The sequence below is a fragment of the Akebia trifoliata genome, chromosome 12 (assembly GCF_017979445.1).
Source record: "Akebia trifoliata isolate Shusen 1 chromosome 12, ASM1797944v1, whole genome shotgun sequence".
Classification (NCBI taxonomy): domain Eukaryota; kingdom Viridiplantae; phylum Streptophyta; class Magnoliopsida; order Ranunculales; family Lardizabalaceae; genus Akebia; species Akebia trifoliata.
In genome coordinates, this window is record NC_141386.1 from 23,790,082 (window position 1) to 23,851,029 (window position 60,948).

Consider the following 60,948-nt stretch of genomic DNA (forward strand, 5'->3'; position numbering starts at 1 on the left):
CACCTTTTTTTTATTTCACGGTCTCACGACTGAACCTAATCACCCACGAATCGTTGCAACTCTCTTTATTTCTCTCTCTACAACTCTCTTTCGAACTCTCCTTCTCTTTATCGAGTGAGTTAAAGGAAATTTATACCCCTATTTCACTCTCTATTTGTTAAGGTTTTGCATCTTAATCAAACAAACTACTGAGATGATTAGAGAATGTTTATTAAGGTTAGAAAAATTTATCAATATCTATGGAATAAATTTTCCTCCTACCATAGTCTCAATTTGTTAGGGTTTTTTATGGCTACAGATACTTTATATATTTCTAATTTTTAGGATTTTTTTTCTTAGGGAGTTTTTGATTTTTTATTTTTAGGGTTTAATACAAATGGTTATTTGGGATATACAAGTTTCTAATTTGAGAGCTTAATTAAGGATAAATCAAATAGTATCTTACATTAGTTCTACAAATAAAATAGAGAAAAAAAAAAAAAAAAAAACATGATCCAACTTTGATTACTCTCTCTCTCCTTTAAGCATAAAAAATACATTCCCAACTTTCTTTCTTTTTTATTTATTTTCACTTACAAAAAGAAACAATTTCACCCTTTAAAATACACTCTCTTCTTCTTGACTTGAAACTTACAACTTGAAGAGTTGCTCCATTGTTCATGTTTGGGTCTTTATGGATCCATTTGTTTGATGAAGATAAAAAAAAATCTATAATTATTTATGGAGGATGAATAGTTTTTGAAATATGCATTCTCATTTGACTAGTTAGTTCTATTCATATTATCTGGTGAGTTCTACATATATTGTCTATACATATAGAAATAGAAGTATTTTCTGTTTGTAATTTTTAAAATTCTGAAGTATGTTTTGGTTGTGCTTATTAACAATTGTGTTTTGCTATTTTTATATGAAAGCATGTCATGTATTTGTATATATTTTAGTGAATGTTTGGCTTACCCTTTTGGGGGGGGGCTAAACATTGAAGAGATCAATGCGATTGTTGATTTATAAGTCATTGTTTTCAAGCATTTTTCATGGTCGACTTTGAGAATAGCCATCTAAATTGTCATTTTGTTTGTTTTTATTGGTCAATAATATATTTAATAGTAATTAAATTGGATAGATACATTTTTAAAATCATGTTTTTATTCCATCTAATTATCATATTTTATATCCTTGAAAGTACTTGTAAGTTACAATGAGTGTTTTATCAAGAATTTTCATGTTCTATAATATTTGTAAAGTTTGAATTGGTTGAGGAATTTGGTAGCTTGCAGAGGGAAGACGATTGATAAATTTGGTGGGTATTGAACATAACAAGAATTTCATTATTGTTCAAAAACTCTTCATCCTCCATAGGGGAGTTTGGAATCATTTCTTAATCTAACTAACCCATAATACAAAAAAACCAGAATCAAGTAGCCTTACTTTAATATACTAAACAATTTACCCAATACAACAAAAAAAACGTAAAAGATAAAGGTTTATGCTATGTACCCTTCTTAATCTTCTTCTATACCACTCGCTTAGTGGTATTTAATTCTCCAAGTTTTCTCTTGTTATGCTCAATATTCTCATATCTAGCCTTAATTCATAAGTAATATACCTACCCACCTATATGAGCAACTAAATTAGAAAAGCAACCATTAAGGATTATATATGTTAAAATTGAGGAATGAAACTTTGATTGGTGAGAATATTAAAATTATAATGAGACTAAATTCCCATACAAGAAGAATAAAATCTCTAACATTGGGAATTTCGTATCAATATTATTAACATGTGCTTCTCCATTGTTCATGTGTTCATGAGTAATATTATTAAAGAAAAAAGGACAAATAGATTTAATAATTGTATGATGTCAATGTAGGAAGATCCGTTTACACATTCAAAGAAGTTTAGTTGATTTGTCTGTCGTCTTTTCTTTTGTATTTTCAGGAACCTTGAGAATTATAGTAAACTAAGAGACATTTATCGAATATTGTCAACGATTGCCTGAAGAAAACCAAGTGATGGAGGGACCACTTCAACAATTGCCCGAAAAAATGCAAGTGAACTCGCACATGCAACCAAACACTAGAATTTTAGTACACGCGCATGTAGTATAATTTTCAGTTTTGTTCTCCTATGGGTTGTTAATGTTTATATGCAAACAAGTTTATGATTGATTTAATTGGAAACATAGTAGTAAATTACCCATAAATGATTCACCTTTCCAATGAGTGAAATCTAAAATGCCAGATTTCTATAGGCAAATATTGTTAGGGTGAGAATAAAAACGGATAGATAAAATAATTGTATGAGCATGTTGATGAAACAGTTGTCTTTAGAGGTGCCATGTAATTTATCCACTAATAATGAGTTATTTTAGTCTTATTAATGTAACTTATTTCATTAGTTATTTATTTGACATATTTTATTTTTACAAGTATTTGTATACTTTTTACACGTATTTAGGATGACAAAGTTTTATGTCGTTTTTATTGGGAGTAGACCTAGGATTTACACAAAGTGGGAAGAATGTCATAAGTATACAAATGGATACAAGGATAGTTGTTTTAAAGCGTTTTGCATATTTGAAGAAACTGAGAGGTATCTATTGATTTACAATCAACTTCACTATGGAAACTCAAAACAATTCCTTGAAGAAAGGTAAGGACAAGGGAAGAAGTCACAAATCCTTGAAGAAAGTCAAGAGCCTACAAAGAGATCGCATAACTGCGAATGTCCATTGTTTTACATAATTTTTCTTTTTGTTATGTTTATATTTGTGTTAATGATGTATAAATTTATCCAATAAAAGTTTGTCTGTTGGTAGTGTTATTTAAAAAATTAAGTGTGGTTACTCTTTTGTCATCCTGAATACTCTATTAATGGTTCAAAGAATGGTGAGTCTTTTTCTAGGACAGTTAAAAACAAGCAAATAACAGGAAATTCTGATACAAATTGGATTATGGTTAGAATATGATTTGATTTTTTCCTACCCAAAATGGTTGGAAATTCTGATACACCTATTCTTAACAATGAACCCCTATTTTAAGGTCAAAGATGGAAGGAATCATTGTTTTCTTCTACAAGGTGGCCTATAATCTATTCTAACAAAAGTAGGTCTTCAAATTTGTTGGATTTCGCTTTGTTTCATAGTATTTCTCTTCGTTCCATTTGTTTACAAACCCGACATTGTTTATATTTTTTTTCCATTTGTTAAGTTATTGTTAAATATTATTATACTTTCTTAATCTTAATTTGTTGTCAGGGATAATTCGGAAATGATAATGATAATGACGATGATGATACTTTCTTGATCTAATACTGTAAGATTATGTGGAGGATGGTGACACTAATACATAGCTTTTTTCTATTGAAAATTTCTAAGTATCCCAAATTTGTTAATAATCTTATTCTTGCATTGATTAGTGAAAATTAAGTGGTAGAATGGAGAAATTCATGAACATTCGAATAAGCAAATCCATGAAGATAGTTCATCTTGAATATGTTATATGACCCTCAAATATGATATTTGATATAATGAAGTGAAAAGAGATAGGTTGATATTTTTTTTTTTTGTTAGGCAAGCGAGATTAAAGGTCAATAATTAGTAGGTGAAGGTAGGTTTGAACCTAGGTCGTGATATCAACACTCACATACTTTAACCAGCTTAACAAAATTGGCATCTTCATATGTTGGTAGTGTTGTTCAAGAGAAAATTGGATTAGATTAAAAAGAATCGACAACGACCTTCATGAGTTCCCCCTTTTCTAATGTGAACAAATAAAATAAAAATCAAGGGAGAAACTAGGGATAGTGGTAGCCTAGTTTCTCCTTTCAAAGTAGTATGTAGTGCACTGTCATTGGGATCTCTACTTTTTTTTTAAGGGTCCTTTCATTTTATCATTTCTATACTTGGAATACTCACATTAAAAGAAACATCTTCCTACTATCAAATGCCATAATTACTTTTGCAATGTGGCTCACTATGTAATTTATGCAAGTATATCTTCAATTTTAGGTTGGAATTTGTTGGATGTTAGTTGTCTATATTGATAGTAGTTTTGAGGAAAAATGAACAAAGAACAAAACTAGAATGTACTTGGCACATATATCATCAGCAAATGAGAGACCATCTGACTGTCCCAACCCGTAACAAAACCCAACAAGCTTCCCTTACCTATAACACTCGACTTTATTTTTTGAAAACCCACTTAAAAGCTTTAGTTAATTTGTGAAAGTTGAAGTTGATGGAACGTTTAGTGATAACCCACCTTAGAAATAATCACTAGTTAAATGGTCTGGATCCATGGCATAGACACTCAGATAATACTCAAGTTATTGTTGGATGGGCTTTTAATGATATTAAACATGGTTCAATAACCAATCCATACATACATTATTACATTTAAATAAAATTTAATAAATTTTTTATTTTTACAAATGATTTAATTGGGTTGCAAACGGATCGGATTTTGTGAAATGATCCAATCTATAGACAAGCCTATTATAAAAACCTGTAATAAAAATTTCAATCAAAACAGATTTCTATCTCAAATCTAGCAAAAGAAATATATGTAAAATAATAATAATAATAATAATAATAATAATAAAAGAAACAGAAAATGTTATTTTACAATATAAACTCACAAAAGTTACAAAGAAGTATGTTGAGTATATAAATAAATTACAAACCTTGTTGAAGATGAATAAATCATATATCATTACAATTATTATTTTAAGAATCAAATACGAATCAAATTTTCTACAAACTAAATGAAACCTAGAAAAATTTGAAACAGATGCGGGGCACACGTAGCTTCTTCACGTCGATGTAAGAAGTGATTCTCGTCCCCAACTAAAGAATAACCAATATAACTGGTTACTTGGTTTCAAAATAGATGAAATTCATTCTGAGCCACAAATAGTAGTCACAACTGACCAAAGAAAGTAAATCCCAAAAAATTTCTTCCATAGCACTTTCAGTCATAGCTGATGTAATTGAGACTCGTGACTTTTTGCATGCTAAAATAAATTCATAAAATCAAGAACACAAAATTAAGTGTATTTTCTATTGTAGTAGCTACTGAACATAAGAAACTTAATACATGACAACATCATGGCTTCCGCATCCAGTGATGACCTTGAGAAATTGAACAGCTACATGGGGGGAAAAAAGAACTTAGCCTAACACAGACAATATATTAACTTTTTAATGCAAATGAATTAAATGAGATGGTATGGGATCATGTTAGAAACTTATAAGGTATGTACGTTGTAAATAGGAGAAAGTGAACTTTTAAAAGCCCCATCGTTTGTTTTACATGTTGCCTCAAATCATATTCAAATCATATTCAAACCATATTCAACCATATTTTGATTTCAATCAAGAGAAAAAAAGTGTGAGATATCTAGAGAAAAAACCCAAGTTTTCCTAATAACAAGGCATCCCCAGTTTCAACAAGTCATTTCATGGATCTTAATAAGTTCAGGCTCATGTTAGGGCAGGGTAGTAATTAACATTAGAATTATTAGCATAAAACAAATAAACTTTCAATGTAATATGTGATTGGGAGAAATTGTCATTAACAAAGATATCTACTTCTGATGATTGGAAATCTAATTTGAAATATAAAGTCCATTAAACAATGAGCACAAAATCCTCAAATCTACAAAAAGGGTTCAAATTCTTCATACATGTATTCTAAATACTAAAGTAACTAAGACTATGTACAATATAAATACTACTCCAAGTGTTATGGAGATGTCTCATGATAACTTTCCATGTCCTGACCTAATTCTTGAATATCATTATTATATGTTAAAAAGAAAAAAATGAGAAATAAAATTATGTACAATATAAATGTTTTAAAGTAACATTTTTTTCTTACAAAGATAATTTCAATTACCTTGGGTTGTACAACATGTCCGTTTTTTATATGGATTTATAGGACATATCTGTTTGTTATGTCCGAATGCTTTATATGATGCACACTTTCGTTTCTTCTTCTATTGGTTAACTCGATACTACTTTTTAATCTACCTGTATATTCAATATTTCCTTTTTCCTTATCATTTTTTTACCATTTGTTAGCGAGATATTCGACTCCAAAAGTAACAACTATGATAGGTTATTATTGTATTTTATGTCTAAAGCTGGGATGCATCAACTATAAGTTCATATTCTAACATTTCATCGCGTCGAACTTCGAAAATTTGTTTGGATAGTTCATTTAAGGTATTCATGAAGATTTTTATGCATTCATTGAAGATAATGCAAAATTAGCCAATGTACTAGCTTGTTGACACATATTGTCAAATCTTAATGCAATTGACGGTTCTTTCCCATCGATTATTACTTGTGAATTTATCACCCTAAATTTGTCTGCCCCTTTCTTCTATCTTCTAAAAATGATGTGTTACAGTATACTATTAATGTCAAGATGGAAAAACACCTTTAGAAAAATCGACATATTATTCCAACAAATTCAAATTTCTTACATTCACATGCACCCTCGTAAATATCCAAATTTAACTTTTACACAAACTTCTCAGACTTACCAAACTTAGTTGTCACCCGTTACGTATGAAATCTATCATCGATTCTCATTTCTTCAACTTTAAATCGATTCACTTGGAGTCATTCTTCCATGAGTTTCTCAAACATACTTTTAGTATACACTATTGCAGCATGCTTGAGAGGTAACTCGTCATTCTTGACACATAAACTTTTGTTCTGATTTAAAATCTTCATCGGTCTCATTTGTAACAAGTTTTTTCAATGCTTCCTCATACTTGACTACAAATTTTCTTAGATTATTTTTCTATGTAACGAATCCATCAAAGAATGCATTAATAATTTCACTACGGTCAGTAATATTCATGCCAACGAAAAAAAGTTCTGATTATAAAGAGACACCCAAGACTCCCGTAAATGAAATAATTATTCGAACCATTCATTTCATTTCAATTTATGCTCTATAATAAAACTCTTCCAATTATTTTCAAACTTTTATCTCGTGTATGTCGACCAAATACACCTATCTAATTTATTTTTAAAATCACAAGTTTCAAAGTATTTATGAGCCAACTTCTCAGGAAACTTCTTCATAATGTGTAAAATGCAAAAACGGTGATGTGTGTTAGGAAAAACATTGACAATCACATTCCTCATTAGCAAATCCTGGTTGGTGATCATCCATATTGGATAACGTCCTCCCATGGCCTTGAGTCAAGTCTCAAATAATCATAAAAAGATCGTCTCTATGTCATCTTATTGAAGAACGTACCCAAATTGTATAGATTGAAAGTGGTGGTTTACTCTAGTAAATAGAGCGAATTGCATTTCATATTTATTTATCCGATAAGTCGTGTCGAATGTCACCAATTCATTAAAATATTCATACGACAATCTTGACCATGCATCAACCCAAAAAGAAATTTGTTGCCCTCATTTCATCATCGTATTGTATTGTATAAAAGAATTATAGATTTTTAGAATGGTTTGTTATGAAATAATTCAATACTAATTGTGCATCCCCTATCTCCAATTCTCTATGCATAACATTCATCAAGTGATTGTAACAATTCCTATCATTAAAGTCAATTACATCTCTACTAAAATGATTGGTACTTTAGTGATTTGAATATTTTCTCTTTTGAATGTTTCCACTAGATCCTTAGCAATTCTAGGCATACAACGGTTTGATCTCATCTTCATTAACTTCGATGGTGTGACTACCTTGTGATTAGGACCATAGTAAAAAATTGATACTTTTCATTTCACGGTCCATTTGTAATCATTTATAATATGCATCATAGCCTTATCCACATTTAACAATTGAAAAACTTCTTCTAATAATTATCTTATTCTTGTTTTTATTCACAATTGTTGCTTTAACATCTTTTTCTTCCAACTTATATTTGTCTTGATGTGTGCAAACATATGTCATTCGAGTTATCTCATTTGAACATCGTCGAAACCTAGAAGTTGTTTGAATACGAATGAAAAATCCTTCTTGACGTATGTAATCTTCATAATACTTCTTGACTTCTTCAATTGAATCGAATATCATCCTCACATACGGTACATTTAACTTTTCAACATTTTTTATAAGACTCTCGCAATCAACACGTTCCTCACTATCTACTTGGATTCTCATGAAGATCCCATAATTTCACTAATAGTCGCTTCCCCACATTTGTCAATGTCAATCGTATCTATTGTAATAATTTAATCTTTTCTATTAATAGCCAAATGTTAAGTTCCCTAAGGTATAATTCAAGTTTAATAGAATATGTTTGTTTCTAGTTTTTATCATTTCCTATTCATTGCCAAACATACAAATCCAAAGAACATCTAGTGGTATTTAAAATCACAAAAGAATGGCTTTGACTAATATGGGAGGCATAGTAAAAAATTTCAGATTTGCAAATTATTTAGTGGGATTCAAATTTGCCTGATTCGTACAAATTTGGGAAAGTTTGGTAAAAATTTCATAATTATATAAATTTTCATTTTGGGTTTTTAAGTAAAACCCATCATCTTCAACCTCTCTAGAAATCTTATCTTTATCTTGATGTTTGAATGTAAAAAAGAAAAGACAAAAAATTGAAGGTAGAAGGTAAAAAATGTTATCCTCTTCCATTATTAATCAAGGAATCATTGATTAATTCGTTGATTCACAAATTTAATTCACCAACCCCTAATTCAAATAATTTTACAAATTTTGAGACTATGGTGGGAGGAAAATTTCTCCCATAGATATTGATAAATTTGTTTAACCCTAAGAAACATTTTCTAATCATCTTAGCAGTTTGTTTAATTAAGATACAAAACCCTAACAAATAGAGAGTGAAATATGGGCATAAATTACCTTTAACTCACTCGATAAAAGAAGAAGAATTTGAAAGAGAGTTGCAGAGAGAGAGAGAGAGAGAGAGTTGCAGTGATTCGTAGGTGATTAGGTTTAGTTGTGATGCCGTGAAAAAGAAAAGGGGTGATCGGAGTTCAATTGTGAGAGAGGGAGAAAGAGAGAGTTGTAATCAGATTCGACATAGAGAGAGTTGTAGAGAGAGAAGGATAGAAGAAGAAGTTTGAGAAAAAAACTCTCTTGGATTTTTGTCAAAACGCACACAGGGAGGTCGAGTTTATTGTTGATAAACTTGTAAGGAGGTCGCGATAATTTTTTAAATGTAAGTAAATACGTTTTTTTTTTTTTTTTAAATCATCTCATTCGTTGGATTACGCTCGATCGGATGGTTGTCTTTTGTAGGGTGAAATGTCTGATAAACAGACTGATGCCGAGCGGCTCCCTATAAATATAAATATGCATATATTTATTTAACGAATAAAATAAAATACAACAAAAAAGAGCTCTCACTATTTGCTTTTTGTATTCTAACAAATTTTGTCACCAATTTGAGTAGTCCAAATGACATGGCCCTAACCATCTAATGAGTTCAATTTTGAAAAAATTACTTGTGTTATTAAGTAGATAATTGAGATTATAGAAATATTAATATTATATTGCAATGGCATTCTCTTTGTTGCTTCTTTTGAGTGAAATCATTGATGGTTGTGGGTTTTTAAGCCGTAAGATTTGATAATTGATGTCTTGATATCTATGTTTAGGAGACCCGAAAACCAAACTAAACTAAGGTTGGTTTGGGTTGATTCGGTTCTAAGGTGTAGTCGGTTTGGTTCGAGATTTGTAGAACCGATTAAGTTCGATTCGATTCCAATTTTACCCCCAATCCGAACCAAACTAAAATGTGTGCACCCCTACTTTGTGGTGGTAAGGGAAAAACACTAGCCTCAACCATGTTTTAAGTTCTCCATCAAATAGATGGGTGTGATATTAGGGATTTTCAAGAAAAATGCATTCCTAAAAAACTATATACTAATCCCTCAAAAGCTTGTATTGATCTCTAGGAAATCTTGATTTTTTTTCCAAAATTAGTCGTCTCGTGGAGATGTTGATAATGGTAACGATGGCAAAACACTAGCCTCAACCCATGGTTTAGGTCTTCATCAAACAAACGGTTGAGATATTAGAGATTTTCAATAAAAATGTATACTTAATAACCTATACTAATTCCTAGAAAGTGCATACTGATCTCTAGGAATTTTATATCTTTCCTCTTATTCCAACCGTCTGTTTGATGGAGGAGTCTCAACCCAAGGTTGAGGATAGAGGAATCCATAAGAGAATACCAAGATCAAGGATGGCCTGCAATAAATTTGGTAATCGAAGGAGGTTGTCTCAAATAAATTTAAAAATATAATGTTTGATAGGCTTATCATTAATTCCAAAAAGTTAAGGGGCTTCTCTCTTGTTATAGAAAATTATGGAATTTTGTGAAGAATGCTCCTATTTTTATATTTCTATAGTCAATGATAAAATACTCCAAAGTACTTGAAAAATCTAAGCCACCCAACAATTTGGAATTTGTATTCATCTGTGAGTCAAAAGAGCAATAGAGTGATGGCAAGATCATGGTTTTAAAACTCAGAATACTTGACTCGTGATTCCATCAAGCGTGTTCGAAATCCCACGAAGCTATGCATTTCTTGGGACCACCATCCAGGGTTCGAATGAACCTTGAATCAACATGTTGCACATAGGTCTTTCCAAGGGGGCAATGCATGTGACCGCGAGATTAGTCTCACTCCACGATATCCCAAAAAAAAGAGAGTCAACATTAAAATTCATGAATTGACTCACACAAGTCAAATAAAATAATTTTAAATTTTAAATTATTTTAATTTTGTTCTTCACAAAAATATTATAGAAAAATGCTAAACTGACATGGTGGTATGTACATAATAATAGATGCTTTTCCTCGATATACAAATGAAAAGTGTCTATGTTTCTATACACATTAGCAAAATGTTGAACATAGTGTCATAAGAAACCGATGTAGAACGGCTCAACATTATATGTAACCGTACAACTGGGTCAAGATTCTAACCCAACTTGGTGCATTTTCGAGCTAACTTAGTAAAGTTGATGAGTCAACTCCATGAATTTTCAATTTGTTTCTATTGTGTTTGGGTTCGATCGAATTACCTTAAAATCCAACGAAGTCAAGTTGATTTGACGGAGTTTTGAGGCCACTCAATGAGTTTCAGAACTACAGTTGAGTCTGTGTTACCAAATTTGTTACCAAATTTGTACGTACTAGATTGAATTGCAAATCAAATAATAAATATAAAATGTTTTTATTATAAGAAATTTGATCACGTTTCAACATTTTTCTTCATAGAAGCATATTTAGAATATTTTTCATGTTTGAATCGTAAAGCCTCTTTAATATTATTATTATACTTGTGAATTGTGATTTTGCATCCTTGAATCATATATTATCCAAACGATCCACGAAATAAATTATCTTTACTTATCCATACGAATCGGATTTGTTCCCGACCCATATCGAACCCGAACCTGAACCCAATTCCAAGTGGTCACTCAAAACGTGTACGGAATGTAGTGTACATCTTAATCATCCAAATTTTTTAACCATTAGTGATATGTGGCAGGTGGTGGGCCCCAGTTTAGTGTGTGGTGCAAACTACGAAAATGCAATTGGTGCGAGTTGTCCAAAGAGGCCGACGTGTAGGCAATAATTTGCTGTTTCTAAGAACAGAAAAAATTTGATGTTCTCCTATTTAATATACTTTATGTCATCCTCAATTAGATCCACCCACTTATGATATTTAAACTGTCTCTGGTCAGACCCATAAACAAACTTTAAAATATATATATATATATATATATGGGTCCGTTCAGCACCCTAAGTTTTACCACACACTTTAACAAACGTGTTTTGTCTTACATGGGTTAGAAGTTTTGGAATGGGCTGATTTTTGGTGAGGATGATCTCTATGGTGAGGAGATCATCCTCACCAAAAATCAGCCCATTCCAAAACTTCTAACCCCATCAAAAATGGTTTACAAAAAATGGACGATCCACGATTTTTCAACTTGTAAACATGGGGCTAAACATTTCGGAATGGGCTGATTTTTGGGGAGGATGATCTTCTAATCATAGAGATCATCCTCACCAAAAATCAGCCCATTCCAAAACTTATAACCTATGTAGGACAAAAAACGTTTGTTAAAATGTGTGGTAAAACTTAGGGTGCTGAACATTTCCCTATATATATATATATACTTATACTTATGAGGAAAATATTCAAATCTATGATCAAAAAATTGTCAAATACAATGACTCACGAATAAGTTAAATATATATATATATAAGTCCACCAAAAGACCTTATTAGAAATTTAGACTCTATTGCCACACCAACTTTTGCTAAGATCACCTCAATTAATACGTAAATCACCAAAAAAAAAAAAAAATTAGCATACATCTTGGAGTGACATTTGTAAAAGTTGGTGTGGCAATAAAAGACATCTCTTATTATAAGATTAGAGGGCCCAACTAGTATTGGCAAAGACAGTAGACGATAAACTTTTGATAGTTGGAAACACAGTAATCTGGTAACTTGGTAATTTTACTTGAATAAAGTTGATTTGTTTTATCTTTTTAACCATTTGAGGGTTAGTGAGATGGCTAACATCACGTCTCAAGAAGTGGAGGTCTTGAGTTCAATTCCCACCTTAAGGGCAACCATCAGGATTTGTCCCGAAAATTATTTGATATGTATTTAAGGGCATCTCATCATAGATGGAGGATTATGATAAAAAAATCATAGATGAGCGTTTGTCAAATGATCTTGAGTTGATACCATTTAAGTTTTTCTTGTATGCTTTTTAAAATTGGTTGGTTATTTATGGTGGTATTGTAATTTAATAACAATTTTGATATCTGTTACTTTAAAACTTTCCTCGATCCCTAGGTTCGAGGAATAAAAACTTAACTTTATGGTAATATTCTTTTTGTCTCAGATATTTTTACTTTGAAGAATCAAACTTTTTAAACCCAAGTTAGCCTTCAACATCTCTTAAAACGGTGTAACATGGAACAATACTACCAAATATGCTATCCAACATAAATGATTTTGAATGAGAATCACTTTTAATCATTAGGTAGTACTTCTTTTAAAATGAAGATGAGAGTATTTAGGAAAATTTTCATTTATCAACTAGCGAAGGTTGAGATCAAGAGGGTGTGTCATCAATTTGAACAAATAAAGTGGTAGCTCAAATATTCACCAAAACGTTGAGGGTATGTAAGAAACTCAAACAAACATGAAATCCCTACCATTGAAATAAGAAATCCAATGATTGGTATAAAACATGCATCTTGAGGACCCATCATGTATCCCTAAAATAAAGGGAAAATTACTTAAAGGACCCTTACGGAAGGACTTTTTTCTAAATAGTCCCTAAGTTTTCGAATCTAGCTTATCAGGACATTTAATAAACTTTTCCTTTCTAAATAGTTATTGGACCTTATCTCACCTGTATAAGGTATTTGAAATACCCAAACTACACTTTTCTCACCTTCTTCACATAGTAAGGTTTTCCAACGACGATTGCAATCAATTTCAAAGATCTTTGATCATGAATGATGAATGGAGAATGATATTCTCTTAATTTTGAACATCTAGATGTTTTTTATTTTATTTTATTTTATGATTTATAAAAAGAAAATTGAAGAACGAAGTTCAGATTTGATTTTTATTTTTATTTTTATGATTACATCGTAACTTTTGATTTGCAACCATAAATATGATTACATCGTAACTTTTGTTAAAGAATGAGATACATTGTACAAAAATATACAAGATGCATTAAATCATTGTCATTGCTTCTCATCATAAATGGAGGATTATGATAGGAAATCTTAGATGAGCCTTTGTTAAATGATCTTGAGTTGATAACATTGAAGTTTTTCGTGTATGCTTTTTAAACTTGGTTGTTTATTTCTCATGGTATCATAATTTAATAACAATTTTGATCTTTGTTAGTTTAAAACTTTCCTCAATCCCTAGGTTCAAGGAATAAAAACTTAACTTTCTAATATATTCCTTTTGTCTTGGATATTTTTACCTTGAAGAATCAAACTTTTTAAACCCAAATTGGCCTTCAACATCTCTTAAAATGGTGTTATATGGAACAATATTATTAAATATGCTATCTGACATAAATGATTTTTAATGAAAATCACTTATAATCGTTAGGTAATACTTCTTTTAAAATGAAGATGGGAGTATTTAGGAAAATTTTTATTTATCAACTAGCGAAGGCTGAGATCAAGAGGGTGTGTCATCAGTTTGAATGAATAGGGTGGTAGCTCAAATATTCACCAAAATGTTGAGGGTATCTAAGAAACTCAAACAAACATGAAATCCCTACCATTGAAATGAGAAATCCAATTATTGGTATAAAACGTGTATCTTGAGGACCCATCATATATCTCTAAAATAAAGGGAAAATTACTTAAAAGACCCTCACTAAGAGACTTCTTTCTAAATAATCTTTAAGTTTTCAAAATTAGCTTATCAGGACATTTAGTAAATTTTTCCTTTCTAAATGGTCCTTGGACCTCATCTCACCTATATAAGGTATTTGAAATACCCAAACTACACTTTTCTCACCTTCTTCACATAGTAAGGTTTTCCAATGACAATTGCAAACAATTCCGAAGATCTTTGATCATGAATGACAAATGGAAAATGATATTCTCTTAATTTTGAATATCTAGATGTGTTTTTTTTTTCAATGAGTTATAAAAAGAAGATTGAAAAACGAAGTTGAGATTCAAATTTTTTTATTTATGATTATATCGTAACTTTTGATTTGCATCCATAATTGATTCATTTTTGGATATTTCGAGTAGATTAACCAAGTATCGAAATTGGAAAAATGAAAAATCCAATTTGCATTACAACGTTGAGTTAACCACTTTTTATTTAATTACCAGCGAACTTGACAGTAATTAAGTTAAAAAATAGTGAACTTGACACTATGTGGTGAGTTCACTAGTTTTTAACTTAGTGTCAAGTTCGACAGTAGTTGAATAAAAAGTAGGGAAGTAAACACTGTAATGCAAATCGATTTTTTCATTTTTTTTTTTTTTTCCATTTTTCCAATTTCAATACTTGGTTAATTTCCTTGAAATACCCCAAAATGCATCATGGTTGCAAATCAAAAGTTACGATGTAATTATCAAAAAAATTTGAATCTCAAATTCGTTCTTTAATTTTCTTTTTATAAATCATCGAAAAAAAATTACATCTAGATGTTCAAAATTAAGAGAATATCATTCTTCATTCGTCATTCATGATCAAAGATTATCGGAAATGATCGCAAGTGCCAATAGAAAACCTAACTATATGAAAAAGATGAGAAAAAGGTAATTTGGATATTTCAAATACCTTATACAGGTGAGGTGAGGTCCAGAGACCATTTAGAAAGGAAAAGTTTACTTAATGTCCTTATAAGCTAGAGTAAAAAAGTTAGGGATTATTTAGAAAGAAGTATATTTGTGAGGATCCTTTAAGTAATTTTTCCTAAAATAAATCCCACAAGTGGACTTTTCATCTAAATGGTTAGGAATGCATGTTTATTTATATGTTTTTTTTATAATAAATTTGTGAACCCCAATTCCCAAACCATGTCAAAATCACCCAAAAAAGTACGGACCTAGACTTGATTCTAAATGCAAATTCAATATAAATAAGAATTAACCCCCTTATCTCAATCTTTTACAGCTCTAAATACATATCCTTAGTTATTTTAATAAAGTTGAGATTTTTTTACTCCCCCACCCCGCTCTCCTTACGTAGTATGTGCATAGAACCATATATTTTTCTTGGGATACACAATTGCACATCTCATAAATATGTGCAATTGTGTATCCTGAGAAAAAAATGAATAGATCTATGCACATGCCACATCAGGAGAGTAGAAGGGGAGTCAGTTTATCATTATTCATTTCAATACTTTTGTTTGTACTATTTTTATTCTTAGAATAATAATGAATGCACGTGGTTGATGTGGCAAGGACACATAACCATACATCTTTTTCTTGTGTATCCCGACGAAAAAGATCTATGGTTTTGTGCTCTTGCCACGTCAGCCGCCTACCAAAACTGCATGCATTCATCACAACTCTTCTTCTTTATTAATCATAAAACTAACTCTTTAGTTCTATTGTATTTTATTTCTAAATTGAATAAGGGTATGATAATCTCCAACCAAAAAAGGGAATAAGAATTAGTATGGAATTGAAAGGTGTTAGGCAATCAATTTGGCAAAAAAAATAAAAAAAAAAGCTGGTCTTTGCATAATTTATGTTGTTAGCTTACATTATTGATAAATTAACCCTTTTTTCAACAAAAATAAATTGTTAAAACTTAGGATAAAATATGAAACATGACAATCATGTGGTTTAGGTTGATGACTATCCCATAATGTTCATTTTGTTTATTTGTTTCCGAGAAACAAAATAACGAATTGGTCATCATTTCATATACCATTGCTGATTGGTAGAGGTTTTGCTTCTGAATTAGTTATTGTTTTAGAATGTATCATCAATTGGTGTAATATTCCAAAAACAGAGAAAAAAAAAACATTGGTTCGTAATTCTTAGATTCCAATATTATCACACCCCAATTAAAAATAAAGAAAATAAATGAATGATGAATAAATAAAAGTTGGAGTGCTAATAGAGGCTCTCTCATTTATTTATTTATTTTTTTTGGATTTCAAATTTTTTGGCTTACGATTTTATATAAGTCTAATCATAATATATTGTAACAACTACTGAAATTATTTGAACGATTGTTATAATGTTTTATAAGATTGAGATTACAATTTGAGACAAACCTTTGTAACATTTGAATAGTGTGTTTTAATCTTTAATTGGGTCTGACAAATAATTCAAGAAATTGAGGTGTTATAAGTCAAAGTTGGGGTACCTATAGCAACTTTGATAAACCAATCAAGGGTTTTGCACAAGGGATTGAGTAACTTAATTATGGATTTTATTAACATGTGCCTTAAGGGCACACGTTAAAGTGCAATAAATACACCTTGGCATCTGATTTTTGAACTGAAATTGTCCTAATTTTTTTTATACCAAAAAACCCACCTATGTGCCTGTTTCCAAGGTGCATTTCATGCAGTTTTACGTGTGCCCTTAACAAGACTCCTCGCTTATTAACCAAAATGTTGAGGGGTTGATCATCCTCTTAGACCAGTTATTAGTTATCACCTTGGTAATCATCTCACCTACTAGCTAATCAAATGTGAGACTTCATTGGTAAGTTTTCTCCTTTTTCTCCAAAGTCTATAGTGCCACTCAATTACATTTATAAGTTCAATGAGATTGGATCAATCCAAATCATTTTTAATATTTATTTTAATTTTGCTCTTCAATGTTTCGACTACTTACAAAACGAAATAAGGAGACAATTTATCGTTTATTTCTGGAAGAAATCAAATAGTTTTTTTGGAATCTTACAATATCAATTTTTTTTCTTCTCAATAGATGGTAAAAACTTCATCTGGGTTCGAATTTTACTTAAGAGGTCCACTGTAGATAAAGTGAATTTGTTGAAGAAATACAGTGTTTCTTTAGTCACTTTGAATAGAAAACATAATGTCCACTAGCGACCCATTCAGATTTATCCGACTTACCTGGTAATAGTGACAAAGTCGAGGTTTGAGAATGATTCAGCAAGAGAAAACTTTGGAAAAAGTCGACAATAAATAAATAAAGTCGGGAAAACGTGGAATAAATAAAAATTAAAAATAATTTTAATTAAAAAATGGATTTCCTATATTAAATGATAAAATAACATTTAAAAAAATACTAGTAATAAAAATAACTTGTGATTTTTTTGTTCAATAAAAAAAATCGATTAAATCATGATCAATCATTATTTTCTATTAAAAAACTTCATGATTTTATGAAAAAAATCATGATTTAATCATCAACTATCAAAATTGGGATTTAATCATAACTTTTTCAAAAAATTGTAGGGCCCGTGTGGATACAGGAGCCAGAAGTACTTAAAACATAAGTACTCCAGAAGTATTTTTTGAAGTATTGTCTGAAGTAGCTGAATACGTATTGTACGTTTGGAAGCAGGATCTGAGAAGTACTGTCAGAAGTACTTCTTACAGAGTTTTGTGTTAGGGAACTATTCTATATTTGTTAAAATGACCAGAATACCCTTATATATAATAATTACTGTTTTTAATATTATAACTCAACAACATTATAACTCAACAAAAAAAATATTATAACTCAAAAAAAATATTATAACTCAACAACATATGCTCAAAAAAAGTAACAGTTACTGTTTTTATTAAATAAAAATATTATAACATCATTTTATACTCAAAATATATTTTTTTTCTTTTTAAAATTCGACAGAATCTACCCTAAATATTGGACATATGAAAAATAAAACCTGTATAAAAACATGACTACCATCATATAATAAAACCTGTATCATCATACATAAAACAATATGTAATAATCACACCAACATATGTAAAATGAAAAAAAAACATTCATAAACAAAATTCAAATATTTGGCATCATACCAATAAATAAAGATGTTCATATAGTAGAAATATACTAAATGTATCAAAAAATATAATTTATTCAGTTAATAGTAACATCTAAATCATAAAATTATATAATTATATCACGTCGATCATAAGCTTCTTTTATACCTTCAGCTATGACTTCTCTCCTACGTTCCATTTCTCTATGTCTTTCCCGTTGTGAACGTCTCGAGGGTCCAGGCTCATCTACACTCCTAGGGACGGCTTCATCTATATAATCTAATTCTTCATACATAGCAAATTCAACATCTGCCAAAGTTTCATTTCGAATGAAATTGTGTAGTCCCATGCAAGTAATGACGATGTCCCTTTGAGTATCAATGGAGTATGTGTGCATGTCCCTAAGAATTGCCTATCTTGCCTTTAATACCTCGAAACACTTCTCTATAACATTACGCAATGAAGAATGAAGATGGTTAAATAACTCCTTCTTTTCCTTTTGCTATGCACCCCGTCGAAAGTCTTGTAAATGGTAACAGACACCCCTATATGGTGTCATGAACATCCATCAATGGATAGCCAGAGTCAACCAAGTAATATTTGCCTACAAATGAATAATAATTTCATTATATATATATATATATATATACGTATAATTGAATGTACTTCTAAGTAAAAGTTTGAATACCAACCTGATGGAAGGTGAGGAAATCCTGAATTAGGATTATTTATGGTTTTTAAAAACACGTTCGCGTCATTTGCTTGTCCTTCACAACCAGCAACTACATATGTGAAGAACATATCGAAAGAGCATACAACCATTACATTTTGCGTTATACCTTTTCGACCTAAATATCGAAGTTGATCCGCTATTGGAACTCGTGCCCCAATATGAGTACCGTCAATCGCTCCCACACAATCTTTCATATATAAAGAAATTTTATATTAAAAATTAAATATTATAATTGCATTTGAATTTAACTTTAAAATTACCTTAAAAAAAGGCCAAAATCTTCGATTTGTGCGAATTTGATGAGGGATCTCATTTAAAGAACGAGGCACAATGAGAGTTTTGCACAATTCAAGGACAGCTTTCAAGATTCTATGAAAGTGTCTACTCACGGTTTCTTCAGAACGTTGAAATCGATTACCAACACTTCGCATGCCCTCATTTTGTCCCAATATCTTTAAGAACATTCCTAAGGATACTTCCAAAGAAACGTTCCTTGTTCTTTCGAGACCCACCACTTCGTATAAAGTATTGCATAATTTCTCGAATACATGTTTCTCCATTCGAAATTGTTCATGACATATTGCATTATTCCCAGACAAAACATAGTTCATATAATTTTGTCTAGTAAAATTACAATTAGTCTTGGGTTGTCGAACTAATTTATTTTTACGAGTCGTACGATAATGATTTGCTGCAGCAAGTGCAGCCATACATATAATCTCATCGTCTGAATCTGAAAAATCCATCTTGTTTCTATTTACATTATTAATAAAAAAAATATCATTTAATATTCCATATGAACAATCATATAAATATATTCAATCTATAACACAATCACATAAAATATTAAAACAAACATTTTTAACAACCAAATCATAATCCATAAGATATAATCAACAATCCACAAATCAGAAATAAATAAAAATTTAATCCATACAGAATAAATCTAAATCATAATTCATGAAACAAACTTTCTTTATTAACCATATAATCCACACAAAAAATGATTCATAAAAGACCTACCTATAAAAAAAAACTATGCTACCCTTTAGTGATCACCACAATAACGACGGTATTCAAAATCAAGGTACGATAGACGAGCATTATTTGTCGGCAAGTTATAAAAGGCATTCCTAAAATCTACACTCTCCACGAACTTGGATACCGCATAACAATATTGATCGCTACCTATAGGAATCTCATCCACTAATTCATTAAGCAGTGACAAGCATTCACCGGGAGTAAGTTTTTTTTGCTCATTTAGAAGTTCATCCTTATGAATTTTTGATTGGAAGAGATCCACCAAACGACTGAATTCAACTTCGAATAAATCAGATTTTCTTCCCTTTTTGCGTTTTGATCTAGAATCTCTACTTATTGACGACCTTCTTTGTGATGGTCTTGAACTTAGTGAGTCATCAATATCATCATCAGGGTGAGTTGGGAGTACATTTTCTTGTGTCGCTGGAATGTATTCAGGGGTATCATCATCATCATCATCAGCAATTGACTCAGTCGTCATGTTTGTCGTTGCAGAAGATCGAACACGAGATCCGGTAGCTGTGGTACCACCAAATAACTTGTCCAACTCATCTCTATGCTCCAATGCCTTATAACGAAACTTATTATCTCCAGAATGTTGCTATAAAAAAATGATGAATAATATTAATAGATATTTATTGACATCTTCATAAATAAGTGAAATTAAAATCCCATAAAAAATATATATTACCATTTCTTGTTCAATCCATCATTCATCACTCATGATGATAGAATAGCCATTCCAACCGATTCCAGTTACACTCATTAGATTGGACCAAGCCTTCCAATCTAATTTTGTTTTGTTCCAATGATTTTTGAATTGTTTTTGTTCGAATTTAAATCCAGTTTTCTTGAAAAATTCATTTCGAACAAACTTCCATCCTAACCTGCCTAAAGTTGGCCCATTCCTATGACCTTGCGCGACTGCTTCAACACATAGTTCAACAAAGGTCTTGTGTAAATACGGACTCCAATTTGCTTTACCCTTGTCATTTTGTGTTGCAACTTGTTTGTTTTTGTTCATATTTGTTGTTTCAGAAGACATTTTAAAATGAAAACAAACAAATATATGAAAAAAAATCAAGTGTTAGCAAAAAAAATAAATAAATCAATAAAAACATTTTTGTATAATAATAACCTTAAAAAAATATTTCACAACAAACTAATTCTATCAAAATTTCGGCAGCACCTCTTAAAAATGGACATATGAAATTTTCCTGATAAAAAAAATACCTGCATAATACACAATATAACATCCACGCAACATCTCATACACATTAACATTTAAAAAAAAATACATAATACATATATCAACATGTTTTAAACCATTAGGACTCAAAGAGAATTATTGAAGTTTCAAATTCTCTAACAAAATAATTCTAACTAATGAAATAATACTTTTAACTCATATTTCAACAATTAAGGAACTTTTTACTCGTTACAAGTAACACTCAAGAGGTCTTGAGTTCAAATCTTATCTCCCAACAAAATATAAGAATAAAATACATAATAAAACACTGAATTTTTCAACAATTATTCTCATTAATATGTTTTTAAGGAGGGGTCCCTTCAACCCCAGCTTATCAATAAAAAATTAAAAAGGTTATTTGCATGAAATTCAAAATAAATATATAAAAGTAAATTCAATATAAAATGACCATAAAGAAGGTATTCATTTTGATAAAAATAAATATATACCAAAATAAGAATACATTATTTTTGACAAATATTTTAAAAAAAGTTGTGATAATCTGACTCCCTTTTATGTACAGTCCCTTTACAGAACCGTAGATCCTTTGCTTTGAGATAAATAGACCAAAGTTAATGAGTAGATTTGATGAATTGGTTCCATCGAATTTTGGGTTGAGTCATCAAAAGATCCAATCAAATCGAGTTGAGTTGACATGGGTGAGTTTCGAGTCCATTTTACAAGTTTTAAAAGTATGACTAACACAACACAAGGTTTGCACAAATAAAAAAGAATTCACGTGTACTTGAATCAAAATAACATGAATCGCTAAAATACAAAAATCCAAACCAAAGTCCTCATTCAAACCCAATCCATATGTGATTAATTACAAAAGGATTGGAATGTTGATTTGGATTGGGGGTGGGGCTTTCATATAAAAAACATGTCAAGTTGATGAAGCTCATGTTCTTTTATGTTCTATTTCTACCCATCTTTGAAACTTGGGAAAATCAACGGCTCTTTAGGGGAAAAAATCACATTTGAGTAGATTGGAAAGACTCTCATAGGAGTAAGCCCTATAGGAATAATTACTAACCTATACGTGGAATAAGAAGTACATTTGCTTGCCCCATATAAACAAGCAATTCCTATAGTAGGAAACATACTTCACTATTTATCAGGAACATAATAGTGGCTCATATCTCCACAATCAATGTGATGAATTGTTCCTAATTTCATCGATTGAATGACTAATACTATTTTCACTTATATAATATTATAATAAAAATGGTGATGTTGTTTCATGGATATTCTCTTTGCAGCTTCAAGCATCCAAGATTGAACTTGTCAAACTTTGTTACTTACTTCAGATATTTTGTTTCAGTGACAAGTGATTCTATTCTTATGATTTGATGACTATAAAATTGAAAATCCCATGCTTGACTTTTTTTCCTCTTCTTACCATTCTGGAACTTTCCTTTAATCTTCCATCTTTTCTCCTGCCTATTTATGTTCCTCTCAGATACCAAAGAGGCAGAGGTATAATATTATACATTTTTGCTTAATTTCAAACTGTGACCATTTTTTTAGCCCATTTGTATTACAATATTTTTTGTAATTGCATTTGTTTCCATTTATTTTGTGTAATTGCATCAGCAAATTTTTTTTTTATATGAGCAAGTATATACAAAGTATAAAAAAAAAAAAACAAGGATTTGTGAAATCAATGTACTAAATTTATTCTTAAACCACTCAATTTTATCCTTAAATCAGTCGTGTATGATCCCAACCATCCAACCATATCGATTTGTGAAACCATTCAATTTTTTCTTGGTGTCCTAAACATTATTGTGACTGCAAGATCAGGTTCAACCATGTTTGAAAATACGAACTATATTTTTAGTTGATCGATCTTGTATAATCAGTCAATTTTGTAACAAAATTATAAAACACAAATATTCCCCTTTGCCTTGATAGATATGAGAAGAGAACAAACAATCGGATGAGTGTAAACCGATCGACTTACCTATGAGGAGAGGAAGAACTCACTGCTGAAATCGTCGGAGAGGTCGTCGCCTTAGTTTCCTGAGGGAAGATAGGCTTTTGTCGTAGGGAGGAGAGGGTTTCGACAGAAATTCTGTCGAGGATTTAGGGTGAATGATGAGGGTTTAGAAAATGAAAAACTGGGGACTGTTTTGCCGAATTGAGTTAGCGAGATCGGAGAAGTCGTCGCCGTAGTCGTCGTAGTCGCCTGAGGGAGGAGATGCTTCCATCGTAGAGAGGAGAGGGTTTCGACTGAAGTTCTGTCGAGGGTTTCCAGCGTGAACGAGAGGATTTTTTTGGTTTGGACGAACTGTTTCGGGATATATGGAGTAAAAAAAGAAATTCACAAGGGTATTTTTGGAACCACACCTTATTAAGTGACGGACAAATTTGCTCTCCGCAAAAACAGATTTGAGAAGCACTGTTCTCGGTACTTCTCATAGAAGTACCAATTTTACTCTTTTGAAAAGTTATTTTTCAAAGTACTTATTTATCCAAATGATTCAAATAGTGCTTCTGATTCCGACAAAGAGCCAGAAGCACTTTAAGAAGTCAATCCAAACAGGCCCGTAAATTTTTGTTATCACGATTAGTTGCCTTGCCCCTGTTAATCAGGCCTACAAGTTTGACCACTCTCATCATCTAAAAAAAAAAAAAAAATTAAAATCAAAATTCGATTATTTGTTATAAACACACTTTCAATAACAAAAGACATAACTTTTAATAGAATCGAAAAGAGAGCATGATTACCATAATTGAACTCAAATCCTTGGGATACGTTTTTATGATGTTGATGACTTAAGTGATTAAGGTAAGTGTAATCGATGGTGCGAATTGAGGATTCGATGTCAGTGACAGCACCAACGATATTTTCTCTTAGCGAACCTATCTTTTCCTAAAATTACAAAAGAGTCCTTATTTTAGAGTTCTTATATTTATAGTACTTTAGAGATATATTTTTTTTTCTACAAGTCCTCGTTCTTCTTTTAACCTAGAGCTCTATGTCTTCTTCCATAATTTCGAAAAAACCCTAATTTAGGGTTTCCATCCATCGAAAAGTCCTCGCGTTAGCGATCCCTGTAAGTATTTATTTCTCTTCCCTTTTTCTCTCTCTTTCTAGGATTTATGTCTTTATTCTTCAATTTTCTCTCTCTTTTTGAATCTCAATAAGATTGATTCTTTGAGTTTGATTTTAGCTTATCTTCACATTCTTAAGGAGTTTGAACTGTTAGATTATTTAGTTTTCAATTTTAGAGTACATACATGAGGGATTCAACGCATTAGATCATCTAGTTTCACTTAGAAGATCTACCTAATTAGATATTTATTTTTTAATTTCTTCTGGATCAGATTAGTGACACCAGTTGATTTTACTGATTTCTAGTCCAGAACATCTAATTAGGGTTTATTGATTGGATGGTTTAGTTTATAGTTAGTAATTTAGGGCAACGATTTGTAATTGGGTTAATTATTTGGAATTTATGATCGTAGTCTGTTTAAAACTTGGTGGGGGGGGGGGGGTGGAAGGAGGAGAGAAAAAAAATGCAATAGGAGAATAGTTTTGCTGTAATTCAGGTTCAATGCTCTTAGAATTTCTAAAGAATTTCTATTTTACACCCTTCTACAGTAACACCCTAATGACTTTCTCTAAACAACTGTGTTGGTAGTCCCCTTTCGATAAAGAATTTCATAATCATAACTGAGCAGCTTTGAGACCCATCGTTATTGCATCTTTGTGGTGATTCGTTGCTCCACAAAATACTTGAAGCTACAATGATTAGTTTCTATCTTCAATTGTCGTCCAAGTAGATAAGGTCTCCATTTTGTTATAGCATGTATTATTACAAGCATCTCTTTCTTGTAATTAGATAGTACCAAATGTCGTCTAGATAATGCCTTACTCTTGAATCCAAGGGGCTGTTCATTTAGGATCAAAATAGCCTCTATTAATTTGCTAGATGCATTGCAATTAAGAAATCAAGTAAGGCCAGGAAAGGTGTAGAGGTCATCACACCATTGGAAGTCGTTTTTCTTTAGAAGCATTGTAAGTTGGGCATTTATGGAACCATTTTTACAAGTTTTCGAAAATAACCAGTTAGGCTGAGGAAACAATGTAGCCTTTGATGGTGATCAACCTAGCCCATTGGATCATGTTTGCAATCTTTTGTGGATCAACAACAACTCCATCTTGTGATATGAGATGGCCTAGGTATTCTATCTTGGTTTGGCTGCACATGCATTTAGAAAGCTTCACATATAACTCGTGGTCATGATGTACTTCTAATGTAGCTTGAACATCACAAGCACAAGTTTCCCAACTTGGACTATATATAAGTATGTCATTAGAAAACACCAAAATATATTTGCAAAGGCCAAAGATAAGACCAGAATACCTTGTTTGTAGGACTCCAAAAAGTTGAAGGAGCATTGCATTACCCAAATGGGATGACGAGGAATTTGCAGTGGTCCTCATGCATTCGAAAAGTTGTCTTAGGAACATTCGGCTAATGAACTCAAATCTAGTGATACCTAGACTGTAGATCAAACTTTGAAAAATAACTGTCCCAATGCGATTCATCTAGCAGCTCATCAATGATGGGTATTGGAAACTTGTCCTTTATGCTGATTTCATTGAGCGCCCGATAATCAATACACATCCTCCATAGCCATCCTTTTGAGATTTTGAAGGAAAAATGTACAAAAATAGGGCTCATGTGTTCTTGACCTATTTTATACATTTTCTTTTGGAGTTGTTTAATTTGAGAAATGAATAAATTGTGAATAATTCATATGTAGTTAAAAAATACAAATCTTTCTGGACAATTGAATTGTACAACTGTTTTAATCAATATTTGTATAAATCAGTAAATTTGTTTATAATTTGTGAATTATTTGCCAAATTGCTAACTATGGTTTGGAGGATAACTTGACATGTTGTCGACAATAAATTTCAAACGGATCTACCTCGAGATCCGTGAAATAAGATCGCAAATGATTTTGTTGATTTTTGATGAAATGTGGATACAGATCTCAGTGTTTCCTCTGATTAACAGTCAAGTACAAAGATAGTGATGATGATGTATGTAGCTTTTCTTCTCTCCGAGCTTCGCGCTTTATCGGCTGAGAAGGTTGCTTGGGCGGTGGCTTTGTTTTGTGCTTGATCTTCTTCTGTAGATCTTCTTCTCTCCGGGCTTCACGCTTTATCGGTTGAGAAGTTTTCTTGGCTTCCGGAGAAGGGCTTTATGCTTGATCTTCTCTTTAGTCGGAGTCCGGATCTCTGAAGAACCTTGCTTTGTCTCTGGAGGAAGGCTTGAGAGCTTCTTCTTCTCTAGAGGGAGAGCTTCTGTCTTCTGAGAGAAAGTGATCCAGATCCCCTCTCAATGAGAGAGGCTCTTGTATTTATAGACTTAAAGGTAATTTAGCTTTCCAATTATACCCCAACTTAAAGAGGTTTAATTGATTTATTTAAAAGGCTAAATTTGTCCAAATCCAATTTTAAGGATTTTATGGATTATTATTAGGCCAAACTTATTTATTTGGATATAAGGCCCAATACTTAATGTGTGGATCACTTGATTTTTATATAGATCATGGGCCTTATCTGCGAAAGTCCAAAATCCAGGCTTGTAAGAGGCACGTTTTCCATTTAATGGACTCAATTTGGATTTGAGACCTATTATAAAGTTAGGGATTTTTATTTATAAAATTTGTAAAGGCCTCCTCAAAATTTTGGTGCCTACAAATGCCCCCTCAAGGATGCATCATCGAATGCGAGGCTGAGGATGAGGTATCCTTGATTATGTCGGCCGACACGTGAAAGCTTTGAGTTTAGACGGATTTACCACGTGTCTTTGGAACCTTGTAGTAGGCTTTTTTTTTTTATACTAAAGGATGGGTGATCCTTGAGAACAATTTATCCCACATGAAGATGCATAACCCCAGTGTACTTAGCTTTCTCATAGTTAAGATACATGAGATTAAATCCATGTATTTGGTACATGCATGTACCCGAAGGTAGTATCAATACTTCATTCAGAGTACTTAGAAATAATTGTTGGGTTGCTTGACTATGAACCCCTCTTAGTTTCAATATCAAAGATTTTGGACGAGTATGTACTGTGACGATCTTGTTAATGAAAATCGAACTACAATTGATCGTGCCGCACGACAATCATTGATCATGATCATGATATTTCTCATTTAAACTCCATTCAATGCAATGTGGCCCACGTATTGGCTTTCAAAATCCACAAATTCAAGACTACATTTTTCTTTCTTCTTTCCTCATGGGCTATACCGTAATAGAAAAGTTAATTTCAATCAACGATTTCTTTGAGCCTATTGCATACACTACAACTAATACAAGCTAACTTATTTGTGTTAGTCGTATTGGATGTCAGGTGAATGCATCGATTTTTTTTTAATCTTTGTAAGGTGGACTTAGTCTTAAGAAAAATCAGAAGTATAGGCTCCATAGGCCCAACTTACCGATGACTTTGAGTTGGCCCATAATTAGTAGGTACCATAGGCAAGAAACCGTATCAACCTCAAATGCAATTTTCTTAAACTCTTGTTTTCTTGTTGAGTTGGAACAAGACTTGGAAGCAATGACATCCCATTAGAATTTGGTGTATCCAGTGTGCATGGGATCAATGCCACTTCTCAACAACTTTATTTTAACAGAACTTGAATGCTGCCTCTTCAGCCCATCGTGTTTGGATCATGTATAGGAACATTACCGCACTAACCTGGCCCAATGGGCTGTTTTTTTTACAGCTCATAGCTCTATGCTTTGTTGTTATTAGGCCCAAAAGCCATGGATCAGGCCTTAAAACAATTATACAAGTCTTGGGCTTGGACTTTAGTAATGGACTAGGTTAGGTTTCAGCATAATTTGCGGTATCAAATATAGAGTTGGAGTTTAAAAAGTAAAAGGTTGGAGTGCCGATATAAGTTTTAACCAAACCAAAACCCAAAACCTCTTCTTTGACGCAGAACGCTCTTGAGAGCTTGATAGAAGCCTCTCTCTCTCAGATTTCAGCCACAAATTCGGCCATGGAAGGTGAGTTTCATAGATCTTGAAAACCGATCTTGAATCTCGGCAACTTTCCATCTCTCTTGCTTTCTTTTCTTCTCTTCTTCCCCACGTCTTTGCCCTCATCACTGTGTCGAAGAAGAACTGCTTCTTCTTCAAACAGATCCAACGAGTTTTGATGAAGTTTTGCCAATTTCAAGAAGGATTCTTCGCTTATTGGTAGAGCATACGTCTGCTACCGTCGTGGTTGAGTCTTGAAGAGTTTTGCAGCGATTTGGATCATTGATTCTTGAAGGGATTGGCAGCAGCAAATCCCTTTCTTTGAGAGTTACATGCTTGTAAGTAACCTCCTCTTCTTCTCCTCTTTTTATTTATTTATTTATTTATTATTATTTAACCATCACTCCATGAAGCCGTGGAGTATTTACTTCATGAATCGACGAAACTCGATCAAGAACAAAGCCCATAAGAGCATAGTGCTTGTAACTGATGATTTAACATGTTTGTTCTTTTGATTCTTGATCTTTCCAAGAGATCTCAGATTGTTAGAAATTTTATTTGACTTTGATTTTGATTAAAAGAAGAAGATCACCCTTCTCTCTGTCGAGAATATTCTTCAAAAAAAAAAAAAACTCGTCTTTATCGGAAATTAACCATTCTTCATAATTTCAGAATCACGTGATTTCTTCTCCGACATCTTAAAACTTGGTTGGGCTGTGATTGCTTTCAAAAGAACCATCTCGGTTTATCAATTTTAGGCGATTTAGAGGCAAGAATTTAGAAGTAAATTGGATCTTATTGCTGGATATGTGCAGCCTTGTCCTGCTTAAATTGAATATGTTCATCTGATAAACAAACGATCGAACGCCCTCTTCCCTTCTCTGTTTACCTCCACAGCAAAAAAAAACAGATCTGATTTTTTATTTATTTATATCCAATCTACAACAACGTGTTCATGAATATAATCCATCTTTTTCTTTTTCTTTTTTAATCCAGGAAGAGAGTACGCCACACCATCGTGCCTTCATCGTTGCCATAGGTATGTCCCTTTCTTGTTATTTTCTATTTTCCAATTTTGATTTTACTGTATATGGAAACTAGAACAGGGCTATGCCATCTTTGAGCCATGCTACTCTTGCTAAGAAAGTAAAATCTCAAATCCAACCAAGGGTTGTTGAGTTCGACTAGCACTTCAAATCTGGGAGTTATGTCCATCTTGAAAACCTTGAATGAAGCCCAAAACAGATTTTTTTTTTTTTATATATTCTTTTAGCCGTCATAATGGTTCATAACTTATAGATTGGTAAGCTTTAATCGGCTTTTGTTGTCTCCTTCTTTGAGCAAGCATCCATTATTTCTCATTCTTCCCATGTATTTTCTTTGAACTTTGTTATCCTCGCATTTCCTTTCTTATGAATTGTAAGCAGCATTATAAATTGAGGATTTATAACCCTTATCAGTCAACCTTTAGAACATTTATCTGTTAATCTGCTTAGCGGTGGCCAATGTTGAATTGTTAAAAGTATTGCTTGATAAACGGTGTACACGTAGAAGAACCATGCGACGACCCATTTGTCTAGCTAGTTGGCTGACCTCTAAAGCAACTTTTTATCAGTAATGCTTAGGAGGGAATGACGTCAACTGGCTGACAAACGTCAACTGGCTTGCAGAATTATGGGACACAAGATTTATGCACGTAGAAGATCCATGCGACGAACCATTTGTCCAGCTAGTTGACTAACCTCTAAAGCAACTGTTTATCAGTAACGCTTAGGAGTGGATGACGTCAACTGGCTGACAAACGTCAACTGGCTAAAAGAAACACGGTACGCAAGCTTTATGAATGTAGAAGATCCATGCGACGACCCATTTGTCCAGCTAGTTGGCTGACCTCTAAAGCAACTGTTTATCAGTAATGCTTAGGAGGGGATGACGTCAACTGACTGACAAACGTCAACTGGCTTGCAGAATTATGGGACACAAGATTTATGCACGTAGAAGATCCATGCGACGAACCATTTGTCCAGTTAGTTGACTAACCTCTAAAGCAACTGTTTATCAGTAACGCTTAGGAGTGGATGACGTCAACTGGCTGACAAACGTCAACTGGCTAAAAGAAACGCGGTACGCAAGATTTATGCACGTAGAAGATCCATGCGACGACCCATTTGTCCAGCTAGTTGGCTGACCTCTAAAGCAACTGTTTATCAGTAATGCTTAGGAGTGGATGATGTCAATTAGCTGACAAACGTCAACTGGCTAGCAGCATCACAACATCAATTGGTTGACAAACGTCAACTGGTTAGAAAAAACCATGCGACGAATCATTTGTCCAACTAGTTGGTCAATCTTTAAAGCAGTTGTTCATCAGTAATGCTTAAGAGTACACAACGTCAACTGTTTTTAAGTAAATCCGTAGAAGAACCATGCGACGAACTATTTGTCCAGCTAGTTGGCTAACCTCTAAAGCAACTGTTTATCAGTAATGCTTAGGAGTGGATGACGTCAACTGGCTGACAAACGTCAACTGGCTTGCAGAATTACGGGACACAAGATTTATGCACGTAGAATATCCATGCGACGAACTATTTGTCCAGCTAGTTGACTAACCTCTAAAGCAACTGTTTATCAGTAATGCTTAGGAGTGGATGATGTCAATTAGCTGACAAACGTCAACTGGCTAGCAGCATCACAACGTCAATTGGTTGACAAACGTCAACTGGTTAGAAAAAACCATGCGACGAATCATTTGTCCAACCAGTTGGTCAATCTTTAAAGCAGTTGCTCATCAGTAATGCTTAAGAGTACACAACGTCAACTGACTAGCGGCATCATAACGTTAATTGGCTGACAAACGTCAACTGGTTAGAAAACCATGCGATGAATCATTTGTCCAGCCGGTTGGCCAATCTTTAAAGCAGTTATTCATCAGTAATGCTTAAGATTACACAACATCGACTGGCTACCAGCATCATAACGTCAATTGACTGACAAACGTTAACTGGTTAGAAAACTATGCGACGAATCATTTTTCCAGCCGGTTGGCCAATCTTTAAAACCAAGCATTATTGAGCATGATTTATTTTTAGATTGATGTGGTTGAACCTGAAGTAATTTTACAAGATGCCTACGTACCCAAAATGGGATCAAACCATAACGTAGTTCAGATGGATAATGCTCTAAGTTTTGCCTAGATCGCCCTCTCGGGTTTTCAATCTAGCGAGTTCAACATTTTTTTTTTTTGGACCGTCCACAGTTTTAACTCATGCGGGTTAGGAGTATCATGTAATTTAAACTCGTACGATAATGAGTATTGCTAAACAGTTTAGGCTCGTGCCGAGAGCATTGTCAAACAGTTTAGGCTCGTGCTGGGGAGCAATATCAAACAGTTTAGGCTCGTGCTGAGGAGCAATGTTAAACAGTTTAGGCTCGTGTTGATGAGCATTGTCAAACAGTTTAGGCTCGTGCTGGGGAGCGTTGTCAAACAGTTTAGGCTCGTGCTGGGGAGCATTGTCAAACAGTTTAGGCTCGTGCTGGGGAGCATCATTCTTTTAAGCATAGTATCTTTTTAGGAATTTGCCGTTAATTGGACCAAGACGTAATCCTTCTGGTGTTACAAGAAGGTATGCACCATTAGTGTATACTTCTTTCACTACATGAGGCCCATCCCATTTTGGATCAAACTTCTTTCCAGAACGGTGTGAGAGGATGATTGGTCGTTGTACAGCGAGGACTAAATTGCCAACTTGAAAAGAACGTGGTCGAACTTTCTTATTGAATGCACGTGACAGACGGGCTTGGTAACATTCTAGCCGTTGTTGTGCTTCCAATCTTTTTTCGTCCAATGCTTCAAGTTCAGCCAGACGTAACTTAGCATTATCATCGCAGGTCAAACCTTCTTGAATCGCAATCCTTAATGAAGGTATTTGTCGTTCCAGTGGGAGAACGGCTTCAACTCCATAAACCAATGAGTAAGGTATGGCTTGTGTGGAGGTACGGTATGAGGTTCTGTATGCCCATAGTGCTTCTCCAATTCGTTCATGCCAATCTTTTTTAGATTTTGAGACAACTTTCTCAAGAAGCTTGCAGAGAGTTTTGTTGAAGGCTTCGGCGAGTCCATTGGCTGCAGCATTGTACATTGTAGAACATCTCTGCTTAATGTTAAACTTTATGCAGAATTGATCCATCAGCGTATTGCTAAAAGATTTCCCATTATCTGTCATGATATATCGTGGAATGCCGTAACGAAAGACGATATTGTTTTTGATGAAGTCTACTACCGTTTCTTTCTTGACTTCTCGAAGGGGAACTGCTTCAGCCCATTTAGAAAAGTAATCTGTTGCGGCGAGAATATAGAGATGTTGCCTTGAAGATTTTGGAAGTGGTCCAACGACATCAAGTCCCCACCCGTCAAAGGGCCAAGATGCGATTGTAGGATGCAATGGCTCTGGTGGTTGACGAATGTAATCTCCATGAAATTGGCATGCTTTACACCTCTTCGCATGGTTTAAAGAATCTTTCACCATAGTTGGCCAGTAAAATCCCATCCTCTTCAGACTGTGATGGAGTTTCGGCCCTGACTGATGTGAACCGCATACTCCAGAGTGTGCTTCTTCTAAAGCATCTTGGATTTCATCATCTCCGAGACATCTCATTAAGATATCGTCGAAAGAGCGACGGTATAACTTATCGTTGAAATATAAAAATCGAGGTGCCCTACGACGTATTTCGATTTTATGCTTTAAGTCGTCTGGCAGCTTCCCATGCTGTAGATAGTCGATAAGTGGCTGTCTCCAATCTTTGACTTCGACTATTTCGATGATGTTTGCTTCATGCGACTCGCAATTTTCTTCTATCAAAGGAGGTAGTACCCACCTATGGCAGATAGGGATACTCATTGTCTCTCCCTCTGGCATAGCCAAACTTGCAGCAAGACTAGCTAAAGCGTCAGCCTGCTTGTTTTCGGCTCTTGGTATGTGTTTGATGATGGTATCTTCAAACTGACTTAGAAGTTGTGTAGCATATTGGTGATAAGGTACCAATTCATGTTTTCGAACGTCATACTCCGTTGAGAGTTGATTGATGACAAGTTGTGAGTCCCCATACACATAGAGTTGGTGTAACTTCATCTCTAGCCCGAGTTCTAAACCAATTATCAACGATTGGTATTCTGCAACATTGTTTGAACATAGTTTCGTCAAGACAAACGAGAATGGCAATACTTCATTTTGTGGGGTGATAAAAATTACACCTGCCCCCGCTCCATCTCTTCTAGCAGCCCCATCAAAGAACATTCTCCAAGCTGGAAGCACATCAATAGAGAATACTTCTTCATCAGGCAAGTCATGAGACAATTCCCATTCAGCTGGAATAGGATGATCAGCAAGAAAGTCGGCTAATGCTTGCCCTTTTACAGCCTTTTGAGGGATGTAAATAATCTCGAATTCTGATAAGAGAAGGGCCCATTTAGCTAGTCTTCCCGACAAGACTGGCCTTGTCATGATATATTTGAGTGGATCAGCTCGCGCAGTGAGTCGGATTGTGTGCGACAACATGTAGTGCCGGAGTTTCTTTGTGGCAAAGATGAGCGCTAAACATGTCTTCTCGATGGGTGAATAGTTTACTTCTGCTCCAACAAGAGTTCGACTCAAGTAGTAGAGTGCACCTTCTTTTCCTTCATCATTTTCTTGAGCCAACAATGCTCCTAGTGACATTTCTTGTGCACTAATATAGAGAATCAGTGGCTTTTCTGGAATTGGTGCAGAAAGAACAGGAGGCTTGAGAAGATACTCCTTAATGCTTTTCAGAGCATTCTCACAAGCTTTATCCCATTCGAATGATATATCTTTTTTCATCAATCGACTGAAGGGATGACAACGCCCAGCTAAGTTTGAAATGAACCTACGAATGTAAGCAAGTCGGCCTTGTAGACTTTTGAGTTCATGAATATTCTTTGGTGCCGGCATCTTTTGAATAGCTTCAATCTTGTTTCGATCGATTTCAATACCGCGATGTCGAACCACGAATCCCAAAAATTTACCCGAGGTGACTCCAAAAGCACATTTTAATGGATTCATTTTAAGCTGGTACCGTCGTAATCTGTCGAAGGTATCACGTAGATGTTGTAAGTGATCTTCTTTTTTCCTGGACTTTACTACTAGGTCATCAACGTAACATTCCACCTTGTCATGTAGCATGTCATCAAAGATTTTCTGCATAGCTCGCTGGTAAGTGGCACCAGCATTCTTAAGTCCAAAAGGCATAACTTTGTAACAATATATACCTTTTGGGGTACGAAAGGCTGTAAGCTCCTCGTCTTTTGGCGACATTCGAATTTGATTGTAACCAGAAGATCCATCCATGAAAGACAAGGCTTCGTGTCCTGTAGTCGCATCAACCATAAGTTCTATGATTGGAAGCGGAAAATCGTCTTTTGGACATGCATTATTCAAGTCGCGAAAATCGACACATACTCGAATTTGTCCATTCTTCTTTCTTACCGGAACTATGTTGGAAATCCAGGTTGGATATTTTACTTCTCGGATGAAGCTAGCTTCTATCAACTTGTTGACCTCTGTCTCAATTTGTGGTATCAACTCTGGTCGAAAACGACGTTGTGCCTGTTTTATTGGGCGAACTCCGTGTTTAACTGCGAGCTGATGAACAGCGATCTTCGGATCAAGTCCTGGCATTTCTTTGTAAGTCCAAGCAAATACATCTCTATACTCTTGTAGCAACTTGAGGTACTCAGATTCTTCATGCTGGTTTAGAAGAGTACTGACGAACGTGGGTCGCGGCTCTTCAATTGTCCCAAGATTTATTTCTTTTAGGTCGTCGACAGTGGCCTGTCCGCCTTCTTCAAAGACCGGTGGAGCACTTTCGAGTTCTTCATCTGACGAAGTAGAATTTTCTTCAGGGAATTCCTCAATGGTAATATGATTTACAGAAACAACATCTTCAGAATTATTTGTTCCAACAGCTGAAGTTTGGTTGTTACCCGTTTGGTTTGTGAGGATGATGATGCGTCGCTTCACAATCAATGCATCTGATATCGAGACTTCTAAAGTTGCTTGTCGTTTCATGCGAGATGGAATAGCGCTATGCAAGCCACTACTATCTTTATGCTCCATATGTTTATTCATTTGCTTCGGTTGATGTCGTGATTCTCTTCGTATTTTTACTCCAACCTTTTGACCAAGTCTAGATAGAGCAGACGCATGAGATTTATGAATTTTTACATCATGACGATCATCTAAAGCACCTAATCGATCAAATACCGACGTGGTCGAGATGTGGCCACCAATTCGATCAAAGACCGATATTCGTGAAATTGGTGTTTCTTCTACAGACTCATCGATGACCTCTACTGTAGTATGTTGTGAAGAAGCCGTTTTCATCTTAGAAATCTTGATTGGAGCCTCTGACGTATAACCTAGTCCCGCTCGTGTGAATGAAACTTTTTCTCCAGCTCGAACGAGTTTGACTTGTGTTGCAGTCAAACCATGAATTTGATCAGTTGGTAGTAGTTCGCCCAATCGTACGGGTTCACCTTTTCCATAACCAGCAATTTCGAATAACTTTGAAGTTTTAGGACCGAACCAACTTTCAGACTCAACCTTCGCGATGCTGTTCGTGATTGATGTAGCTGGGATAATACTTTTCATGGGTGTCCTTACTACGTAAGATTTTTGGAGAGATGTAACCGGAAAGGTTAACTCTTCTTTCAACGTCTCCAATTCGATTTTAGAGACAGAAGGTTTGGTCTTTGAAGAAATCTCTTCGAAAGGTGATTGTCCCGGCTTCCGTCTCGATTGTGGCACGTAGCGAAGCATTGGGGTTGGCGATACAACTGTGGATGACGCGTCCACCATTGATTGACCCACCTTGATCTGTCGAGTTTCTGGTTCTTGCTTCTCATTTCGTTCTTTCTGAAGCAGAAGATCAGGAAAAATCTCCTCGGCATCATTCGTAGTATGCTTTCCCTTGTCAGGTTTTTGCTTACTCGAATGAGGTACCGAAACTGGAAGTGCTTCTTGAATGACATCCCCTTCAAAATAGAATTTCGCATCTGCAAAATACGTTTCTGCCTTGTCAAACGGTTGATCTTCGGCTATTACACGCTTCTGCACACCATCTTGGTAATACTTGAAGCATTGATGTAATGTGGATGGTACTACTCCAGTTTCATGTAACCATGGTCGACCGAGAAGTAAGTGATATGAAGTTTTACAATCAATCACGTGGAAAAGCGCTGTTGACTCCAAATCTGCAATAGAGAGCTTGACTCTTATCATGCCGATCGCTCTTTGACCTCCCAAGTTGAAGCCTTGAATCATCAACTTACTGCGAGCAAGTTGATCCGATGAGATGCCAACTTGTTTCATAGTACGAATTGGCATGATGTTGACCGCAGAACCACAATCCAGGAGGATTCTTTGAATTTTAGTTTCCCTCACATAACCTGTAACATAAAGCGGCCTATTGTGAGGTCGAGATCCCAATTGGAGATCCTCGTCAGTAAAGGTGATTGTGGCCATGCACAGATCATCTTCTGGTAGATCTATGTTGGGTTGAACTTCTTGCTTTAATTCAGTTGAGCTTTGCTTTGAAGTAAGCTGAACTTTTTGAAATTTACTGGACAAATCCAAGTCGACCTGCGAATCTTCTGTTTTCGAGGTGTTATTGTCTTTCTCAAGTTTCTGGTCTCCATCACAGGAAGATCCAGGATGTTCTTCTGATCTACTATCGATATTATCTTCAAGCACCTCCGCTTCCACTTGATGACATGAAACCGTGCAGACTTCCTTTAAGAGCTTCCTTGGTAAGAATTCTAAAAGAGTAACCGGCACACGGGGAGGTTGTTGAAAGATGTCTTCAGGGTCTGCGGGCGGAACTCGGAAAGCCTTCTTCTTTGTTGCTCTCTTTCGTTTCTTTGACCCTGTACTTGGTTTTGACTTTCTTCTCTTTCTCTTTGGCTTCGAAATAGAAGGAGTCGGCACATATGTAGGACGTCTTTTTCGACGAGTGACAACTGTCCACCCTTCATCATCAACTGAAGCAGACTCTGAGATGTCTGACTTTGATTTTGAAGCCGAATGAGATTGTAGTCCTTGTTGAAGTGAAGTGGGAAAGGTGATGATTTTTCTTTGATATGGCCTTGCCCCCAGCGTGGGATGGGCCTTTTCAACATCAAAATGTACGGACATGAGTTGTGATGGTTTAGGTAAAATTTTGGTGATCTGAGGAGATGGAATCTGCGTAGCATACTGACGTGTCAAGAATATTGGATCAAAAGATCCAAATGTGACAGATGTCATGTTGGAAGTAGCAACATTTTCGGCACAGTCAAGTTCAATTTTCCCTTGACGTGCCAAATCCATGATTTTCTCCTTGAAGACGAAACATTTTTCAATTGGGTGACTAATCACCCTGTGATAACGACAATACCTCGGATCATTGTCGCGACCTGCTTCTTCGGGTCGTTTGGGTATTGGAAGTTCGATGAGCTTTAACTTCAGTAGCTCTTCGAACATGCCCAAGACATCAGCATCGGGAAAAGGGTATTCTTTTGCCTCAAGCTCTTTGAGAGTTTTCCAGGCTTTTCCTTTTTCTTGTGTTGAATCAGCTCGTGGCTGATCTTCTCTTCTTTTACCTGTGATTTTGACAGGTTTGCTGGTAGTGGTGGATAAGACTTCCTTAGTTTTGAAGGACTTGCCATCCTTCTTTTCTTGCCTTCGAGGCTCGCTTGGTCGTGGAGTCTGGTGCACAGCTATACTCTGCTCCATGTCGTGGGCTCGAGTAGCAAGCTCTTCGAAAGTGTGTGGCTTGATTCCTTTCAAGATGTAAAGGAGTTGCCAGTGCATCCCTTGAACACACATCTCGATAGCAGAAGATTGCGAGAGTCGATCCATACAGTTGAGGGAAAGATTTCTCCATCGCTCTATGTACTCGATGACTGGTTCATCCTTCCTTTGTTTGACAGCGGCGAGCTCCACCATACTTACTGTTCTTCTAGTGCTGTAGAAGCGGCCGAGGAACACCCTCTCAAGTTGATCCCAACTATCTATTGAATTGGGTTCCAAGTCAGTGTACCAATCGAACGCATTGCCGCGGAGGGAGCGAACGAATTGTTTCACCATGAAGTCACCGAATGTACCGGCGTTATTGCAAGTTTCGATGAAGTGGGCAATATGCTGCTTTGGATTGCCTTTTCCTTCGAACTGTTGGAATTTTGGTGGTTGATATCCTGCCGGAAGACGCATTTGTTCGATGCGTTGAGTGTAGGGTTTGGAGTAAACCAATGAGGATTGTGGCATGCCCCCATACTGAGCACGAATGGTGTCAGTAATCATTGCTTGCAGTTGTTGAACGGAAAGCGAAGCAACAGAGCCTTGTGGTGGATCTCGAGTAGCTTTTCGTGAACCAGAATAGTCTGCTCGTTGTTCCTCTTCGTGCGGAGCCATGTATGCTTCAGGGGTGAATCCTGGAGGACGTGAGGGTCCAGCACTCGACTCATTCTCTTTGTCTTTCTGCTCCAAACGGCTGGCGAGAGTTGCTATTTGAATATCTTTTTCTTCCATTGCTTTTGTTAACTTGTTGATGGTGTCTGCCATCTGAGCAACTTGTTCCTCCATCGTTAGTGCGCCAGCTGTCATTACTGCTCTGATGGATGTGTGAGTTTGTGACGGAGAAGTGATCGATAAAGATCTAGATGATCCCTCGCTTGACTTCGAATCAGATCCAGAATCTGACGAGTCGTCTTCTACCATGTCCGCCCACGATTCTTTCGTGGTAAGTGCCGTTTTCGTGGCACGTTTCTTGGAGTGATGCTGGAGAGGCTCCATTAGCTTGATTCCACCAGTCTTTGTCTTTGTTCGTGTCACATGATGATCGCGACTAGTAACTTGATCAGATTCAAGATTGGAAGAAAGGGTTTTCTTGCCTTTCTCATTAGTGGCAGATGCGATAGCGTTGACGTTGCGAGATGCCATTGATGCTTTAGGTGATGTTCTTGCAGTTGACTGAAAGATGAGAGGTTGAGATGGTCCCACCGGGCGTGCCAGAAATTTGTCGACAATAAATTTCAAACGGATCTACCTCGAGATCCGTGAAATAAGATCGCAAATGATTTTGTTGATTTTTGATGAAATGTGGATACAGATCTCAGTGTTTCCTCTGATTAACAGTCAAGTACAAAGATAGTGATGATGATGTATGTAGCTTTTCTTCTCTCCGAGCTTCGCGCTTTATCGGCTGAGAAGGTTGCTTGGGCGGTGGCTTTGTTTTGTGCTTGATCTTCTGTAGAGGCTTCTGTAGATCTTCTTCTCTCCGGGCTTCGCGCTTTATCGGTTGAGAAGGTTTTCTTGGCTTCCGGAGAAGGGCTTTATGCTTGATCTTCTCTTTAGTCGGAGTCCGGATCTCTGAAGAACCTTGCTTTGTCTCTGGAGGAGGGCTTGAGAGCTTCTTCTTCTCTAGAGGGAGAGCTTCTGTCTTCTGAGAGAAAGTGATCCAGATCCCCTCTCAATGAGAGAGGCTCTTGTATTTATAGACTTAAAGGTAATTTAGCTTTCCAATTATACCCCAACTTAAAGAGGTTTAATTGATTTATTTAAAAGGCTAAATTTGTCCAAATCCAATTTTAAGGATTTTATGGATTATTATTAGGCCAAACTTATTTATTTGGATATAAGGCCCAATACTTAATGTGTGGATCACTTGATTTTTATATAGATCATGGGCCTTATCTGCGAAAGTCCAAAATCCAGGCTTGTAAGAGGCACGTTTTCCATTTAATGGACTCAATTTGGATTTGAGACCTATTATAAAGTTAGGGATTTTTATTTATAAAATTTGTAAAGGCCTCCTCAAAATTTTGGTGCCTACACATGTCACTTGGTCAACCTAGACTACAATGGACCATGCTTGGGCAAGGAAAATAGCTTGGATTGTTTTCAGGCCAAGCTGAGCTAGTTCTGTTTATTAATATGGGGTGGAAACGGAGAACACCACTTAATTGGAACAATCACACAGCTCCCTAGCTTGATTTTTTTTCGATTATTTCCCTATTTTACCCAATTTTCCCATTGCTGACTTGTTCTCAAACCCCGACTTGGTGACTAGGTTTACGACTACCACCAACAACTGAAGAAGACAGAGTAGATCAATCGGTACTGTTGATGTTGATAGTCATAAACTTCCATATTTGAAGGAATAGTATGATCACCCAGATTCTAATATGCTCGGTACTTTTTTCTTCTAAAAAATATCAACATCATGTATCATCACTAAAGCAGTCTAGAAGGAAGAAGGAATAAAATGGGACAATCGTCGTCCTTGGTTATATTACTTCACTCTCAAACTAAACAAGTTTTCATCTCACTGACATTGTAAATTTCCAATATTTAAAATTGTGGATGGACGTGCAGCTTTTTCCATTCGTGTTACATGACTTTAGGTAACTAGTAGAAACATGTGCGAGTATAAAGTGTAGACATAGGAGTCATTGCTTTCTCCTGAAATGTACTCAATGTTTTAGTCCGTACTCTAATGTTTAATAAAAATGTAGGGTCCATCATGAATCATTCTCAAATCATGAGATTTAGAAAGAAATTATAGGGTCTGTTAACATTGATAAAATAACAAGAATGTAGTTAATTAAGCTAATATATTATCTACTCTAATTGAAAATCAATCATATAACAACACAAGTGCATGGATGGTGTTCTATATCATCCCACATTATACTAACAGCAAGTGCTTTGTAGTGGGAGTCAATTAGACTGATAATGAACAAGCACTTACAACCATGGTTTAAAATTCTGTACCATTTCATTTTTGGCTGAGACCGGAATGAAACATTGAATGTTTTCAATTTGTCTTGTTATGTCTTGGAATGTTTCGGTTGAGACAATCTTGGATTTTCTCCTGGCCGAAACATGATTCAAGATGAGATTTTAAACCCTGCTTACAGCTAGGGGTGTAAGTAGTTCAGGAGTCTCTGTCCTGTTTACTATTCAGGTCTAATATTTGTAATGAACCCAACCAAATGGGGTTGGGTCTATTGGGTGTTTGATTATCAAGTTATATAGTGAAATGAAATTTATACACTGGTTATACTGGAGTCTTGCCTGATTAGTAATAGAAGCAAAAGTTCAGACGTAAATCTTTATAATCTAGTTCAGATATACGGGGTATCCTGGGGAACTTGTAATCTAGGGATCAACACTCTTCTTGAATTATTTGAAGTGTAGAGGAGTGAAGAAAGATCCAGAATTGTACACCTTGTTTTCCCGTGAAAGAATATATACAGTAAAAATGTTGATAGTGCAGCTAATTGATGATGATTCTTGTACAAAGAGTTCACCATGATTATTGATGATAAGGATGACAATAGTGATGATAATAGCTTTCTTGATGATTTCTATCGGTTTTATGTACTCTGTTACCAAGTTTATTCTATCCGAGTTAACTAAATTTTGCTTGGATTTGGAAAACTACAAATATAATTTTTTTATTGCACTGATTGTTTTTTTTTTTTTTTTTTGGATAAATAAAAATTTATTGATAAGCGGACTAGAAGTCCTTAAGGAAAAGAACAAGAAGGGAGCAAAACAAAAAGCAACTACTCCCTAATAACATATATATATATTTTTTGGATCAATGAAGATAATTTTATTCGAAAGGATAAGAAAAATGGGGGTTGAGGGGACCAATCCAAACTAGGAAAACAAAGTAAAAAAAAGAACAACAAAACCCCAAACAAGCTATTTCAACGACAAATTACAAACCCTATCCCATCTGACAATAAAATCTTCAAAGAAAACTCCTTTGAATTCTTTGGAAAGTTTGTCTCAACAGAACAAGAAGGCCAAAATCTGTAAAACCGAGTCTTCAATCTTGGAAACATTCCCCTAAAAAATGTAACTATTACGTTCTTTCCAAATACCCCAACAAATTGCAAATGATGCTAAGTACCAAAGTATCCATTTAGATAAAGAAAACGAACCTCCCCAAGCAATCCGCAAATCCAACCCACTAAGCCAAAGAGATAAGAAGTGTGACCAAATCTGACTAGCCATCTGAAAATGAAGTAATAAGTGATCTGAATTTTCTACCGACGATCTACACTGGTTTGGAGAAATGAAGTTTTTTCTAATTAATTGGTCCCAGGTTGGTAATCTCCTTAAAGCCACCAATCAAAGAAAAGCCAAGATCTTTGAAGGCAACTAGCCGCCCCAAACAAATGTGTGAGGGAAAGTCGTCATGCTCCTTGGTGCAAAGGTGCGGTACATTGATTTGACTAAGAACCTCCCATCCCTTGCCCCTCCCTAATTACATTTTCGCATCTAAATTCAAAGTCTTCGAAAAACAAGCCCCTAAACTCAATGAATTGTTTGCACCAATGAAACAACCAACCAAGTATGCTGAAGATGATCTCTTGAAAAGTGTTTTTCTTCCCGTCAAATGTGCGCATGTTCCTTTTTGTTTGATTGATAAGGGGAAAATACAGTAAACAAGTAGATCGAGGTGACATACGACAAAGAAGAGAAAAACTAAGGAGAACAAAGCAGAAAACAAAGCTAGGGGGCTTGGAGGTTACAGACACTTTCTCACCTAAGAAAGAAGTCCTCAAGAACACCCCTTTGAACTCTTTAAAGATCTTACACCAAAAGAACAAGAGCCCAAGGATCGACAACAACAACTCATGGTTTGACTTTGTCTTCTCTTAACCCTAGCATTTCTTTCCAACTAAATTCCCCATGTAATCGTTTAAGGAGTTAAACTCCACAGAAACCTCTTGGAGAAATTGAAAGTGGAACCCAACTGAAGCCATTCCCCGAATAAAACTCTCACAGAGCTCAACGTACAACACCACCCCAAACAAGCCAAAGAAGTGCACCCACACCTCAAACGCCGAAGGATAGTGCATAAGAGGTGGTTGGCTGTTTCCTCGTCTTGCAAACACATACCACACCCCTTCGAACCACAAACCCTCTTCTTCTCAATTGATCCAATGTTAGGATCGTTTCCTTCAAACCCCAATAAATAGCAAAGGGTAATAAATTTCAAAAAATCCTTAACCTGCTAGAAAAGAAAGATTTCCAACCAAATAAAAGAGAAACAACCGGCAAGGATGACACCACGAAACCTTAAACAAGGAGAGGAAATGAGACCAAATGCCACATTGCAATGAATAAGCATATTTTCCACAGACTCCCCATTCACTTTGCACATACAACAATAGTCAACCAATACAAAACCTTTGCGTTTTAAAAGATTTACGGTGGGAAGCCTATTTGAGGCCGCCAAAGAAAACCAAATAACCAAAGAGGGAAAACAAACCTCTTGATTACCTTTAAGCAATGCATAGAAAGACTTGACAAAAAACCAACCATCACTACTACCTTTTCAAATCCGGCAATCCTCCCTCTACGGTGAAGGACTCGTGGAGGCTAGCAAGTCCATGATAGAGATTGCATCCTCAATTTCTCAATCATTCAGTCTTCTTCTTAGACCAAGATCCCAAGACTTTCCCCTTTCATTAGGAACAAAAAAAACAGAGACATGCATTCTTTTCCTTGTGGATAAAGAGCACAAACCAGGGAACAAAAGTTATAAAGGAGTCTCACTATACCAATAATCCTCCTAGAAACAAATATGATTTCTTTTCCCCACTTGGTACTGAATAGGCTTACCAACCACCCCTCCCAAACTTGAAATACCTCTCCGAATACCGCAATAGAAAGGAAGCCTACTCGGCATGGAGTTTGAGTCTGTAAAAGCTTGTCATAGAACTATGGTGAGGCGATTTAGAGATAGCTGCCAACTATGGGGCTGGTGGGAAGGGTGGCTCTTGTCCAGGTAGATCAGAAAGTCTTCGAGGTCCAGCGTTGCTGGATAAATAAAATCTAGGGTTGAGGTTGGTGGAGAGATGGGGCATAGGCTCATCGGAAATGCTCTTGTACAAAGAGGACAAAGTTTGGTTAATCAAGGTGTTGGGTGATGCGTTACGCTTCCATAATAACAAGGAGATTTGGAGCAAATCGGTTGTAATGGGGAAATGTAAACTAGTTTGTGGTTACATAAATGATTTTGGTCGGTTCATTGAAGTGATTGAATACTCAGGCTATGGGTGTTTGCCTCTTTGTTGATCCTAGAAGGAAGTGATAGTTGGGGGTAAAGGAATCTGATTGTTGCACCAGAAGCCTGCGATGTTGAAGTGGAGATGAATCATTCTAACAAGAAGTTCGAGTCCAACAAATGAGTATTTCAGAAGAGGAACTGGCCAAGACTTGGGAAACAACTTTCGAGCGTGGGACCCATAGAATCCTTTGGTAAATGTAGGTGGGCCATCTTTTGTGAAGCTTCAGGTACAAACGTTATTTGGGCGGACGTGGCAGAGGCTTTAATTATGCTAGTAAAGGCAAACAAGGCTATTTGTCTAATACCTTGTGGAGCCAGTCTCAGAGTGATCTTATGCCAGAGTAAGAGGAAGTTCGACTTTCTAGTAGATTTGAAATCAGTGAGGATTCACGAAGTTGTAGTGGGTTTGAGATCCTGGTATCCTAACTGCAACAACATAGCAAAATTGTGGGACAAGAAATGAACTTGGATTGACGTTTTGGGGCTGCCATTTCATCGATGGAACTCAAAAGCTTTTCTTTTCATTGGGGGGTTTGATTTTGGTAGGGAAGAATACTAGAAATCTGTCTGACCTTACTGTAGCTTCTATTAAGGTGGGTTGGAGAGCTCTGGACATCCCATGCTGGATCAAGCTGTCAGGGAGAGGCAGAGAGGTGGTAGTTGGCCTGCGAGTATTTGATGATAGGATGGAGGGTCTTAGCATCTCTGGCAAGAGGTTTAATCACAAGGAGAAGGTGATGCTTGAACCCTTGCTTACAAAGAAGCTGCGTGTTGGTGAGTTTCAGCTGAAGATGATGATACCCGTTGTTAGTGGAGGAAACTTGGATATAAGAGAACCCAAGATCAGATCTCAACCATCGGTTTTGAATTTTGAAATCAAATAGCCTGTGGAGGGTTAGGAAATCTTTACGTGTCAACCTGCCAATCTGAACTGTAAAGGGAGTCGTGGCAGTGGGGGGTGGACAAGTGGTGGCAAACAGAGGTGAAGCAGATAAGCTTCGAGCACGAAGTACCAAGGAGTGGGTTGAGCGTACCTTTGGGGGCCTAGAAGCTGTTGTAGTGGAGGTTGGGTGGGATGAGGAGGCCCAGTCCCATGTTTCTTGTTCTATAGATATTGGATGTGGGGCCAAGCCCAACCCAAAACCATTTGATTTCTTAAAGAAGGAACTTATTGGGCTCATGTTGAAATCCAGCCCGATGTACACAATAGCATCTACGGGCTAGCCTGATGTTAGGGCCTCGGAATCTCTGGACTCTATTTTGGATTGCGAGAAAGAAATGCATCTACTTGAGTGTACTAAGTCAGATTTGAGTTCAGTACTATTCTAGATTCATTACAACGGGAAGTGTTAGGGTTCCTTGGGATCCAAAGGGGACAACTAGAGAATATTGCTGGGGTCGAAGTGATTCAAAGGATGATAAAGGGCGTTGAGTTCTTCTAGAAAAGACCAGTGGTTATCCAAGGTTTGGGGGAGGATAAATGGCATTTTGCGATAATAGTTGACGATGGTGTGGGAGGTAATTTAAGCTGGCTACGAGTGTGGATTTGATCCAAGAGTGGACCACAATGCAGGGCTGGGTATCCAGGTAGGAGTTCAACATGATGAAGCTACAAAGCAAGAGGATTGTGTTATTATGCTTCGGGAGATAGAAGGTAACTCTCATGTCTCGTCTAACAGGTGTGGGAACCAACCATTAAGAGAAAAGGAATGGGGCCTAGGGCACACAAAACCTCAAGTGGTAGAGATCCTGTCTGACTGGATTATCGACCATATTATTGAGATGGGTCTCACGGCTGGTCTTGATGTAGATGGACAAGTTAGGGAGATGGATTTTTTGTTCGAAATGGCCTTGAAAAAGCAGGAAGGAATAACAACTTGCTATGATAAGGTTATCAATAATGGGAACCCAGTAGGAGAGAAGCAAATTTATATAAAAAATGAGATGGAAGCAGCCGTTGTGTCGAAGGCACCCTCAATTGACGAACACCAGGGCTGTCCGTCTCCTAACCAAGATACTAATGCAGTAAAATTCGATTGTCGAAAGAAGTTTAGGAACTGCAAAAATTTGCTCCAAAGATGACTTTAAGTCCCTCACTAGTGTTGAGGAGTGGGAAAATGCTATAGGTGATTGATGGAGATTAAGATCTTCTCCTGGAATGTCCGAGGGTTGAAAAAACAAAGCGAAGAAAGCGTCGATTAAATCAATCATTTAGTCACACAAGCCTCACCTTATTGCATTCAAGAAACAAAACTGGCTAAAGTGGATGCCTCAATACTTAGAGATATCTGGGGTGGTAGAAATAAAGGATGGCACTATCTTGCTGCCAATGGATCTGCAGGAGGTGTTTTAGTGGCATGGGACAAAAATTGGGTGGAGGTGGTTGACTTCCTGGTTGGAGCTTTCTCCGTGACTATTCTTTGCAAATGGGTGGGTGGGAGTAGAGAACGTCTAGGCTTTTTCAGGTGTTTATGGACCATCTAAAAGTTGGGAGCGCAAGTAGTTTTGGGAAGAATTGTCTGATGTGGGCTACTTTTGGGATCATCTTTGGTGCTTGGGTGGAGACTTCCAACGTTATTAGATTTTCTCACGAGAAATAAGGAAGGTTAGGAATCACACCTAGCATGAGTCGGTTTGGAGAGTTTGTTGGCAATAGTAACTTAATGGATATCCCTCTACTTGGACAAAGTTTTACATGGTCGAACAACCAAGACATACCTGTACTCAATTAGCTAGATAGATTTCTCATTACATCAAAATGGGAGGAGCTATTTGGTTCTATAATACAAAAGGCCCTTGCAAACTCAGTGTTGGATCACTGCCCAATCTTACTTGAGGCTAGAGCCTTTAAAAGGTGTCATGCCTCGAAATCCCAACATGAATCCCGAGGACTCCTCAGTCGGAATCTCGAGGTGTGAGGTAAACAAACACACAACCTGATAGAACAACCACAACCAATAATGCTTATGAAAAAAGAAATTCACGCAGTGGAACAACAATTGACTAACATCTATATAAGATTCTAGAGTAAGCGGAAGCAATCGCCAAACACTGATATAAGTCAAAATCCTCAATCTCATAGTACATTAGATTACAAAAATTCCTAAACTAACATGTTTATTATTTATAAGTAAAAACCATTAGGATCCTCTACTAATCCTCAAAGAGACGACGGCGGCGGCAAGACATCAACCCGATCCTCTTAGGGACTTCCTTAAAAGATTCCTCAAAAAACGGCTCCTCAGAAGTTGAAAAAATTTGTAAGGGAAACGATAGGGTGAGTAACAAGGGAATGTTACTCAGTATAATGAACGTTGTTTTAACAGCGAGTCATACATGCACGAGTAATTATCTAAACAGTTAAATAATGTAAGTTTTTCATAATGTAACATACGATAAATGTTTAAGCATACTTAGTAAACAATTACAGTAATTTCAATCTATCATTTCTATCATTTAAAATAACCTATGTATCTTACAAATAAAAACATCTATCAAATATTATAAAATAAGGAAAAGATACATAAAAAGAACACGGCGGTGTCGTCGATAAGAGAGCAGAGGAACACGTCGATATAACCGTTTCGGCTAAGGTAATTCATTATTCCAAACTTCCAATCCGACGTGGAATCCCATCGTTATAATCTTATTTTGTAGCCAGTTTAACATATCACAGTTGGATAACTATTTATCCGGCTTAGACTGGCCGTTGACCAAGAACCCAATACTGAGTATCAACTAACGGTAAGGTCGACCGTTTGACGACTATAGACTAACAGTGATCACTAACTAGCCCAGGAGACTCCTCGCGTCAAAGTCTATCAAGAGGCAATGCATGTGAACCTTGCCTACCTCTACATTATACAGAAACCATCTTTACATACAACGTTCCTTAGGAAATAAGTAGGAGAAATTTTCGAATCTCATAAGTTGTAATATGCTCTAAGGTATCTCATACTACCGAAGAGCATATGACATCTAGCGTCATCCTAGATTGACTCGCCGCTTCCGGATACACAGCAACGCGTCACTTTTTATGGGTTTTCTACTAATCTTTTCTGATAAACAAAATAGTTTATTTTGTATATAGTATATCATTTCTTTTAATCGAAAATACAAACAAGATTTGGTAGTGCCCTCCAGTGACAATCATCTGTCATTTCCATCCATCAACCATCCCATCCCTCTATTTATCTATCACGTTTTACGTAGCATGGCTACTAGGTAGAAGTGGAGGCACTATCCCATCAATCAATCGAGAACATACGTTCTCTTTATCCATTCATCAATCAAATTGATCAATCTATCATCTAATTTCTTACATATCTATCAAAGAATTTCACCTTTAAAGTAATTCGAAACTTATAAGGCATCAACCAATTCCATTCAATGATTTTGATTGAGTCGAAAGATTTGAAAAACACGATAAAATCATAAGACGTAAAAGTTGGAAATCTGTGAAAATTTGGCTAAGTGTTAAAAAAAAATGATTTTTCAAAATTGTCGAAATTGAAAACGGATTTTTGTGCATGAAAGCCCTCGACAACATGAAAAACACCATATAATTTTTATTGCTTAATTCAAAGGAACGCTTAAGATATCGCGTTTTGAAAATCAGGCGAAAACGTCGAATTTTATGTTTTGTTCTTGAAACCAAAAATCACATTTTGATACGATGAGATTTGGATTTTAAAACCATTCCTAACGTTTTCGAAATAGGGGGGTAAAACCTTAATTTCATTAAAGAACTTAATGTAATTGAAAATTACTTAAATGTTTTTAATGAAATAAAGGTAGGAAATGGGTATACATATTATATGGAAGCAAAAAAAAAAAAATTGCAACTAAACTCAACATTTGGATTTTTTTATTATCCGAATTGGTGATTTTTCATCGAAACTTGACCAAAATCGATCCAAGCCTTATACTACTCATAAAATGCATAAAATACATGAAATGAACTAAAATAAATAAAAAATAACCATGCAAACATGATCTAGTACATTCAAATATGTATAAATGTATTGAAACAATCGATTTATTGAAGATCGCATGGATTTTCTATGAAATGATTGCATGACTAGAAGGTAGAAGGGAAGGCAACCTACTTCGGACTATTCTTTACGGTTCAACGGAGTCTAAAGATCACCTTCGACCGATCTCAAAGATTTTCCTCCGACGAAAATTAATGTTTCTTCCACGCGTAACCCTCGACGAGAGGAATAACTTTCCTTCTTGCGGCAAATATCGAATTGTTCTCGTTTGGCGTAGATGAGTTGCAAATCTCGAGGAAAAATGGTTTAGTTTTGTTTGAAGAAAAGAATAAGAAAAATCAGATTTTTCTAATTAGGGACTGATATTTATAACTTAAGTTGGGACGTACACATCATTTCGGGAATTATTTTTCCTGAATGCCGATTTGGACATTCTTATACTCTATTTCGGGTGATTTTTCGACACGAATCTAATGGTATGATCGGATTTCTCAAATTATGTCTCTAAAGTGTCGTTTACTAATTTGATAATTACTTGATGCGAAACTCGAGGATTTAGTAACTTTTTTGATCAACTTCTGATTAAGTCGTGCTTACAGGCTAAAATATGTTTCTCAACCCTTCTGAATCAATTGGTGAAGTTAATTTTTCTCAAATATTGAAAATTAAGGATCCATACTTTTGAATCAACGTAAAATCTTAAAATTCTTTTCTCGAGATACATATTAAGATTTTCAGATCATTACAAAAGGGGTCCCATCTCTTTCCTATTTGAATTGATGTAGCTAAAACACCCGAACTTCAAGGTAGTAGTGGAGAATGAATGGAAGGAAGCCTCATTTTCGGGCAGATCAGGTTGTGTGTTTCGTAACAAGCTGAAAGTTGTTAAGGTGGCCCTTTCACGCTGGAACAAGGAGATATTCGGGAAAGTGGATGCAGAGTTGAAAGAGACTGTAAGGCTTATCAAGGAATTGGACAAAAATGAGGAGTCTAGTCTGCTCTGCAAGGAAGACAAAGATTGGAGAACTAACTTGAGAGCTAAGTTTCAAGAATTGGTAGATTTAGAGGAAATAAAGTGGAAGCAGAAATCAATGATACAATGGTTGAAGGAAAGGGACGGTAATATGAAATACTTCCATCGCATGGCCAACTCTTGTACCTGCACCAAGTTGAGAGTTAACGAGGAGTGGCTGTTTGGTGAAGAGGCTGTAGCCAAAGGAGCGATGGACTTCTACTTGAATTTGTGTACCGAGATGCCTTGCCACAGACCAAAGCCGACTCACTTACCCTTTGACAGAATTTCTAATGATCAGCGAAGATGGTTGGAGAGACTGTTCGATGAATAAGAAGTTAGGACAACCATTACAAGCATGGCAAATGAGGAAGCGTCGGGGCTTGACGATTTTCCTACTGAGTTTTTCAAGGTATGTTGGGACATAATCAATAACGACCCCATGTTGGTAGTGGAGGAATTTTTTAGAGAGGCTTTCCTGGATCTCGGATCCAATTGCACGTTCATTGTGTTGATCCGGAAGATATTTGGAACATAAGACATCAAAGAGTTGAGGTCCATAAGCTTGATCAATACTTCGTATAAGATCATTTCTAGCTTGTTGACCAATAGACTGATATGTGTTATTGTTAATGTAATTAGTCTCAACCAAGGTGCTTTCTTTAAGGGCTGACAAATGCTATATGGATTTCTTGCGGCAAACGAATGTATCGACTCCAGATTAAAGTCCAGGAAGGGGGGGGGGTGTAAAGTAGACTTCGAGAAGGCGTATGATCACGTTAACTGGGATTTTCTAATTTTCCTCTTGCGGAAGATGGGGTTTGCCAATAAATGGATTGGTTGGATTCACAAATGTATTTCATTGGCCTCGATTCTTGTTAACGGGAGTTTAGAGAGGTTTTTTAAGAGCTTGAGAGGCTTGAGGCAAGGTAACCCCCTTTTGCCGTTCTTTTTCATTATTGTGGCAGAAACTTTACGGAGGATGTTGGAGCGGGGTGTGGCGTGTGGAGACTTTAGTGGGTAATAATGGGCCGGGTGAGTTGCATCTTCAATTCGCGAACGACACTTTAGTATTTTTGGATGTGGAACTAGAACAAACTTGAAGCAACCTCAGGTATTCCGATGAACATGAAGAAAAGTAAGGTATTTGCAGTTGGAAATGTTTTAAATCTAGATCTTTTAGTGGCTTCTTTGGGATGGATGGTGGAAAGCTTACCCACAACGTATTTGGACCTTCTTTTGGGTGCTCCCTATAGATCCTCGGTGATGTGGGACCTGGTTTTGGAAAGAATGAGCAGAAAACTAGCGTCTTGGCAAGTTACTAGACTAATCGGCCTGAAATCTCTCAACTCTTCCGCCCCCTTATTTCTTAGGAATCAACGTTATAAACGTTGTATTTGACCCATGATCTAAAAAACAATCCTCAAAAAATTCACTAATGGCCAACATCAAATCCTCTTTCACTACCTCCCAACAAAGCTTATAGAAACCGATCGTGAAATCATCAGGACTTGGTGCCTTGTCACTGCACTTACTAGTAAGTGCTTAAAACACCTCATCTTTGCCTATCGGTCATTTTATCCAATCCTTATCACTCAAAGGAAACGATTCAAAACCCAAATTATCTAACAGTGTCCTCTCCTCAAACTCCTCCAAGTATAGGTTTTGGTAGTAATCCACAGTAGAGTATCTTCATCCTCAAGCACTTTGTCCTCCACCAAAATTTTCTCGATGAAATTCCTTCTTTTGTGAGAGTTAGCAGCACGATGAAAAAACTTAGTATAATTATTTCCTTCCTTTAACTACCTCACCTTAGACTTTTGTTTTCAACAAATTTCTTCCAACAGGAATGTTTTTTGGAATTCAACTTTTAAATTGAGGCGATTTAACTTTTTTCCCATCCTCAAGCACACCCAACTCCTTTTCCTCCCTACATCGATATCGTCCAACAAAGCTTTCTTCATAAACTCTAATTTTTTGAAACACTCTTGATTCCACACTTTCAATATCTCCTTCAATTCTTTCAATTTCACATCCTCAGGCGTACCTTAGACTTTTGTTTCCAATCGATTTCTTCCAACAAGACCATTTGGAATTCAACTTTTAAATTAAGGCGATTAAATTTTTTCCCATCCTTAAGCACACCCATCTCCTCTTCCTCCCTATCTAAAACATCGATATCCTCCAACAAAGCTTTCTTCATAACCTTTAATTTTCTAAAACACTCTTGATTCCACACTTTCAATTCCTTCCATTTCTTCCTAAAAATCGCCCCAAGCCTATTGAAAGCCTCAAAGCTACTCCACCACGAGCTAACAAGCTCAAGAAAACTTTCGTGCTTCAACCACATATTTTCAAAATGGAAAAGGAGTCTAATGTCTAAAATCGATCCTCACCTCTAATAAAATAGGGGAATGATCCGACACGGGTCTTGGGGTTACCAATTGGAAAACAAAACCAAATAGATCTTCGTACAAAGTACTCAAAAGAAACCTATCCAACCTGGACAAGGTTGGAGAATCCTGATTATTTGACCAAGTGAAACGACCTCCCCCCATTGTTAAATCTACAACTCAGTTCCATTCACCAACTCGACAAACTTCCTCATATTTGAGACATAGATACGATCCCTTTTTTCTCATAAGCGAAATGAATGACATTGAAATCACTTCCCACACACCACGGCCTATCCCAATAAGTCCTTACATCCTCAAGCTCACTCCAAAATTGATCATGTTCCCACACATTTGTTGGGCCAAAAACACCAAAAAGAACCCAATACTCACTAGATCCAACACAATTACACAATATGGAAACAAAGAAAGCCCTAATTAAGTGGTCACTAATCATAACAAAACTTTTATCACACATGACAATAATCTCTCCAACAGAATTAGGGTCAGTTGTTCTCATTTTTTGCGAAAATTAAGAAACATTCAAAGGGGGAGGACCACCAATCTTTCCTGGCACCCAATAAAGGATCCAAAAGAATTAACAAACCCCGAGCATAGTCACTGTTTGTGGAGAGGTCGCAAAGAGGATCACCGAACATTGGACGAAAAAACAGTCGAAGATCGCCAAAACCTTTTGTCGAAACCAAAAGCTCGGCACACTTATACGTCAGTGTTGACAAACCTCCCATAACAGCATCCTCAACCTGAAACAAAACACTCCCACTGCAGTCTCCCTCAGAAAATCCATCTGTTAATCTTCCTTCTGATGATTTATTTTCCAGGTTTAAAAGATCTCTAGATTGATGGGCCTCTTTTAAAGCGACCTTACCGACCACTAACGAGCCAGTCGTAAGGCTTTCTCCCCTGAGATTTGAAGAAGATGAACAAGAGAAGCATGGGCCACGAATTTGGGCCCCTGATTAACCATAAAGCCTAAGGACCAAGTTGTTGGGCACAGATCCAGGTCCACATTGCTAATTGGGCCCACATTTAAAGACGGCCCAGACCCACCACAACTACTGGACTGACTCTTTGCTACCCTTGCTAGGCCCAACTCCATAAACTTTCAACAAGTGTTAGTTGTGATTCTTCTGCGCATGGAGAACAGTTGCGCCAAATGTATCAACTTTGCTAGCTCACCATTAACAACAAAACACTCTGACCCGCCATGTGTTGTATTCTCCTTGTCCCCAAAAACTAAAGGGGAATTCAAAGAATTCACATTTATTGGAGTCATTTCCACATTTCCACTATTAGAAGAGAGTTTCCGATAGAATTTTGAACAAATGACTCATCTGACCCTTGCATTAAATCAACACATAAACGGGGGGAAAGAGGATCTTGATCAATCAAATTAAGATCTGAACCGTGATTTCCTTAATTCAACCTATTGGCTTTTTCCAAACTCCAGGGTTTTTTCTTTGAGACACGCAAAAAGATTGGTTAATAGAATCACTAACATGCAGATTCTCATCAGATACCAACCCACATTCCCTCGGGCCCAACACCTCCAATAAATTTTCCTTGTATGGTTCTGTGTATAGTTCATTCCGATGGGCTGGGTCCACCTAATTCGAAGCTTGGGCTTAGACCCACCTCAATTTCTGGGCCCCTTTACACTTGTCTTCTCCAACTCCTCCATCCTCTCCAACGATTCTCCCTTGAACCAATTATGCAAAATTCCATCTACTCCGAGATTAATGGCTCCAAATGTTTCAGACTCCACCAGCATTGCCTTCCCTTTATTCCCAATTGGAGTAAAAGCTGTTAACAGTAGTTTAGTTATTTTAGTTTGTTCATGTTTATTCCTTTTCTGTCTTTTCCTATTTATTTGTGCAAGTATAAACAATACACAAGGAAATAAAATCAATCTGATTTTTTCCAGAATTTCTTCTCTTCTCTTTCTTTCTATCTTTTCTAAAACCCTAGATCAATTTCTACATGATATCAGAGCGTTGGTAATGACCGAGAAGATCGAAGAGAGCCCCGCACACTCCTCCTATACATAAGAAGAAATAATCAATGTGATTTTTTCCAGAGTTTCTTCTCTTCTCTTTCTCTTTCTCTCTGTCTTCTCTAAAATCCTAGATCAATTTCTACAAAAGCGACTACTCAAGCCAACAACAACGAATGTAACTGAATATGTTAGGTGGCCATAGACTATGTTTGCACCTCTAGATAATTTTTACGCCGAGATTTCGAACCAGAACTCTTGCTGCCATAAAGTTTATCCTATTGACCACTGATTCATCCACCCTAATCAAACCTCCTAAAGGCTTGCTCAAAACAGTAAGAAACTCCCTAGTCCAAAGGTAATACCAAAATGTCTATCCAGGTCTCACTTTCCTCCAGTGAACCAGCTGACTATAGGAGAGAACACACCACTGCTGGAAGAAGACCAAACTCTCTCCCAACTTCACAGAACCTGTTGACAAGGACCACATAAAATGCTCTTTTGTTTTCACCGTGAGAATTCTACGACAATCTCCAAAAGATGCCAGATCATATCTGATATTTAAGTTCTTGAAGATTTCCTCTTGTAATGTTAACCAATTTGTTAGATTCGTGCCCTCACAAATAATTCTCCTTGTCCAAGATCTGAAACCTCAAAAGGGAAGAGCCATTGTAAAGTTAACACTAACTTCTTCGGACTTTTGGACGGGGGCTAAAAGCTAGGTATTAATCCCATTCACAGCAGCTTGGGGCCCACCTGTACACACATTGACAAAACGAGTAGGTACCATCATTTCCAGAAACTCTTCCAAGCCTTTTAGCAACTTCTTCCATCCCGACCCATTAGCTCCCCCAGGATAGATGATGGGGCTACTTTGGTTTCTTGGAGCAAAATCTAAAACTTTCAAGATAGCTCCCCCTATGTTAGAACCTTTCACCGCCACCTGAATCTGATTCCATATAGTCGATCTATCTCTTAAAAGTTTTCCGAGCAAAGCGTTAATGGCCTCTGGCAGAATTTTTGAGAGCCACTTCCCCCTCTTCAAAGAAAAAAATCCATTGACCTTTTCCACAAAATCCGTACTACTTAACAACACCTTATACCTGATTTCAAACTCTTTTGAACCAATTCTAACACCCATCTCACCGAGAAGAAAACAAGATCGCCCTCCTTTCTAACGTTCTCATTTCTTGTCAATCTACCCTTGTTGCATTGATGTTACCTACATAACATCGTAAGTTCGTTTCATATCTGATTCAGCTATGCTAACCATCTAATGCATCGTGTTCTAACAATCTGTTATAAAATCGTAAGTTCATTTTATATTTGATTATGCTAATGCTAACCATCTAACCACTGAATGCATTCTACGGGTTGTAATGTGCCTAGAACCATTTCAATTGTCATTTTTTTGAGTTCCTTAAGTATCGAGAAAGACGTGTTTATGTTTTGGTAAATTTACATGTTCTAACAATCTTTTATGATCTCATGCCACTGATATTTACCTATATTTGGGGATAAGGGTAGTATAGCTTGGTGTATCTGTCTTATGGGATCGAATAAAAAGGATAGGCAGTTGTGTAAGTTACATGGGAAGTGGGCAATTTTTTAGTTATTTTAGAACTCTATGTATTTAGTTTCTAGTTCGTACCAATGAAAGAGGGAGGAAAAAGATTACAACCATTCTTTTGTTGGATTTTGGAGATTGACCATCTCGAATTGGTTTTGGAGGTCCATTCTGCCTCAAATCAGATCTTTCGCAATCTTTCATGATTAAAAATTATTTAAACATATCCTATACTTCAAATTTTCACACAACCTACACAAGCTGGCATTTCTGCAAATATTTCACTTCATTATGTTTGTCTAATTGTTGTTGGTTGTAAATTTTGTAGATTTTTCATGTGAACATGGCCCGGGGAAATCTTATACTGATTTTTCAGTCTGGTGGGAAGTTTGCGAAAAAGAAAGATGGATCCTTGTCATACACTGGTGGAGAGGCACATGCTGTTGATGTCAATAATGACACCCGCTTTGATGATCTCAAGTTGGAAATACGCGATATCTGCAATTGTGACATCAAAACTATGTCAATCAAGTACTTCATCCCGGGGAATAAGCGGACTCTAATCACGATATCCAACGACAAAGACCTACAACGGATGATTGATTTCTATGGAACTTCAGGAACGGCAGATGTTTATCTTGAACCAAGAGAGAACCTTGATCAGGATTCCTCGAAAATGCCTAACAAAAGGTATTTCCTTTGTCTACCCTCTTTTACACATTGTTTTAAATCTTGTCCGAGACCGATCGTCAATGAACGAGACAGATAGACATGGCATCTCACATCTTCAGAATCTCGCAAAATAAACGAATTGACTTGGATGATGTTTTGAAAATCTTGGCCGAGTTGGTAAAACTCATCCAAGTCAACCTGAATTTTGTATATTTTAATGAAAATAATTTAAAAAAATTAGAATTTAGACATATATTATCTAAATATAAATATAAACTAATCTACTTTTTTTTTGTCTACCCTCTTTTACACATGGTTTTAAATCTCATCCGAGACCGATTGTCAATAAACGAGACGGATAGATATGGCATCTCACATCTGCAGAATCTCACAAAATAAACGAGTTGACTTGGATGATGTTTTGAAAATCTCGGCCCAGTAAAACTCATCCGAGTCAACTTGAATTTTGTATATTTTAATGAAAATAATTAAAAAATATTAGAATTTAAACATATATTATCTAAATAAAACATAATTTTATTATAAAACATCTTCTAATCTACCTTTTTTTTGCTAAATATCATCTAATTTACCTTATTTATATATAAAAAAAATTATAGTTATTTTCATATAAATATGTATATGAATAAATAATTAGTCGAGTTAAATGGCTTATCTCATCTGAGACAACTTGATCTCGTCGATGAACGAGACGAAACATCAAACTGAGATTTGAAACCATGCTTAACACTTTTACTTTTCATCAAGTCACATTGGTTTCTTTCACTTGCAGGGCAAGTGGACCTATAGTAGCTGATTCAATCAACCAAGTTGCTACCCCGACCGCTGCTTCTACTGCCCTAGCTGCTGCAGCCTCCACTAATCAACTTGTTAGTGCAGCTATTGCCCCCACCCCTTGTGCTTCTGCTAATGCTGTCAATGACACTGATAATGCTACCCCAACCCTCCCTGATAGCCCTACTGCTATACCCACTGAGGCCACTCCCACGAATGGTGCCGTTGCTGACAAGATTGGGAAGCGAAAACGTACTGCATCCTGGAAAGTTGGTAATAAGGGCCTCAAAATTGTTTCCGTTGCCGATGATGTCGTGCAGAAAGGAAACACTGAATCCGTGAAAAATGATGTCAATAATCCCTCTACTGTTGTTGTTGGTGATGATGTTGGGCAGAAAAAATCCTCGACATCCTCGGAAACAGATAACAAGAGTCTCATCACTTTCGACATTGCAGATGATGTTGGTCGGCAAGGACTTATTGCATCATGGAAAGTTAGTATCACAGGTGTGGGCCAGAATTTCAATAATGTCCATGAATTTCGTGATGCATTGAGAAAATTTGCCATTGCACACCGCTTTGTGTACAAGTTGAAAAAAAATGAAACTGACCGGTGTAGTGCCAGATGTAGAGCTGATGGCTGCTCATGGCGGATACATGCATCATGGGTTCCCGCTGCAAAATCATTTAGGATTAAAAAGTTCAACGACTCGCATACATGTGGAGATGATCGTACATCTATTCATCCTCAAACAACTAAACGTTGGCTAGCAAGTATTCTAAAGGACAAATTACAGGATAGCCCACATTACAAGCCAAAAGAAATTTTGAATGATCTCTGTCGAGATTTTGGGATTGAATTGAACTATTCACAGGCTTGGCGTGGAATAGAGACAGCAAGGGAGCAACTTCAGGGTCCATACAAAGATGCATATGATCAATTGCCTTGGTTTTGTGATAAGTTGGTAGAGACAAACCCGGGTAGTGTTGCTAGGTTTACAACTAAGGAAGACTTGAGCTTTCAACGTCTTTTTGTCTCGTTTCATGCCTCATTACATGGTTTCGAGAACTGTTGCCGTCCACTCCTTTTCCTTGACGCTACATCTCTAAAATCGAAATATCAAGAGATATTGTTGGCAGCAATTGCCTTGGATGGGGATGATGGTGCTTTTCCTATTGCCTTTGCTGTAGTAGAAGTTGACGATGATGATAACTGGCATTGGTTTTTGGAGGAACTGAAGGCATTACTGTCAACATCACAGTCCATAACATTTGTTTTAGATAAAGAGAAGGCGGGGTTAAAGAAATCTGTTCATGAGTTATTTGAGAATGCTCAGCATGGTTATAGTATGTATTACCTAATGGAGAGCTTCAGGAAAAACTTGAAGGGTCCGTATCATGGAGACGGAAAGGGTTCTTTGGCTCGTAATTTTCTGGCTGCGGCCCATGCACTCCGACTGGATGGGTTTAGAAAGTGCACGGAGAGCATCAAAAGAGTTTCATCGGAAGCTTACAATTGGGTTATGAAAAGTGAGCCGGAATATTGGGCGACCACACAATTTAAGGGTGAGCGATACAACTACATCACATCAGACATTATGGAGTCATTTGATGACTGGATAGCAGAGGTGCGTGAATTACCTATAACACAAAAGATTGGCGCGATAATATGTAAGATTATGGAGTTGATCAATAATCGTCGGGTGGATTCAAGTAACTGGCCTACAAACTTAACTCCATCTAAGACAGAAAAACTACAAGAAGAATCTCTGAAAGCCCATACTCTTAAAGTGTTGTTCTCATCTGATCGTGTGTTCGAGGTTCATCATGATTCCATCAATGTTGTTAACATTGATCAATGGGAGTGTAGTTGCCGAGAGTGGAAAATAACTGGGTTACCTTGCTGTCATGCTATAGCAGTCTTTAATTGCACTGGTAGGAGTCCGTTTGATTATTGTTCAAGATACTTTATGTCCGAGACTTACCAGTTAATGTATTCGGTGCCAATAAACCCTCTGCCAGAAATAGGCAAGCCTGTGCAAAAAGAATCCTCTGACAAGGTGCAAGTGTATCCTCCTCGGCCCCAAGCCCAAAAGCCACAAAGCCGACCCAAAAGGAAGCTGAACAAATTACACAAGGAATTCAAGAAGACACTTCATTGCAGTAAGTGCAAAGGAGCAGGGCACAATAAGGTTTCATGCAAAGCAACGGCATAGGTGTATCATACTTGGATTTATTTTCTCCTATCCAAGGTATTTAACTTTGAACATGACACTGATTGTATAGTCTTGACCTTATGATCCCAGATGTGCAGCAGGTTTTCCTTTGTTTTAACATGTATCTCACACCAATGCACCATTTTGTTCAATTCGTGACTACTCTTTTCTGCTGATGCAATCCGTCCAATTCATGAATCATGGTAATGTTTATTTTGTTTTATTGTCTTCAATTATTCAAGTTTCGCTCATATATTTAACTTAACCCACTTGCAAATGAACTCCCCGACTTACAAGAATTACTGTGTCAACTTGATTGTGTGCTTGAGTGTGGATCATTATTTCTTGGAATATCTTCTTTCTTCTCTCATTATGTTATCAGGTCAAATGTGAGAACCATATCAACTAGGATTCTATGCCGTGTTGATTCTGTAGTAAGATCTAGTTTTGAGAGATATCAATGTTAAGACAATCTCGGTCACATTTTTTCAGGCGTATTGCGTTAGGAGGCATGGTAGCTGTGGAGGTCTAATATAAGATCTCGACCACTCTAGAACATTTATCCACCACTCAGATTGAAACCGAAACCTCCCTAAATAGGGGATATGCCATTGACC

General features: G+C 36.1%; 1 protein-coding gene across 3 annotated transcripts; it reads left to right on the forward strand.

Annotated features, from left to right (window-relative positions):
* Positions 1 to 28,473: 28,473 nt before the first annotated feature.
* LOC147389101 (uncharacterized) lies at positions 28,474 to 60,512 on the forward strand. Of its 3 annotated transcripts, XM_086417698.1 has the most exons (5): positions 28,474 to 28,863; positions 29,198 to 29,294; positions 29,522 to 29,564; positions 56,977 to 57,338; positions 58,114 to 60,512. In XM_086417698.1, the coding sequence occupies exons 4-5, from the start codon at positions 56,992 to 56,994 to the stop codon at positions 60,329 to 60,331; spliced, it is 2,565 nt and encodes an 854-aa protein (XP_086273824.1). In that variant the 5' UTR covers positions 28,474 to 28,863; positions 29,198 to 29,294; positions 29,522 to 29,564; positions 56,977 to 56,991; the 3' UTR covers positions 60,332 to 60,512. The 3 variants fall into 3 exon arrangements, with proteins under 3 accessions (XP_086273824.1, XP_086273823.1, XP_086273825.1); XM_086417697.1 differs by lacking the exon at positions 29,198 to 29,294; XM_086417699.1 differs by lacking the exon at positions 29,198 to 29,294 and having other exon boundaries at positions 29,526 to 29,564.
* Positions 60,513 to 60,948: the final 436 nt, after the last annotated feature.

Excerpts from the sequence above, each read along its gene's own strand:
- LOC147389101 (XM_086417698.1), top strand. The coding sequence starts at position 56,992 with ATGGCCCGGGGAAATCTTATACTGATTTTTCAGTCTGGTGGGAAGTTT. Across the intron at positions 57,339-58,113 it reads TCGAAAATGCCTAACAAAAG|GGCAAGTGGACCTATAGTAG; the intron begins GTATTTCCTTTG and ends TTTCACTTGCAG.